General features: G+C 39.5%; 1 protein-coding gene across 1 annotated transcript; it reads right to left on the bottom strand.

The window, feature by feature from the left end:
- Positions 1 to 462: 462 nt before the first annotated feature.
- On the bottom strand, positions 463 to 35,800 carry PLAAT1 (phospholipase A and acyltransferase 1). Its single transcript, XM_003895287.4, is given in 5 exon segments — positions 463 to 718; positions 8,280 to 8,545; positions 16,356 to 16,494; positions 35,317 to 35,420; positions 35,423 to 35,800. Coding segments are annotated over 5 exon segments (816 nt in total). The 5' UTR covers positions 35,628 to 35,800; the 3' UTR covers positions 463 to 616.
- Between the last annotated feature and the right edge of the window lie 25,148 nt (positions 35,801 to 60,948).

Below are 60,948 nucleotides of genomic sequence, written 5' to 3'. Positions count from 1 at the left end.
ATGTCCTCCTGACAAGCAAGCAGATTCCACAGAAATCACTGGAACTGAAACCCTGGAGCCAACAGCCTCTCCTCTTCCCATCCACCCTAATCTATACAGGTGCAGGAGGAAGATGAGGGTGCACTCCCCACAGCCTTGTCAATTAGAGTCCCTCAAACTACCTAACCAAAATGCTGAATTTCCCAACTTCTTTTCCAACAAGAAACATGAATTTAGATGTCAACGCTAACAATTTGGGGTTCTTAAAATTTCTTTCAAAACCATATATAAATAGTTTTTCATCCCTCTGGCAAAATAGCCACCCTTGGGGAAAAGGAAAATAATATTTATAGTAGAAATAAAATGTGATGAGATTTTGTTAAGATCTTCTGCTGGCTCACTCAAAAGGCTACTGCTTCTCGTTCAAGCTGCCACAGCAAATCTATGTTAGCAGGGGAAAAAAAAATTTCATTGGCTCAATGATAAGATAATATCAGTAAGCAATTTATATTAAAGAGCCTGCCATCCATCACAGGAATTTGCAACAGTAATGATGCACTGAAAATAAGTATTTACCCCAGGTTTTCTTTTTCCTCCTCCCAAATTCCTTCAATATCAATACCTCGTTGGTAAACTGTTAATAGTATTTTGTTCTTTGTCTTTTTGGAAACAAGCCCAGGAATGAGAAGGCACCAACAGCAGCTGTCACAAACCCAACGGTACTTATTGCTCGGTTGGCCTATAAGGAAACAAGAAGCAAACAAAAAACACATCATATACTAAAGACATCTCAGTGTCCTAAATGAAGCTTTAGCCTGTTTCCTAAACTGAACATCTGTTTTAATGTATAATGGATATATTTAAAGTTCAATGCAAAATTAAAATTCTGCATAAAGATGAAGAAATGAATTTATAATTTTTATAATTATTTCAAACATGTAGATATATACATGTGGGTATATATTCCTCATATTTTTAAAGCACTCTGACAGTTTATATACTCATTATCAACACAGTTCCCATTAGTCATAAACAGTACACGGGTGAAAGAGGTTAATATACCACTCCTGTTTTGCAAAACTTGGGATATCATAAGTAATTTGCCTGAGATCATTCCATGAAGATGTTTAAAGATAGGCTGAGTCTTCTAAAACACACACTCTTCTCCTGTGCAGCTCTGGCCCCTTAAATAAACACTTTGTGTTGGCTGGGTCTACACCAAGGTAAGTATCATATGAGAGAGAGAGAGAGAGAGAGAGTGTGTGTGTGTGTGTGTGTGTGTGTATGTTTCTCTAAGGAGTGTCTATTAGCAAAATAATTCAGGGATGTCATCTGAGCTGAATACCCATAAGCTGTTATTTGGTAGACACAATTTCTCTTCTGATAAACAAACTTCAAAAAAGCCAATACTGATGTTAACTATCATGTCAAAAATTAATTTCTCATGTAGACAAACCACTCTCAAGATCAATTGTCCATAAAGGAAGTCAGACATTTATAGCTTTAAGGGTATTAATCATCATGATGATGAGGGAACTAATGAATATTCATGGTTTTCTTGGCACTCAACTAATATTGCCTTCCATTCAAATGGGTTTGAGTGCAATTTTATGACCCAGAGGTCACATTCAGATACTTCAGAATTAACAGGTACTCTGAAAACATTTGTTCTCTCTGGGATTTAAGAATCAGATCTTTCAAATAAAGCAAAATATTTTTCCCAAATGGCTCTGGGGAACCAGTCTAAGAGCTGGAAAGCCTAACCCAGGTCATATTTGAGCATGCCCTCTGTCTAACCACAGCCTTCCGCCATGGGGCCTGCCACTCACATGTTACTACAACGCAATGCTACCTCCCTAACTGCAGCTTCCCTTTTAGGAACAGGCACAAGGGCCAGGGCCAGGAAAGAGGCACACAACAGGAATCTTAGCTCCACGTGTTTGCAGCATGTGTTCACTCCACTACACCATCCTGTCGTGGGCAGAGACTAGGCCTGTAATTGTGACCCACTCTCTCTGCTCCAACCCCCAGATGCCAGGGAGAATGGTAAGGGCAAACAACTCGGCACTAGCCCTGACAAATCCTGTTTTACTTTATAATTTTGGTTTTATTTGATTTCTTATCTATTTTATTTATATTTTAATTAATCCTTACCTAAACTATTTCCTAGGAGAGAGTCAGAATTCACTGTAGCACAGAGCTGCCCACATACCATATTCGGGGGGCGGGGGAGAAGAGGCAGGAGGATGCAGGATATAAGATAAAATCCCAAAGAAGGGGAAGAGTCACTAATTAAGACAGGGATCAAGCCCAACCCTAGTACAATTCCAGGCAGACAGTGAGATCCCAAGAAGGTCTAATAGAGAGAAATGGGGTAGTCAAAAAAAATACGAAGGTGCAATCAGTGTCTTTAAATAGAGGTGTCAAATGGTAGCAGGGTACGGCCCTTGGAAAACGGCAGGGTCCTACAGATAGTGTGCCCCAGCGAGGTGCAGCCCTGACTGACTAGGTATCTTTCAGCCACTACAAACACAAGATGTTAACGAAAGCCCACAAATTTAAGAGGGCTGGTTGGGGGATGGGCAACCTGATCCCAAACCATAATCCCTAGAGATGACACAGGCCAGATACCACGATCATAAAGCCACTTTAAGCAGTGCCACTTTAAGACAGCTTCCCCAATTCCAAATGTTAATTTATTTCAAGTCTCATTCTAGATAATGAATCTCATGTAATTGGGACAATCCATTGGAGTTAGGAGTAATGGGATGTGATGTGCAAGATTACAACATCTCAGGATGTTCTTGGTGAACCAGCATGAACGAGAACTTTTACTTCATGGCTTACTTTGGATTATAAGGTCACCAAATCCAACTCTGCATTCTTTATCCTTTAGAGGGCTTTCTGTCCATGTGCCATAATAATGGCCTCATTCTAGGGATCTGTACCTGGCCTAATGAAACAGTAGCTGAATCTGGAGTGGCTGTGTCTAGACAGCAGTGTAGCGGGGACACAGATGTGTGGCAGGTTTATCAAAACGCTCCTTCCTGAGGCATCCTAAGGCTGTGGTCATATGTACTGAAGCACCATCAGAATGTGTTCATGTGTTGCCTCGTCCAGGCCTACTGAAGGGTGTGGGCCATCTTTGAAAAAGATAGAGACATTTTCATAATTTGGTCTATGAGAGTACAAAATGTGAGAAATTTTGAAAAATACATAAAAGATAAGACACAAAGTGAGAGAAAACAACTGTAGAACACAAATCTGATAAAGGAGTGTTATCTAAAATATAAAAAGAACTCTTGAAATTCAACAACAGGAAAATGAACAGCTGAATTAAAAAACAGGCAAGATCATCAAGAGATATATCATCAAAGATGACATGCAAAGAAGCATATAAAAAGATGCTCAACATTACATGTAACTAGGCAACTGCAAACTGAAACAAGATGCCTATTAAAAAGGTTAAAATTCAAAATACTGATAACATAAAATGCTGGCAAGGATGTGGAACAAAAACTCTCATTGCTGAGACTGTGAAATGCGAAATGATACACTCATTCAGGAAGACAGTTTGGCAGTGTCTTACAAAACTAAGAATATTCTAACCACATGATCTAGCAGTCACGCTCCTTGGTACTTACCAAAAGGAGCTGAATACTTATGTCCACATAAAAACCTGCACATGGAGGTTTATAGTGGCTTTATTCATAATTGCCAAAACTTGGAAGCAACCAAGATGTCCTTCAGTGGGTGAATGGATAAATAAGCTGTGGTAAATCAAGGAAATGGAATACCATTCAGTGCTAATAAGAAATGAGGCATCATGCCACAAAAGTATATGAAGAAACCTTAAATACATATTACTACGCGAAAGAAGCCAATCTGAAAAAAGTCACATGCTACATGATTTCAGCAACATGATATTCTGCAAATGGGAAAACTATGGAGATGGTAAAAAAAAAAAAAAAAAAAAATCAATGATTGTCAGGAATTTGCAGGGAAGGAAGGATGAATAGGTGGAGCGCAGGAGTTTTAGGGCAGGAAAATTATTATTTATAATACTATAATGGTGGATTGTGTCATTTTAAATTTGTCCAAACCATAGAATTCGTAACACAACCAGTGAACCCTAATGTAAACTATGGACTTTGGTTGACAATGATGTATTAATGTTGGTTAATCAATTTTTCACAGTGGTATGGTAATGATGATAAAGATGGCTATACTGGGTGGGGAAGGAGGAGAGAGTTCTACACTTTCAGCTCAATTTTCCCATGAAGCTAAAAACTGCTCTAGAAAATTGAATCTATTATTTTTTGTTTCAAATACAGAAAAGCACAAAGAAGAAAAAAAGATGAAATCATAATCCTACCCTTCTTACCTTTTTTATGCCTTACTAGTTTTTAAATAGCCATTCCCCAAGAAAACATTTCTAAGCTCAAGGGCCCTAAGCTTAAAGGAATTCAAAAAACTAATCTAATATTAGCTATTATTAGTAGTCATACTATTAGTTATTGATAACAATATATAATCCAGTTGCTGTTAGATCAAGATTTTATTGACTATGTTAACAAAGATCTATAAAATTCCTGGATACCGTTATGAAAAGTAATATCCACTATGGGCATGCTATTTATTGGGATGGATAATACATAATACAGTATGCTGAGAGACCTCAAATATCTCCATCATCTTTCAAACGACCTGTGTTGATTAGAAGACTGATCAACAGTGGGTCCAAGCACACTCCACTAATAATGGTGATGATGGGGTTCTCACTCAGGTCCATGAACACCAAAGCTTAGGTAGGCTTTTAAGGCTGTCACTGCATCATCTTCATCAGAACCTGCCAGAAACAGGTTCTTACTATTTGTTGAAGAAAAATTAAGTTTTCATGGGTCTTGGGTCTAGATACGAAAGGTGAAATGATGATGGATTACAAGTTACAGTCAAGTAAGAAGATGGCTCTAATCTCTTTTTTTTAAACATTTAAAAAGTATTGCTTATTTGTAACCACTTTACTGAAAACTGGCTGACATGCAAAAAGCTGTAGATATTTCATGTGTTCAACTTGATGTATCTCGAGATAAGTATACCCCCATGAAACCATCATTACAATCGATGCCATAAAGTTTATACATCACCTCCACCATGAAACCATCATCACAATCAATGCCATGAACTTATCCATCACCTCCACCATGAAACCATCATCAAGATCAATGCCAGGAACTTATCCATCACCTCCACCATGAAACCATCATCAAGATCGATGCCATGAACTTATCCATCACCTCCACCATGAAACCATCATCACAATCAATGCCATGAACTTATCTATCACCTCCACCATGAAACCATCATCACGATCAATGCCATAAACTTATCCATCACCTCCAAAAGCTTCCACCCACTCCCTTTGTTGGTTTGTGCTAAGAATACTTAACATAAGATCTAACCTCTTAGCAAATTTTAAAGTAGGCCACATAGTATCATTAATCATAGGCCCTATGTTGTACAGTATATCTCCAGAACTTATTTGTCTTGCATGACTGAAATTTTCTACCCTTTGACTAACATCTCCTCATTTCCAAAAATAAAATAAGTAAACAAATAAAAAATTGCTTGGTTAGTGCAGCGAACAACTTTGTCATTAACAAAGAAGAAGAAGAATGGAACCTATTTCTATCTATACACCACTAATTTTCAATGCAAAAGTGAGCAGGAATTTGTGTGTACCCTCTATGTTCTAGCTCAAAAGCAATTTATTGTTACATGTGAGCAGAACATTCATTATGTTAATACATTTCCTAATGAGAATGAATTTCCAATTATTTCCTAATGAAAACAAATATATCCTTTATGTTCTATCTCCCACTTTCCCACACCTTTTTATTTAAAAAAACACTTTTTAGATCTAATTAGCATACCACATATTTACCCGCTGAAATAATGTAGCTCAATGTTTTCAGTATATTCATAGACTTGTACAACAATCACAATTTTGAAACTTTTCATCATTCCAAAAAGATACCTCTTATCCTTTAGTAGTCTCCCCTCATTTGCCTCGACCCCCTCAGCCCCAGGCACCACTAATTTATTTTGTCTCTATAGATTTCCCTATTCCAGGCATCTCATATCAATGAAATAATATAATATGTAGTCTTTTGTGATTGGCTAAGTAGGCAACTTGGCATATGTTTTCAAGGTCCATACTGTATCATGTATCAGTACTTCATTTCTTTTTATTGTTGAAAAATATTCCATTGTATGGATATACCCCATTTTGTCTATCCATTGCCCATTAGATGGATATTTGAGTTATTTCTACATTTTGACTATTAGAACTGATGCTGCTATAAACATTCACGTGCGGGTTTCTGTGTGGACATATGTTTCATTTATCTTGGATATATACCCAGGATTAGAATAGCTGAGTCACATAGTAATACTACATTTAATTTTAGAGGAATTGTCACTGTTTTCCAAAGGAGTTATATCATTTTACAAGCCTACCAGAAGTGCACAAGAGTTCTAATTTCTTCACTTCCTTGCCAACACTTACCATCTTTTGTATTATAGCAATCCTATTGGCTGTGAAGCGAAATCTCATTATGGCTTTGATTTACATTTCCCTGACGAAAATACATACTCTAGATATGTATCTGAAAAGGGTCCAGTACCCAGAGTACCTAAAGAAAACTTACTACTGAACAATAAAAAGGCAAATAATCCAATTTAAAAATGGGCAAAAAGGCCGGGTGCAGTCGCTCACACCTGTAATCCCAGCACTTTGGGAGGCCAAGGCAGGTGGATCGTGAGGTCAGGAGTTTGAGAACAGCCTGGCCAATGTGAGACCAGCCTGGTCAACATGGTCTCTACTAAAAATACCAAAAAATTAGCTAGGCATGGTGGCAGATGCCTGTAATCCCAGCTACACGGGAGGCTGAGGCAGGAAAATAGCTTGAACCCATGAGGCAGAGGTTGCAGTGAGCCGAGATCGCGCCACTGCACTCCAGCCTGGGAAACAGAGCAAGCCTCCATCTCAAAACAAACAAACAACAACAAACAAACAAAAGGGCAAATAACCTTAATAGGCATTTCTCCAAAGGTGATATACAAATGGCCAATAAGCACATAAATTGATGCTCAACGTCATTAGCCATCAGGAAAATGAAAATCAAAACCACAGTCAATTTGAAACTTGGGTATAGGGAAGGGTAAGTAGGATTTTGAAAAATTAGGCTCAAGAGGTGCAGGGTTTAGATAACAGGAGGCTTTGCTAGCCTTCTTATACATGCCATTTTCCCAAGCTTTTGTGAGAAGAATTATAACCTCATTTCTTACTCAGGGTAGAAATGTATAACTGATCCACCATTTCAAAATACTGGAAGTCTTCGATAAATCTGAATTATTAAAATATTATGGCATTATCTTTCAAATTTTTAGTCACCTTTTAAAAAGTTTTCATAGGTAATAACTCACTGGAGTTTAATCTATTAAATTATTTTTCATATTTTAATATTTTAAATGAACACCTTATATGTATTTTGGATGAAGAGGACTTTCTTTTGTTAATAGTTTTATATATCCATTCTCTTGTATCACCTTAATATTCATTTTTAGTTTACTGGACTGGTGGGACAACACATAGGGAAAGACAAACATGCTGTTAGCTAGAAATCCGTCACACTACTAAACAATGGCAGTAACTGACAAAATTGTAAAGTACTTTAAAAATAAAGTCAATTAGTCTATCAAAAGTCATCCCAAAGCTCAGTGAATCAAACGATCTACTTAAAGGCAAAAAATTTCATTGAAATTAGCAATTGCAAGGAAAGAGACAACATTCACAAGCCCACTAAGACATGTCATTAGTTAGCCTCTGTCCACCAATGAAAAAAAATTTAAGAACCACCATCTGTGATATTGGTAAACTCCCACTCAAAAAACTCAACATCCTTTCCAGCGTATTCTTTTCAGTATATGAGGTCACTGATTTGAGACTGCTGTATGGTGAAGTAACAGGAAAAAAAGAAAGACTAAAGGCAGTAAGTCGGACAGAATGCTATGGTCTTGATTCTACTTCAAGTCCCTTCTAGCTCAAAATTCATAATATCCATGTTTTAGTCTCAATTTGATTATTAACTTGTTGCAGGACCTTGCAAGTCCATTCTCTGTTCTTCGGTATTCTCATACTTTCTGGCCTTTTTCATTTGGTTTGAGACCTGGGAACCTTATCATAGCCAATAGTTATTCTTTTTTCAATGTAAGAATATCTCCTAAAGAAAACTCACCTGCTGTGAAACTCCTTCTCCATAGCGAAGCAATGTCACAAAATGTTCACAGTTGTTGACAAGTAAGTTATAGGCCACTTCCTGTCCAATTACAAACTCTGACCGCTTTATAATTTCTTCCACAGGGAGAGGGGGGTACGTTTCATCGTATTTATTGTTTATCCTGTATGTGTCATTTCCCACAACATCCTTCAAGAGCTGCATTTTCACCAGGGCCTTACTGCTGAATACAGACTTGGCGCTTGTAAAGGACACAGGAATGCCATCTATAAAGGAGAATTCTGGTTAGTAAGGTATAGTGACCCAGTCCAATGAACTCTAATGCCATCTAAAGACTTTGGAAATGCTGGCATGTCTAAACCTAGCCCTGTTCCTAACTTATTATTAAAGCAAAGCCACTTAATCTCATCAGCCTTAAGCAGTTATTCTGTAACTTAGCAGTAACACTTACTATTGTATGAGTGAGAATATAAGAAAAACTTTTTCAAAATGTATGATGTTCCCATAGAACAAATTGGGTGAGAACACTCTACTTACCCTTGGGAAATAAATTCTCTGTAAACTGGTATTATTAGAGATGTTGGTATGTGTGTCTAACATAGATACAGATAAGATTATTGTCCACTTTTTCTATAAAGCAGTTTTTTGCTCAGCATCTGAACCCTTCCAAATTAATCTTGTAGAGTGCACTGTTATTAGTAGGTACATCCTAGTGTCTAAGCTCCCTAAGCGTCTGAAACTTGTTTTTCAACTAAGCATCAATTTGGGGTCCAATTTCCTATTTTGAAACCTGCATGGTACCTCAGTCCTGTGAGAGGATGGCTGAAGTCAGGCTGGGGTCCTGCTTTTTTCCTGCCAGTTCCTTTGGCCAAAAAAAAAAAAAAAAAAAAAAAGCCCCCTAACTCCTGAGCCTGAAGCTAACTTGGTAGGCACTGTCTACCAGACATGGCCCCAGGCAGTGACCTACCCACTTATGACAACGCCCATGCCCCACCACTCCACCTTGGCTGCCTCTGCTCATAAGCATTTGCTAGTCCACCAGGAGCTACTGTATCTTTGGTCTGACAATGTCAGTACTTTAGGTTGGAGAGATGATTCCTCAGGGTAGAGGTCTAAAGCCAGGCTCCGGTCCTTGTCAAACTGCCCACAACTGCTATGTTTGGCCATGTTCAGGTCAACCATGAGAGAAAGAGTCTCCTCATAACTAGCGTTTAGAAACTTTCTCTTTTAGTAATGACTAAAAGCAAAACTTTTCTTCCACTAGCCTTCTGTCTGTCCTCCTCCTCACAGAATGTGAGGTGTTCCAGTGAACATCTTACACATTGAAAGTTCTCACACATTACAAGTCCTCAGAGCACATATCTCCCAGTTAGAATTACTAAACATATTTTTAATAACCACATGCAAAAATTAGAAAATTAAAATTTGGAGAGGTAAACTGGCTAGGAAAATGTATCACAGTAGTTAACAATAGAATTGAGTATCTATCTATAGGACCAAAGCTGAATGCTCAAACCACAATAATATGGAATTTAAGGCATGAAAATAAGAAAACAGCATGAATATGTCATATTGTTTTCCAGGTATGAAAACTGCAGAGATAATGTAGATGCAGAGGGTTGCTTAGTATTAACCACTAGACTTTGGAAGCTCTGAATCATAAATATCATTTCGTTTGTCATTTTCACTTATAATATTCTAAAGTAAGAGGCAAATACTTTAAAATGTTGCAAAAAACCACTTCATTAAAAAGTATCAGAAGTTCCCAAGATAATAAAACTTAGGTCTATAAATACTTAAGGTAACCTGAGGAAAATACTCCAGGTTATTTATCTGTTATCTGCATACACTTTTTTTTTTTTTTTTTGATATGGAGTCTTGCTTTGTTGCCCAGGCTGGAGTGCAGTGGCACAATCTCAGCTCACTGCAACCTCCACCTCCTGGGCTCAAGTGATACTCCTGCTTCAGCCTCCTGAGTAGCTAGAACTGCAGGCACCTGCCACCACACCTGGCTAATTTTTGTATTTTTTGTAGAGACAGGGTTTCACCATGTTGGCCAGGCTGGTCTTGAACTCCTCACCTCAACTGATCTGCCCACCTTGGCCTACCAAAGTGCTGGATTACAGGCGTGAGCCACCATGTCGGGTCTGCATACGCTTTTTATTAATAATTTGTGCTCATTTTTAAACATTTATAAAATACAGAAAAACAAAGCATATAAATGTACACAGGTATCACCCATTATCCCACCACCCAGAAGTAACTGCTAGTATTATTTTGATATACTTCTATTAGGATATTTACTAACATATGCATAGGTGCATGTACATGTCTGCACTCCCGTGTGTACATATTTTTTTTAGCAAACTGGGTATATGACATATTACATTTTTTCAACTTTTATTTTGGATTCCGAGGTTACATGTGCAGGTTTGTTACATGAGTACATTTTGTAATGCTGAGGTTTGGCATATGGATGATCCAGTCATCCAAGTAGTGAGCATAGTACCCAATACATAGTTTTTCAGTCCACACCTTCCTCCCTCCTCCCTCTAACAGTCCCAGTGCCTATTGTTCCCATCTCTATCTCCATGTGTACTCAATGTTCAGTTCTCACTTGTAAGTGAGAACATAAGGTATTTGGCTTTTTGTTCCTGCATCAATTTCGTTAGGAAAATGGCCTCCAGCTCCTCCACCCATGTTACTCCAAAGGACATTATTTCCTTTTCATGGCTGTATAGTATTCCATGGTGTCTCTGTGTGTGTGTGTGTGTGTGTGTGTGTGTGTATGTGTGTGTATCACCTTTTCTTTATCCAATTCACTATTGATAGGCATCTAGACTGATTCTGTCCTTCCTATGTGAATAATGCTGTGATGAACATACAAGTACATGTGTCTTTTTGGTAGAATAATTTATTTTCCTTTAGGTATATACCCAGTAATACGATTGCTGGATCAAATGGTAGTTCTCTTTTAAGCTCTTTGATAAATCTCCAATCTGCTTTCCACAGTGGCTGAACTAATTTACATTCCCACCAACAGTGTATATACATTCCCCTTTTCTCTGCAGCATCACCAGCATCTGTTATTTTTGACTTTTCAATAATCACCATTCTGACTGACGTGAGATGGTATCTCCCTGTGGTTTTGCTTTGCATTTCTGTGATGATTAGTGATGATGAGCATTGTTTCACAGGTCTGTTGGTTGCCTAAATGTCCTCTTTTCAGAAGTGTCTGTTCCTGTCTTTGGCCATTTTTAAATTAGATTTTTTTTACATGTTGATTAAATTCCTTGTAAACTCTGGATACTAGACTTTTGTCAGATGCACAATTTATGAATATTTTCTCCCATTTTGTAGACCATTTATTCTGTTGACAATTTCTTTTGCTGTGCAGAAGCTCTTTTGTTTACTTAGGTCCCACTTGTCAATGTTTCTTTTTGTTGCAATTCACTTTGGAGACTTAGACATAAATTATTTGCCAAAGCTGATGTCAAGAAGTGTGTTTCCTAGGTTTTCTTCTGGGACTTCTATAGTTTGAGTTTTTTTTTTTTTTTTTTAATTATTATTATACTTTAAGTTCTAGGGTACATGTGCACAACGTGCAGGTTTGTTACATATGTATACATGTGCCATGTTGGAGTTCTTCATTTAAACTTTTAGTCCATCTTGAGTAAATTTTTGCACATAGTAAAAGGTAGGGGTCCAGTTTTTTTCTTCTGCATATGGCTAGCCAGTTATTCCAGCACCATTTATTGAATAGGAAGACCTTTCCCCATTGCTTATTTTTGTTGAATTCGTCAAAGATCATCAGATGGATTTGGGTGCTTGGCTTTATTTCTGGGTTCTCTGTTCTGTTCCCTTGGTCTGTGTGTCTGTTTTTGTACCAGTGCCATGATGTTTTGGTTACTATAGCCTTCTAGTAGAGTTTGAAGTTGGGTACTGTGCCTCCAGCTTTTTTTAGTTTTTGCTATTTGGGCTCTTTTTTGGTTCCATGTAAATTTTAGAATATTTTTTCTAATTCTGTGAAGAACGGCATTGGTAGTTTGATAGAAATAGCATTGAAACCGTAGACTGCTTTGGGCAATTTGAACATTTTAAAATTATTTCTTCCAATCCGTGAGCATGGAATGTTTTTCCATTTATTTGTCTCATCTCTGATTTCTTTTAGCAGTGTTTTGTAGTTCTCCTTGTAGAGATCGTTCACCTTCTTGGTTAGATGTATTCCTAGGTATTTTATTTATCTGTGGCTACTGTAAATGGAATTATGTTTTTAATTTGGCTCTCAGCTAGAATGTTATTGGTGTATAAAAATGCTACTGATTTTTGTACACTGATTTTGTATCCTGAAACTTTACTGAAGTTGTTTATCAGTTCCAGGAGGCTTCTGGTGGAGTCTTCAGGGCTTTCTAGGTACAGAATCAAATATTCAACAAAAAGAGGTAATTTAACTTACTTTTTTCCTATTTGGATGCCTTTTCTTTCCTTCTTTTGCCTCACTGCTCTGGCTAGCACTTTCAATACTATGTTGAACAGGAATAGTCTGAGTGAACACCGTTGTTTTGTTTCAGTTCTAAAGGGGAATGACCCATTCAGTATGATGTTTGCTGTGGGTGTCTCATAAATGATTCATTATTTTGAGGTATGTTCCTTCAATGCCAATTCTGTTCAGGGTTTTTATCATGAAGGGATGTTGTATTTAATCAAAGGCTTTTCTGTATCTATTGAGATGATCATATGGTTTTTGGTTTTCACTCAGTTTATGTGGTGAATCATATTTATTGATTTGTGTATGCTGAACCAATCTTCTATCTCAGGAATAAAGCCTACTTGATTATGAATTAACTTTTTGATGTGCTGCCACATTTGGTTTGGTAGTCTTTTGATGAGGATTTTTGCATCTACGTTCATCAGGAATATTGGCCTGAAGTTTTCTTTTTTTGTGTATCTCTCCTGATTTTGGTATCAGGATGATGCTAGTTTCACAGAATGAGTCAGGAAGGAGTCCTTCCTCCTTGAGTTTTCAGAGTCGTTTCAGTAGGATTGGTACCAGTTCTCTGTACACCTCCTGGAATTTGGCTGTGAATCCATCTGCTCCAGGGCTTTTTTTGGTTGGTAGTTTTTTATTTGTTATTGTTACTTATTCAATTTTGGAACTTTTTTCCTGGCTCAGTGTTGAAAAGTTGTGTTTCAGAATTTGTCCATTTCCTCTAAATTTTCTAACTTATGTATATAGAGATGTTCATAATAGTCTCTATGGACCTTTTGTATTTCTGAAGGGCTGGTTATAATGTCATCTTTGTCATTTCTGATGGCACTTCTTTGGATCTTTTTTCCTTTGTTAATCTAGATAGCAGTCTATCAATCTTGTTTATCCTTTCAAAAAACAAATTCTTTGTTTCATTAATTTTGTATGGATTTTTGTATCCCTATTTCTTTCAGTTTTTCTCCAATTTTAGATTTATTTTGTCCTGCTAGCTTGGGGTTGGTCTTTTTTTTTTTTTCCCTAGTTCCACTATGTGCAATATTAGGTTGTTAATCTGAGCTCCTTCTAACTTCTTAATGACTGTGTTTAGTGCTATAAACTTTCCTCTTAACACTGATTTAGGTGCATCCCAAAGATTTTGGTAAGTTGTGTCTCTATATTCATTAATTTCAAAGAACTTTTTGATTTCTGCCCTCATTTCATTTTCCACCTGTATTCTTCAGGGTTCTCTAGAGGGGCAGGACTAACAGGACAGATGTATATATGAAAGGAAGTTTATTAAGGAGTATTGACTCACACGACCACAGGTGAAGTCCCACAATAGGCTGTCTGCAAGGGGTGGAACAAGAAAGCCGGTCCAAGTCCGAAAACCTCAAAAGTAGATAAGCCAATAGTGAAGCCTTTAGTCTGTGGCCAAAGGCCCGAGAGCCCCTGGCAAACCACTGGTGTAGGTCCAAGAGTCCAAAAGCTGAAGAACTTGGAGTCAGATGTTCAAGGGCAGGAAGCATCGAGCATAGGAGAAAGATGGAGGCTAGAAGACTTAGCCAGTGTAATTCTTCCACAGTCCTCTGCCTGCTTTTATCCTAGCCTTACTGGCAGCTGATTAGATGGTGCCCACCCAGATTGAGGGTGGGTCTGCCTCTCCCAGTCCACTGACTCAAATGTTCATCTCCTTTGGCAACACCCTCACAGACACACCCAGGAACAATACTTTGCATCCTTCAATTCAATCATGTTGACACTAGATATTAAGCATCACACATTGATATTGAGGACCAAGCTGTTTAATTGCCATGTTTTTGTGTAGTTTTGAGAAATCTTCTTTGTATTCATTTTTGTTTTTATTGCACTGTGGTTCAAGATTGTGCTTGGTGTGATTTCAGTTCTTTTGAATTTATTGAGACTTGCTTTATGACTCAGTATGTGGTTAATCTTTTTCAAATAAATGTCATATTAAGATCATCTTCCCTGCAATAAAACATGTCCAGATATAAGACTTTTAACGGCTGTTACAGATGCTGTTATTTATATCTATCCAGCACCAAATCCCACCATTGCCTATTTATTCCTGGAAACAACTCTGTCTGAGCCAATCACAGTATTCCATTCTCTTGGGCACAGCGATAGTCTGGCAATGAACATGGGCTTCACACCGGAGCGACTGGAGTCTGTCTCCATGATTCTTTAACTGTAACAGGTAGTTACAGTTAGCTCTTTCGTGTTGGGTCAAAAGAACCTAAAAGTCAGAACCTAAAGCTGCCTATGGTCATCAGTTTAGTTTTTTAAAGAGACATAGTCTGGGAAAATGAAGAGAGCATATAGAAAAAAAATGCAGATGTGTGACGGAGAGTCTAAATAGTGGTTAAACCCCTAGACGTAGGCATCTCTGAGGCCAGCACCACCTCTGCTCTTTCTGCAGTTTCCCTCCGTGAAGCAATGAAGATTCCTCAGTAAAGAATATTAGATAACTAATATTATGTGGCTAAATCTTAATTTATTTAATCATTCCCCTATCGAACATATGCCATTGTCTACTTTAACCATTATAAATGACACAGAAGTGAATATCATTACATAGAAATGCTTGTCTACATCTCTAAATACTTCCCCAGAATAGATTCCTAGAAGTACAATTACAGGGTCAGAGAATACGAACCCGTCTAAGGTCCTAGTCCTTATCAGTTTATATTACCATCAACAATACCTTTATGTTCATTTCACTATATTCTTTTCAACACTGCTTGTTATCACTTTTTAACCTTTGCTAATGAGATAGGCAAGAAATATTTTATTGGTTTATTTTACAATTCCTAGGCCAGAAAGTTGAAATTTTTTCAAAAAGTGTATTAGTTTTTGCTTCTCTTCTTTTACAAACTGTTCCTAATTCTTTATCCATTTGTTTGTTGAGGTTTTACTGTCTGCTGTCCCCTTGACCTCGGATACTATTGCTACAGATAGCATCTGATCGGTTTCTTTACCTCTTTTATGTTTTTCCTCAAATGTCACTTTCTTAAGAAATTTTCCTGACCACTTCATTTAAAATCACAGCATCTCCACCCACCACGTTCTGCCCTCAGCACTTCTCATCCTACCTTCTTATTTCTTCTGTATCACTTATCACAATTTTAACATTTGTGTAACTTGCTCATGGTCTGTCCCTGCTTACTAAAATGTAAACTCCACCATGCAGGGAGACTGTCTGTATACCCCCAGCACTTAGAATAGCATTCAGAACATACTAGGTGATCTACAAATAGGTGTTGAATGAATTGAAATAACCTATTTGTGTGATATGTAAAGACAATGAACCTTGCCATGTTTGTGGCAAATATTTTTCCCAGCTGGTTATTTACTTTTTAATTGTAATTTTTTAAATCCAGAGGCTTTAAAATTTAATGTGAATGGCCTTTGTGATTTCTTCAATGCTGCTTTGGTTTCAGAATATCCTTCTCTAAACCTAGGTTAGTTAGATTTATCTGCTTTCTATATTTTATTTCTATTTTGTTTTGTTTATTATTTCACCCATGATTCCTTCCTGTAACAAGAACACTAAAAATCTGCTCCCAGGAGCCAGTGGAAATAAACCTCACCTACAGGCGCTATGTTGATAACATAACCGTCACCCAAGTACAGGGCCCAGTGCTGATAGCCAGGACGGAACACTTCGATCAAGTCCCCTGGGCAGGGGTTGCCAGGGTAGTTCAAACTGAAGCAGTCATTAAACGCCATCTGCAATGACAAACACAAAGAAGAACTAGCTAATACAACTTGCCAAAAGAAAATCAGTTTAAGACATCCATAAAAGCAGAATGATACCGAATTTATTGAGACTGCATTCCATACTAAAGACTTAGAATCACGACCCTGTTCTTTTCTTTGAATGATTCTAACACTGAATTATGTGTGTACAAGGGGACAAGTAGAGAAATACTTTGTCTTGTTTTACTTAATTTTCTATAGTAATGCTTCTCATCCCAACCAATTTCAGAGCCCCTTTACAATAACAAGCATTCTGTAATTTTCTCTTTAAATCTAGAAATCCATGGATAATATAACTTACACAGATTTTTTAAATATCAAGGATTAAATATTAAAATATGGTCTATTTAGGATAAAAAGGGGAAATCGGAAAGTAAATTTATAATATCTGTTTACTAAGTAAATGTTCAGTCTATGACTATACTTAAGGATATAAAAAAGGGTTTATATGCTTACACTTATTTAGCATGAAAAAGTCAGAATTCAGGAGCAATAAAATCAGATCAGAAGTCTTTCAACCTTTTATACAGCAGTATAGTAAAATCAAGAAGCAGAGGTATGGGCGGATGCTAACATTCAACATTCTGAGGGTACTAAAACTCTGCAAAAACACCATGTATTATAAAACTCTGCAAAAATACCATGTATTACAAAACCTACTCTGTCACTTCATTTAAGCAGAGTTGGATTCCAGGCTCAGATGGATGTCCAGTCAGATGTTCAAATTAATGTAGGACATGGAATATTTCTTTCTGGTTTAAAACTATACTGTGTAGTGTAGCATGTATAGGTACTCTGGCTTGCACCCACTAAATATCAGTAAATGCTCTTTGTCATTGTAACAATGATAAATGCCACCACAGATTTTCACGACTCTCCTTCCTGCCCCACTTATTGTCAGATTCCTCACTTACTGATTCCAGAAGCCATGCGAGGTGGTCAACAGCAGACGCAGGACAACTTGGAAAGCTGGGGAGTTCATCACATTGATGAACATGTTTCAAATTCTAAGTTTGGTCATTTTTTTTTAAGTCAATACTTTTTAGAAAGAACACATAAGTATCTCACAGCTGATTCTTATAAAAGGTTCTATTTTCTATGTATGGAATAGAAGTAGAATGACTCAGCAAGAGGAGATTATGTACATCTATCAACAAACAAAGGAGGATTTAAATGCTGTATCTATGTTGAATCTCTAATTGACAACAGCATGTTCCTCATCATTTCACTCTAATGCAGATATATATGCTCATTTACAAAACAAATCCAAGTGCCAGAAATAGAAACTTCCAAATCATCTAAATTATAATTATAATAGCAGAGACTAAGGACTTGGGAATATAGGCTATCATTTTTCTGGCACTCTAAAAGTCTTTTTTATAACAATTAATATTAGAAGGGTGTTTTCCCAAGTATTTGTATGCCATCTGTTGAAAAGTTCAGTCATCACACTGTCACAGAGATGTGGCCAAATGTAAGCTGTGCATCTGTTGAAAAATAACTATTAAAACAACTTTATGAAAACCATTAAGTCTAACCACCCTCTCAAATATGTTTGCATCTTATTAATATGGCAGTTCGTAATTTGGCCACATGGGTACTAAAAGGAAAAATAGATAATACACTGTGATATAAACAAACACATTTCCCGTGAATAGGAATCAGCAAACACACAAAGCTGCCTGCTATGATTCCAAGATGCAGCCAGAGTATATGATAATAACCACCATTTGAATGGTGAGCACTTTCTAGGGCATTATTTTTTCAAATGCACTATCTCAACCCTATCTAACTGCAAAAAAGAAAAAATACACAACTATTTGAGTGTGTTATGTTATTATCTCACTTTACAGATAAAAAGCTAAAGTAGCAAACACCAACTTTTGGAAAATACCCGCTGAAACCCTAATATATAAAATATAGAAGGAAAATAACTTGACTAGGTATTAATGATGTGAGCTCTTCTCTTAGTCTTCTACTTGACACTTGTTAGTTCTGTAAGTTTGGGCAGGTCACTGGAACTGAGTCTGTTTCCTCATGTTGAAAACAGGTATTATAAGCCTGATTTTGTTTATCTCAAAAAGCTGTTTGCAAGTAACCCTTAGGGAGCTGGTAAAAAACTGTTGCAAATGCTCTGTGAATTGGCAAGAGCTAAACAGGTGGATGATAAGAGAGACATTGAGATTGGCACACGGTTAATGTAGGATTTTAGTTCCTTATGCTCTCTTCCAGGCATGATAATTCTGTGAAATAAACGATTCAACTGTAAAATTCTAATATATTTAACAACTTTTCAATTTCTGACATATAAATTGATTCATAAACTGTTAAGTTAATCGATTTCATAAAGTCTATCATATTTATAAAGAGAAATAAGATTTCATAAGAGTAATCCCTCAAGAAACTAACAGAGGAATCTGAAGGCTAATATGCAAGGTAAAAAGTGAGTTATGATACTGAACACTTAGAATCATAGCAATGGACTACAGAAAGGTACTTCAGATATTATCTAATCTAATGGTCTCCAAACTTGTTTATAGCAGTGGGTACCATGTCAAAACACGTATCAAATAGAAGCATAAAAATATAAAGCCTAACAAGCAGGACTGCCCTGAATGAAATCAGGGACAGCATGAGAGCCCTTGTCACCACTCGCCCACATTGCTGCTCCTGTTGAGGATTCCTGAGACCCCAGAACTTCCAGGAATGCAGCTTAAATGATACCCATCTAGTCCTAGTCCAATCTCCTCATTTTTAGACAAAGAAAACAAAACCAGGCAAGTAGTTTAACTGGTCAAGGTCATACACTATTAAAGATTTTTGACAACTGATGCTGAAACAATTAGACATCCATAGGCAAACAAACAAACAAACCAACCTTGACCTAAATTTCATACCTCACACAAAAATTATTTCAAAATGGATAACTGACTTAAATGTAAAACTATAAAATACAGAGAAAAACATAGGAGAAAAATTTTTAGGGTCTAGGGTAGACAAAGAGTTCCCAGACTTGATACCAAAAGTATGATCCTTATCAGGAAAAATTGGTAAATTGATTGTCCTTAAGATTAAAGACTTTTGTACTATAAAAGATCCTGCTAAGATGGAAAGACGGACTACAGAGTGGGCGAAAATATTTGCAAACCACATATCTGTGAAAGAACTAGTATCTAGAACATATAAAGGACTCCCCAAACTCAACAATAAAAAAGCAAACAATACAATTAGAATGTAGGTTATATGGTTTGGATATTTATTACTGCCAAATCTCATGCTGAAATGTAATCCCCAGTGTTGGAGGTGGGGTCTGGTGGGAGGCATCTGGATCATGGGAGTGGATCCCTCATGAATGGCTAGTGCCAACCCCTTGGTGATGAGTGAGTTCACAAGAGATCTGGTTGTTTACAAGAGTGTGGTACCTCCCACCGCCCCTTGCTCCCATTCTCACCATGAATACACCTGGTCCCCCATTGCCTTCCACCACGATTGTAAGCTTCCTGAGGCCCTCACCAGCAGCTGACACCAGCACCATGCATTCTGTACGCCCTGTGGAGCTGTAAGTCAATTAACTCTCGTTTCCTTGTAAATTACCCAGTCTCAAATATTCCTTTATAGTAATGCAAACAGACTACTTTCACCAAAGAAAATACATAGATGTCAAGAAAGCCATTAGTCATTAGGAAAATGCAAATTAAAACCACAATAAGGGGACCTCAGCAAAATGGTGTAATAGGAGGCTCCCTGACTATCCCTTCTCCCACAAACACACTAAGGAAACACCTACACACAGATCAATTCTCTCCAAAAGAAAGGCAGAATCCAGCTGAAAGACGCCTACACACTAGACAAAGAAAATATCCACATCAAAATTGGTAGGAAAAGTGGAGACACACTCATGCACAAACCCCACCCTATGCACAGAGTCTTATAATCAGGAAAGGAATCCCCACTCCTAGCATGGTCCCAAGGAGTAAGGGGCTTGTACCATACACTTAATGTTCAACTTTTACCATCCCTTTCAAAAGGCTTGGCTCTTAAATCGCTGTGTCTGAGAAATAGTAGGAAAAAGGCATTGGAGAATTTCCCTCAAGCACAACAAACAAAGGGAGGTTTCTAACCTTGAAAGCTCTGTTAGCTGCTGTAGTGCCCAGGATCAATCCAGCTTCCAATCTCTCCCTGGAAAGGATTTGACTACAATCTTTTCCAGGAGTTCAATGTGGTACTGGTCTCTAATACGCCAGTATCTGGGAGCCTGTACAGCAAATAAAGAATAAACCTCTTCAAGCCTAAACAAGGATAATATTCCCACCATCTTCATTAGTTTGTTCTAGTGACAATTCCAGCCCTACAATTTCTGAAAGGAAAGAGGTTGGAGGCCTCTGCCAGCAAGAACATGCTTTCTTGCCTGGTTTGTTCCTGAGATAAATTTCTGCAATCTCTCGTGAAAGTGAAGCTGGGGGATCTCTCCATGCCTGAGAAGCAAAAAGGGCATTCCTGTATCTTTTCCCCTGGCTTGCTTCTGTGATAACTCCAGACTAGAAGCCTCTCCCTGCAAGAAAGGTCCGCAACTTCTTGCTTGAACAGGAGATAGGCACTTGTTGCCCTTCTTCCCCCTGCTTGCTCCAGCAACAATCCAGCCCAGCGATCTCTCTGTTGAAAGAAACTGGAGACCTCTGCCAGCAAGAATGGGAGGGATGGAACTCCCACACCTTTTCCCCTGACTTGCTCTGGAAATAAACTCCTTTAATTTCCAATGGGAAAGAGGTGGGGGAGGGGAGCAGGGGGGCTGCTTCTTCAAGTCTGAAAGGGAAAGTGGGCACTCCTTGCACCTTCCTCTATGGCTTGTTTTAGTAATAACTCTAGACCAGAAGTTTCTCCCTGCCAGGAGGGTGTCAGACTTCTGCTTGTTCCAACGGGAGAGTGGTTACTTCCCCTACACCTTTTCCTCTGGCTTGTGCCAGTAAGAAATCCAGACCTGCAGACTTTCTCTGGAAGTAGTTTCTGCACACATGGAGTGCTCTAACTTTTATAGCCTTCACCCAAGAGACAGGCTTCTAGTCTGAGAGCTGACACGAGTTCTTCACTTTTGAGTCTCCTAGACAACAAAGAACAAAAAGGTGGCTTTTTAACTTGAAAATGTTCAGCAGCAATCTCTCCTCCAATGTGAGCAGTCTATCAAGAATAAAGGCATGTGCCTCAGACATTCTCCTTGGTACAGGGCAGAATGAATGGGAGATTTAATTCTGCTCTAAGCTTCTCTACAAAGAAAAAAGAAACTGGAACACACAACTAACACCGCAGTCTCTCCAGCTGCATTTCAAGGGACTGGCTTTTATCCCACCTCTCTCAAGGCAATAACTTGAAACTCTTTAATTTGGGTTGGGAGGGGGCACTAAGAATAAAAAACAGCAGATTTTACAAGCAAAAACAAGTTAGTGGATTCTAAAAATCTTTGATGAGGCTGATTGGAAAGGAACATCTCCTACACAAGACCAGTCTAGCAAGACTGAGAAAGGTGGTTCTTTTATCTAATGTGCAGAAAACAACATAGGGAATGGAGGAAAATGAAGAAACATAGAAATATGTTACAAATAAAAGAACAAGATAAATTAAATCTCCAGAAAGTGACTCTAATGAAATGTAAATATGTGATTTATCTGACAGGGAATTCAAAAGGGCAGTCATAACAATGCTTACTGAGGTAGGGAAAACAATGCATGAAAAAACTGAGAACTTCAACAATGAGACAGAAAATATTAAAAAGTACCAAACAAACCATCCAACTGAATAATATAACTGAACTGAAAAATCCAATAAGGAGGTTCAACAGTAGAATAAATCAAGCAGAAGTAAGAATTAACAAACTTGAATACAAGTCATTGGTAAATCCTAATTTGAGGACTGAAAAGAAAAAAGAATGAAAAAGAGTGAAACAGTCTAACAGCCTTAGTGGACAGCATTACATAGAATATGTGAATTATTGTTGTACAAAAAGGGAAGAGAGAAAGGGACAGAAAATATATTCAAAGAAATATAGCAAGTCCTCATTTAATGTCATTGATAGGTCCTTGGAAACTGTGACTTAAAGCAAAACAACATATAATGAAAGGAATTTTTTCTCATCAACATAATGAAATGACATCGAATAAAATGATGTTATTCAAAAACCTGCTATAAATCATTTTGCTTAAAGTTGCAGTTTCCAAGAACCTATGAACATTAAATGAGAATCTACTGCAATTGCAAAAACCTTCCTAAGTGTGGGGAAGGAAACAGAAATCCAGAAGCTTGACAAACACCTAATAGGATGAAACCAAAGCAAACCACATCAAGATACACAATAATCAAATTGTGGAAAGTTAAAGACAAAGAGAAGATAGGAAAGCTTTAAGGGAAAAGCAACTTGTTACATAAAAGTGGACCCCCATCAGATCTTTCAACAGAAACCCTGCAGGGTAGAAAGGAATAAGATATGGTCAAAGAGCTGAAAGAAAAAAAAAAGAAAAAACCCTGCCAACCAAGAACACTATACTCAAAATCCTGTCCTTAAAAAAGGAAGAGAGGAAGGGGAGCTTTAAAAAACACTTTCTCAGACAAACAAAAGCTGAGGGAATTTATCACAACTAGACCTGCCTTACAAGAAATACTAAAAGGGGTACTTCACATTGAAGGAAAATATCACTAAGTAGCAACATGGAAATACATAAAAATAAAAACTCACTGGTAAAAGTAAGTATATAGTCAAACACAGAACACTCATACTGTAATGGTAGCATGAAAATAAATTACATCTCTAATATAAAGGTTAAAAGAAGAAAAACTATTCAAAACACATATAGCAACCATACTTTGCTAATGGACATGACAAAAACTATTTTTAAAAAGTGTCAACAAAAACAAATTGTTGGAGGGGATAGTAAAAGTTTAGAGTTTGTACGAGTGATCATAGTTAAGTAATTACAAGCTTAAAATAGCTTGTTATTAGTATAAGACGTTTTATGTAAGTCTCCTAGTAACCACAAAGGAAAAATTCTTAGTAGATACACAAAAGATAAAAATAAAGAATCAAAGCATACCACTACAAAAAATCATTAAATTGCAAAGGAAGCAAGCAAGAGAGGAAAACAGAAAACAAAAGATCTACAAATTAACCAGAAAACAACAAAACAGCAACAGTAAGTTCTTACCTACCAATAATTACTTTGAATGTAAGTGTATTAAATTCTCCAGTCAAAACATATTGAATGGTTCAATGGATTAAAAAAAAGACCCAACTACATGCTGCCTACAATAGATTAACTTCACCTCTCTTAACCTTTAACAACACACATAGCTGACAATGAAGAGATGAAAAAAGATACTCCACACAAAAGGAAACCAACACAAAGTGGGAGTAGCTATACTTTTATCAGACAAAATAGACTGCAAGTGAAAAACTGCAGAAAGATATGAAAAGTTATTATATAATGATGAAGGGGTCAATTCATAAAGAAAATATAACAATTATAAATATATATATACCCAATATCAAACCACCTAAATATATAAAGCAAGTATTAATAGATCTGATGAGAGACATGGACTGTAATACAATAATGTCCCACTTTCAACATTGGACAGATCTAGGCCAAAAATCAACAAGGAAATATTGAACTTGAACTACACTTTAAGCCAAATGGACCTGACAAATATTTACAGAAAATTTCATGTAACAACAATTGAATATACATTTTTCTCAATTGACAGGGAGTGTTCTCCAGGAGAGATATGTTAGATCATAAAGCAAATCTCAACAAATTTAAGAAGACTGAAATCCTATCAAGTATTTCTTCTGACCACAATGGCACAAACCTATAAATCAGTAACAGGAGGAATCTTGGAAAACTCACAAATATGTGGAAATTAAATAACATGCCCCTGAACAACCAATGAGTCAAACAAAAAATTAAAAGGAAAATTAAAAAATATCTTGAGACAAAGAAAAAGGAAAAAAACCCCAACAAAAACCAAAATGAAAGAGGAGACATTACAACTGATACTGATGCAGGATTTTTTACTCCTTAGCTCAGCAAGGTCTGGGCTCTTGTCTCACGACCAGAATAATTAGGTACACAGACACTTGAAGAGTGACTGGATTAGAATTTATTAAGCAAAAGGAAAGTTCTCAGCAGAGAGACGGGTCCTGAAAGCAGGTTGGTAATTGCCCCTTCACAGCTGAATACAAGGGCTTTATATATAACCTGATGACGCTGAGTTCCCTATCTGTATAAGGCGTGCATTTAGTCTGGTGGCTCCACATATTGCTCCAGTGTGCATGCGGGCCCTTAGTCTGCTGTGGGCATGTTTAGGCAAGTCCCCTGTGCAAGTTCCCTTATCTGCACAAAACATCTGGTGTAAGCACTTGTGGGGTGACTCAGAGGTTCTCTGGGGATCCTTTACTTTGTCTGCCTAAAGCAAGCTGACTAACTCCTTTCAATATCCCAGAAATACAAAGGATCATTGTTAGGCAGGAATCTAGACCCAACATGGCGGCATTACCTGGTGTAGCAGGCCTTTTGTTAAAGACTCCCTTCACCCTTGTACACACCCGCAGACTTGCATACGTCACAGGTTCTGGCTGGGCAACCACACTCCCCCATGACCTGCAGCTCACCTGCATTCCACAAGTTCGTAAACAGCAGTTTCAGTTAACAGTTTCCAAAGACCCCTTCCTCATGACCCTTACTCAACTCCTGCCCTAGTAGTTTCAAGACCCCCCAGGCCCTGTTTGCATAACCAGCTTCCCTACCTCTCGGGCTATAGAAAGCCCCTACCCTCCTCCCTCAGCGCGACTTCCTTGGCTCGCACCTTTGGACCGAGGAACCTCTCCCGTGAGTCCTAATAAAGGCTATTCTCACTGCCATTTGCCTTGTGTCTTTGTTCCCGGTTCGGCTCCAGCCTCAGTTTACCTTTACATCTGGTGCCGAAACCCAGGAGGAGACCCCCCCTCCCCGGACCCGTGCCGGGTCGGGCAGGCTCTCCTCTCTTCGAGCCAAGACCTCCTTTCCGAGCCAGGAGCCGTTTCACCAAATCCAAGACTCAATTCGATCACTGCTGGGTAAGTTTTCCCCCCGTCTTGTAAGCTCCCTCCAGGAAGTCCCTGTCCGAAACGCGTGGCCACGTCAGGGGCTCCCTCCAGTCAACTGTGACCTTGGCATTGGGGACTAGGAGACGTCCAACCTCCCCGGAAGCCACTGTACCCCGCACTCTGCGTGGCAGTGAGAGGATGCTCCCATTGCCTCCGGACTGCCCGCCTTGAGACCTTGGGAATTACCCAGTCTAAACCAAACTGAAAATCCCCTCTGAGGTGCCTCTTGGCTAATTTCCAGACTTTAAGTCTCAGCCAAGACCTAAAACAAAAGCAGCTCATTTTCTTCTGCACAGTAGCATGACCGCAGTATAAATTGGATAATCAGTCCCAGTGGCCTGCAGAAGGCACTCTAGACTTTAACATCCTCATAGATTTGACCAACTTCTGCAAGAGACTAGGTAAATGGCACATAGGGTACTATGTTCAAGCCTTTTGGGACTTGCGTTCTCACCTAGATCTCTGCGCCCAATGCTCGTTAGCTCAGGTCCTACTCGCAAAGTCTCTTCCCTCGAGCAAGGAGAGGGATGATTCCTCCTTTTTCTGAGCCTCCTGACACCTATCCCGGCCACCCCTCCGGTCTCCCACCCAACCTCCTCCTTACCCTGACCCACCATTATCCCCGTCCTCGTCAATGCCTCTCCTCCCTTCCACCCTTCCTGTGCCCTTACCAAACCCAACAGATTCTGTCTCCCCTACCTTCCACCTCCTCCCCTTCCTCACCTGTCTCAGCCCACACTCAGTCCAGGACCGACCTCCTGTGTCCCTTACGAGAGGTGGCAGGCACCGAAGGAGTAGTCCGGGTCCATGTGCTGTTTTCGCTGGCAGACCTGTCTAAGATTGAAGAGCGTGTAGGCTCTTTCTCGGCCAACCCCACTCAGTATTTCAAAAAGTTCAGATACCTGTGCCAGGTGTATGACCTCACCTGGCATGATCCCCATGTCGTTATGACGTCATCCCTGTCCCCTGAGGAACAGAAGCATATACTAGCGGCAGCCAGGCAGCACGCTGACCAGCTTCATTTAACTGACCATGCCATGCCAATTGGCACTGAGGCGGTGCCCTCAGCCGAGCCCAACTAGGACTAGCAGGTTGGTCAGGCAGGCTGCCGCTGCCGAGATATGATAGTCTAGTGCCTTCTTGCTGGCATGCGGGCAGCCTCTAACAGAGTCAGTCAACTTTAACAAATTAAAGGAGGTAGTCCAAGGCTGCAGATGAAAATCCGGCCGTTTTTCTTAACTGGCTGACTGAGGCACTTATTCAGTACACTCACCTTGACCCTGCCTCCCCTGCAGGAGGAGCCATCTTAGCTTCATACTTCATTTCTCAGTCGGCCCCTGATATCCAAAAAAAAAATTTTAAAAGGTGGAGGAAGGCCCTCAAACTCCCATCCAGGATTTAGTCAAACTGGCCTTCAAGGTCTACAACTCCAGGGAGGAAGCAGCTGAGGCCCAACGACAGGCCAGGCTAAAACAGAAGGTACAACTCCAAACCCAGGCCTTTGTAGCAGCCCTGAGGCTGGCTGGCTCCAGGAGCTCCCAGAAAAGAGGTACTACCCGAACACCACCTAGTGCCTGCTTCAAGTGCGGCAACAACAGCCACTGGGCCAGGTAGTGGCCTAACCCAAAGGAGCCAGCCCGCCCCTGTCCGAACTGTCGGCAGATGGGCCACTGGAGTTCAGACTGCCCTGACCTAAGGACGGTCGCTGCGCCTCCACGTGACGACCCTCCTCCAGGTATTGGAGGCGCCTTCCACCTCCTCGACACTGACGAAGACTGAAGAGGTCCAGACTCAGGAACCCCTCTCACTCTCGCCGAGCCCAGGGTTATGCTCCAGGTAGCGGGTAAGTCCATATCTTTCCTCATGGACACAGAGGCTACCTTCTCTTTTGCCTTCCTTCAGTGGCCCCAGCCACCCCTCCACTGTCACGGTCATGGGAATTGATGGCACTCCCTCCACCTACCGCCAGACTCCTCCTCTGTCTTGCCGCTTGGATGGCTCCCTCTTCTCGCACTCATTTCTTATCATTCCTTCGTGCCCAGTCCCCTTGTTAGGACGAGATCTCCTCTCCAAGCTAAGGGCCTCAGTCCACTTCCGACCCAACCCCTCCCCACACCTCACGTTCTTCTTCCCCCTTCTCTCACCTGACAAACCCCATCAGGCTGACCCCCCACACCCTGTACGGAAAAGCTCTGGGGCCTATCGTCTCGTGCAGGACCTACACCTCATCAATGAGGCAGTAGTCCCTACCTTTCCAGTTGTTCCCAATCCATATACACTCCTCTCGTGCGTTCCCCCTGACACCACCCATTTCACTGTCCTTGACCGGGATGATGCCTTCTTTACCATCCCTCTACACCCAGACTGCCACTTTCTGTTTGCTTTTACATTGGAAGATCCAGACACTCATATTTCTTCCCAGCTGACTTGGACTGTTTTGCCTCAAAGGTTCCGTGATAGCCCTCATTTTTTCAGACAGGCACTGGCACAGGATGTTGTCCTCTGTCTCCTGATCCATAGCACATTGTTGCACTATGTCGATGACTTATTACTATGTAGTCCTTCCTAAGAGTGCTCCCTTGCAGACACTGCTACACTTTTAAATTTTCTAGGCGACCGAGGTTATCAGGTTACCCCGGCTAAGGCTCAACTTTGCAGCCCTTCTGTCACCTACCTAGGCATACTCCTCACACCCACTACAAAAAGCCTCACAGCAGATAGAATAAGCCTCATTGAAACTCTCCAGCCTCCTCAGGACGCGGAAGAGATCTTGTCCTTCCTAGGACTGGTGGGCACAGTGAGTCTTATCCCGTGGCCTGACTCAGGATCTTTAAGGCCTACATCAAGGTCGTAAGCAGCCTCGTCAGCCTGGCCTCTGACATCAGACAACAGGAGAAAGCCATCTCAGTTCTAGCCCAGGCAGTAAGCCCCAGGACAGCAGCAACCCTTTTTCCTGGCTAACCTTAGTCAGGGAAGGGGCTCAAGTGGTACACATGGCCGAGGTACACAACATCTCTCGTTTCTTGTGTGCAGCCTTGAATAAGCCCCCACTGGTTGCGGTACCCTTACCCAGCCCTTTTAACTCCTCTAACCTAACCCCCTCCTTTCCCCTTCCCGGCCGAACACTACATCAATGAGTCAGGACTAGTAGAAACCAATCTCCTCACTCTAGAAAAGATTCGGGAAAGACTGCACCAGAAAAACCTTGGATCAAGGCCCTCACTTAGGTGGTGGCAGTCGTCTGTGGCCGGTTAAGTCCTACCCTTTCTAAGCCCCTTACTGATCATTGGCTTCTTGCTACTCATAGCTCCCTGTGTCCTCCGCTTCATCCAGGACCGCATGAAAGAAGCCTCCCAGGTCACTTTCAATCAGATGCTGCTCCACCCCTATACCCGAGTTCCGACCTCCGAAGAACCCCACGATGACCCATACCAGCAGGAAGCAGCCGGATGAACACGTCGCCCCATTTTCTTATTAGAAACAGGTCGGAATGTTAGGCAGGAATCAAGACTCAACATGGCAGCGTTACCCGGCATAACAGGCCTTTTGTTAAAGACCCCCTTCACCCTTGTACACACCCGCAGACTTACATGCGTCAGAGTTCCGGCTGGGCAACCACACTCCCCCATGACCTGCAGCTCACCTGCATTCCACAAGTTCGTAAACAGCAGTTTCGGTTGACAGTTTCCAAAGACCCCTTCCTCATAACCCTTACTCAACTCCTGCCCTAGTAGTTTCAAGACCCCCAGGCCCTGTTTGTACAACCAGCTTCCCTGCCTCTCGGGCTATAAAAAGTCCCTACCCTCCTCCCTCAGCGTGACTTCCTCAGCCCACACCTTTGGACCGAGGAACCTCGCCCGTGAGTCCTAATAAAGGCTATTCTCACTGCCATTTGCCTTGTGTCTTCGTTCCTGGTTCGGCTCCAGCCTCAGTTTACCTTTACAATCATAAAAGACTACAATGAACAGCTATACACCAACAAATTGGATAATGCAAAACAAATGGATGAATTCCTAGAAACATGCAACCCAAGACTGAATCAGGAAGAAACAAAAAATCTGAGTAGACCAATAATAAATAAGGAGATTGAATTGTAGTAAACAATCTCCCACCAAAGGAAAGCCCAGGACCTGATGGCTTCACAGGTGAATCCCATTAAACATTCAAGAAGAAATACCAATCCTTCTTAAGCTCTTCCAAAAAATTATACAGGAGGGACTACCTCAGAGCTTATTTTATGAGGCCAGTATTACCCTGACACCAAAGCCAGACAAGACCGCCACAAGAAAACTACAGGCCAATATCCCTTATGAACATAAATGAAAAGATCTTTAACAAAATACTAGCAAACTGCATTCAACAGTAAATTTAAAAGATCACTCACCATAATCAAGTGGGACTTATCCCTGGGATGCAAGGATGGTTGAACATATATAAATCAATAAATATGGGCCAGGCACTGTGGCTCACACTTGTGATCCCAGCACTCTGGGAGGCTGAGGCAGATGGACATCTTGAGCCCAGGAGTTCCAGACCAGCCTAGGCAACATGGCTAAACCCCATCTCTATAAAAATACCAAAAGCTAACATGGTGGCATGTGCCTGTGGTCCTAACTACTTGAGAGGTTGACGTGAGAGGATAGCTTGAGCTCGGTGAGGGTGGAGGTTGCAGTGAGCCAAGATCACACCACTGCACTCCAGTCTGGGTGACAGAGTGAGACTCTGTCTCAAAAATAAACAAATAAATAAATACATAAATAAATATACCATATTAACAAAATGAAGGACAAAAACCACACAAGTATCTCAATAGATGCAGAAAAAACATCTGACAAAATTCAACACCCATTCATGCTACAAAACTCTCAAAAAACAGGCATAGAAAGCATGTACCTTAACACAACAAAGGCCATATATGACAAGCCCACAGACACCATCATGCTCAATGGTAAAAAGTTTGAAAGCTTTTCCTGTAAGATTAGAAAGACAACAATGATTCCCACTCTCACAGCTATTCAACATAGTCTGGAAGTCCTAGCTAGAGCAATTAGGCAAGAGGAAGAAATGAAAGGCATTCTTATAGGAATGGAAGAAGTGTACTTCTCTGTTTGTTGATGACATTAGGATTCTCCTTGCACATGAATTTGGAGAAAACATTTGCAAACTGCACATTTGATAAGGGGCTAATATGAAAAATATATAAGGAATTCATATAACTCAACAGCAAGAAAAAGAGTCAATTAAAAACTGGGCAAAGTATCTGAATAGACATTTTACAAATGAAGAGACACAAATAGCCAAAATACAGATGAAAAAAAATGCTCAACATCTCTAATCATCAGGGAAATGCAAATTAAAGCCACAATGTGATATCACCTCATGCTTGTTAGAATGGCTATTACCAAAATGATGAATGATAACAAGTGTTGGTGAGGATGCAGAGAAAAGGAAGCCCTGCTACATCACTGGTGAGAATGTAAATTAGTTTAGCCATTTTGAAACAACAGTACGGAAGTTTCCTAAAAAACTAAAAGCAGAATTACCATATGATCCAGAAATCCTCCTTCTGGGTATATATCCAAATGAACTGAAGAGACAGCTATGCTGAAGAGATAATATGTTGAAGAGATAGCTGCACCCCCATGTTCATTTTAGCATTGTTCACAATAGTCAAGATACAGAGACAACCTAAGTGTCTATTAATGGATAAACGGATTAAAAATGTGGTACATATACACAATGAAATAACTACACAGTCTTTTAAAAAAAGGAAATTCTATCATTAGTAACAACATGGATGGAACTGAGGAACATTGTCCTAAGTGAAATAAGTCAGAAACATAAGACAAATACAGTATGATCTCACTTACATGTGAAATCTAAAAACGCTGACCTCATAGAAACAGAGTACAGAGGTCATTACCAGAGGCTAGAGGGAAGAGAGAGAAATGAGGAGAGGGAAGAAGTGGCCCAAAGGGTAAAAAGTTTCAGGTAGACTGAAGAAGTAAGTTTTAGTGATTTATTGCATTGCATGTTTACCACACATAATAATGTATTGCATACCTCAAGACTGTTAAAACAGATTTTTAACATTCTTACCACCACAAAAAAATAATAAATTGGTGAGATGATGTATATCTGCCATGGTTTGAATGTTTGTCTCCTCCAAAATGCATGTTGAAACTGAATGCCTAATGTGGTAGTATTGAGAAGTGGGGCGAGCCTCGAAGAGGTGATTGGATCAGGAGAGCTCTGTCCTCATGAATGGATTCATCTATTCATGGATTATGGGATTAAGGAATTCATGGATTAAAGGGTTATCATGGGAAGGGAACTAGTGGCTTTATTACAGGAAGAGAGACCTAAGCTAGCAAGGTAGCACACTCAGCCCCCTTGTCATGTGATACTCTATACCACCTTGGGACTCTGTAGAGTCTCCACCAACAAGAAGGCTCTCACAAGAAGTGGTCCCTTGACCTTGGATTTTCCAGCCTCCATAACTGTAAGAAATACATTAATTTTCTTTATAAATTGCTTAGTTTTGGGCATTCTGTTATAAATCTGTTATAACAAAAAATGAACTAATACATTAGTTTATTTCTATAATTTATGGATAGATTAAAAGATCACATCGTACCCCATAAATATACATCATTGTCAATTTAAAAAAAAACGAAATAAGATATCATTGCACATCTATCAGAATAGCTAAAATAAAAAACAGTGACAACACCAAATGTTAACAATGATGCAGAGTCATCATTGTCATCAGATCATTCATTCACTGCTGGTGGGAATGTAAAATGGTGTAGCTACTCTGGAAGCAGTCTGGCAACTTCTTTAAAAGTTTAGCTTGTAACTACTATATAATCCATCAATTGTACTTCTAGGCATTTATCCCTGAGAATAAAGACAATGAAGACTTATATCCACCCAAAAACCTGCACACAAAAGTTTATAGCAGCTTTATTCATCATACCCCATTAAATACCCTTCAAAGGGTGGTTTAAAAAAAAAAAACTGTATGCAGGCCTACCATGGAATACTACTTAGGAATAAAGGAAAAAACTATTGACATATGCAACAACCTGAATATACCTCTAGAGAATTATACTCAGTGGAAAAAATTAAAAAACACAATGCCAAGAGGTCACATACTATATGATTCCGTTTTTATAATGTTCTTGAAATGATACAATTATTTAAAAAGATAGTGAACATACAGTGGTTGCTATGAGTTAAGGTAGTGGAGGAGGCAGTGGGAGGGACGCGGGTGTGGCTATAAAAGGCCAACATGTGGGATTCTAGTGGCGACAGGTTGTTCTGTTAGACTGTCAACAACTGTGAGCTGATTATTGTGGTGATCATTTTACAGATAAGGAAACTGAGACTCAGATGAGTTAAGTGCCAGACCTAAAGTTGCACAGGTAGTAAGCGACACAACTGGAATTCAATTTCAGGTGTCCCTTTTTATTCCAGAGTTCATGCTCCTTTTTTATCCCATTGATTAAGATCATTAACCAAAGGAATTTCTACTAGGGAACATTTCATTTTTTTCCCCTTCTCAAATACTATTAGATGGAGCAGCTGCAAAAGCACAGAAATACGTATTTCATAGAACACCACAGGAAGTTTTTAAGCATTCACATGCAGAACCAGAAGGTAATGTGAAGTGGAGCCTTGCTCCAGAATCCCTGCACCTATCCTGTTGGGGAGTTTCCAGGTGAGGTCAGAATATCTCCAAGGTGCCCAGGCTCAGATTTTAGGCAAATATCTATAACCTGTCTGATTGGGTAAGTTGATTTACATGGACCACATCTACCAATTTCATTCAGGCAAATTGTGTAATGTAGTGCTTCATAAGTATGAGAAAACACAGAACCAATTAAAGACACATTTATAAAATCCTCTACTACAATCTTTAAGGTAAAAATGTTTCATTTGAAGAGTCCATCTGCAAAGAATTGTTTATATATAGTTGATGAATAGTTTGTAAAATGATCACCACAATATATATTATGTTTATGAGTAGTTTATAATAAAGAGTGGCATGAAGGTTAAGTCTGTAATCTTTGTGTAAGAAATCTCCCATTTCAACTGGCCAACTGACAAAGCAGGCTGCTGTCTTTATAGCTCTATGTTGGCCCCTGGGGATGCGTCAGAAGAAATAAACGTTCCCTGCCGATAGGGACAGGCTAATGAACGTCTGCTCATGCCTCAGAGGCCACCTAAGTTACAGGAACACGAAGAGCACTTTTTAAACAAGTACTCCCAAGAACGTTACTGGAAGTCTGAAACACAATAGCAGATGATCACAGGCTACCCCTAGTCCAAGGCTTCTCATTCGGTTTGGGCCTTTTCCCATTCCAGCTGCACTTTCCATCCATAATCCTCCTACACTCAGATGTTTCCATGAAGCCCTGTATTCCCAGATTGGCTATTTCATAGACTCTCAGGACTGCAAAGATCCTTGGTCCTACACTCTCACGCTACAAATGAGGGTCCACTCCTTGGTCAAATTAACTATCCGCTGCCACAGCACTGTCATGCTCTGCTTGGAATCTTCCAGGGCTTCCCACCACTGACTCCCCATCTTGGTCCCCCGCCCTAGAATCCTGGCATCCTTATTAATCCCTACATTTTAGGCAAACCAAACTATCCATTATTCTTCACACTCAGAGTTTTGTTTTCTTTTTGTTAATACTGAACCTTCTACCCGGAACGTCCACTTCCAAGTGCCCCAAATGACTCAATCTTTAAAAATCCAGGTCGGATACCACCTCCTCCCGCTCCCTCCTCCACTCCCCAGGTCGGATTGTCTTCCTCCGATCCGCCTTCTTTAGTTTCCACAGGCATTGTATCTAATGGCCCATCCCCCTCCTATACCTGCCTCAGCTACTGGTGTCTGGGGAATTGTCTCTTGTGGGCCATACGCTATGGAGGGATGCTTCTTGTTTTTCTCTATACTATGCGCCCAATCTTTTGGCTTCCCTGAGCCACACGGGAAGAACTGCCTTGGGCCACACATAAAATACACTAACACTAACCATAGCTGATGAGAAAAAAAAAAAAAAAAAGGCGAAAAAAAAATCTCATAATGTTTTAAGAACATTTACGAATCTGTGTTGGGCCGCATTCAAAGCTGTCCTGCGCCGCACACGGCTGGTGGGCCACGGGTTGGACAAGCTTGCTCTACACCTTCGGTCTCTGCTTAGAGTGCCTCGCACAAATAACTGCGGAGCAAATGTTCATTGAATGAAGGAATGAGGAGCCCAAGCCCAGAGAAAACATGAGTGACTTTTTCCAGCACGAGTCATATGAATAGTCCCGAATGCCAAAGGAATCTCACTATCCAAGTTTCCAAAATCTAATACAATAATAATTACTTGTATTATTATTCGTATTCACTTCGGTGAGGCCAGTGGGTTTAAAAAGCCTTAAACAGATGGGGTTTCTAGTCCCAGCTCTGCCACTTAATAGCTGTGTAACCTAGGGAAGCAAGTCTCTCGCCCCGCGGACTCAGTTTCCCAGTCTGTGAAATACAAGAGGTTGAATAAGATCCGTTACTCTCTAATCAGGTCAACTTTTCCCACTTGCCAGTTGGTTAGAACACGGTTGGTTGCCGGGGCGCCTCGAGGTCCTCCCCACTCCGCCCAGCACACCTCACTCTTAAGCCGGGGTCTTCTCGCACCGGGAGGCAGCTGCGTGTGTCCTGGCGTCTCCCGTGGCCTCGCAGCTGCCGACCTTGCCGCTAATGGCCGCGGACGACTCCATCTGTACCCGGGAGAGACCCGGGTGGCAGCCGCCGGCCACCACTCAGGGCCGTCCTCCTGGGCCAACGCCAGCACCAGCGCCGCCACGCTGAAACGGTCCCGGCGGCCCCTCCGCGGCTCCGAGACGCCCGCACGCCAGGGCGCCGACGCGCTGGGCCCGGCGTCCGGGCGCTGCCGAGCCGGCACGAGGCTCTAACCATCCGGGAGCCGCCCGCTCCGCCCAGGAGGCGGGGCACAGTCGCTCCGGCTAGACCTCGCTTGGCCCCGAGCCCCGCTTCGCCCGCCCGACCGCCGGGGGCCTCCCTCCTCGTGCTCCCCGACGCAGCCGCCTCCGCGCGCGCACGCAACGCACACGCTCCAGCGCCGACGGTCAAAGCGCAGCGCCAGCGCCGCGTGACCAATTATGCCGCCCCCGGCCCCGCACGCTCCTCTTGGATGTTCCCGCAGCCAACTTTCACGGCGCCAGGCGCTGTGCTAGGCGCTACGGTTATAAAGATAATCGGTTTTGTTGAGCACAGGAATGTTCGGACACATCCATCATGAATACACCCACTCTTCTAGCTCAACACAAATTCCCTTAAGGCCCAGGGGATCCTGGTACCTGCACCCCAAGAAAGCCTCTCGGTCTTTGAGTCAGCAAAGTGGCAGAGGACGGACTGGCCCTAAAACAACCTCACTGCTTGCACACACACACATACACACACACACACACACCACATAGCCAGCAGAGACCTCCAGCCACACACACGCCAGATAGCCAGCAGAGACCTCCAACCACACACACACACACACACACACACATATGCCAGATAGCCAGCAGAGACCTCCAACCACACACACACACACACACACATATGCCAGATAGCCAGCAGAGACCTCCAACCACACACACACACACACACATATGCCAGATAGCCAGCAGAGACCTCCAACCACACACACACACACACGCATACACACACGCCAGATAGCCAACAGAGATTCCAGGATATGGCTATGAGTTTAAAAATAAAGCTGGGGCAGGGAGAGTATCCTGTTTCTCACTACTAAAAAAAGAGAGGCCAGGAATACTAACCAGCTAAGTAAGGAAGCGTTGAAGACTAAGTGAACTTTATGGAGCACAGAACAGGACGTTGCTTCAACCTAGTCATAACTTAGATTTTTTTTTCTGATGTAAATGGAATCGCAGCTAAAAGGATTTTTTCCCACTTATTTGAAGGCTAAAATATCTCGCTAATTTTATGTGTTTTGTCATAATGGGATAGCAACTACCTAAATATGCAACTTTTTTCATAAAGCTACTGGTTGTGTTATGAAGGTTAAGGGCGAATCTGAGTGATTTGAAACTTTGGGTCTGGATTGGCACCTTTGGAAAGAGTACACAGAAGGACACTGAAAACATGTAATTATTGACAGAGTGGAAACTAGAACACTTGAGAGGTTGTAGCTTTTTTATGCATTATTTTTCTTACATGTTCCTTAATATATATTCAGAGTTGTAAGCTATCAGATATGCCTTTAAATACCCTTTTAATGTCTCAAAGAGAAAGCCATAAACATGCATTTGCTTTATGTTTCTCAACTATTTCAATTGAGTCATCACTGTAGGAAGTGGTTCATGATTTTATACAGGAGAGTTATTGTGAGCATTTGTAAAGCCATCCTGCTTATGAGCTAAATTGATTATGTTTGCTGGGTTAATCTGTTTTCTCTAATCAAACACTTAATCAGCCAGTCTCCTCTCTCTGCGTTATGGATTCATGAATGTGAAGTGAGGAGAGTTGCTCAGTCAAGGTAAAATGATAAATTACCTTTTCATTTTCAGGGTATTTGTGATTAAATGCTTCATAATAGAATTAAAATGAAATAAATCTTGTAATTTTACTTCTAGATTCCTGCCAGGTATAGATAATACGCGTTTGGTTAAGAACAAATTCAATTCAATGCCTGAGTGGAATTTATAGGAGAACTGTAGAAAGCGTTGTAGTTCAGGAGAGTCCTGAGTTCTCTCTTCATTTCTATGGATTGGAGAGAGAGTTGATCAATCGGTGGTACTCTATGGATGAGCAGCAGAGAATTAAAATTTCCATTTAGAAAGAATGAAGACTTTGCCTTGGGCAGTAATAGGCAAAGTTTGTCTGAATCTAGAGTTGTCATCTGGGACCTCAGGGGCTGTGATTGGAGCAGATGTTAAATTGCAATTGAATAAACAGTTCCTATTATTTTGGCCATTACAAATGAAGCCCTGTGTGGATGGCATTCTCTATTGCTGCCTAAAGAGTTGAAACATATTGAAATAAGCATAGTGGAGATGACTTAGTCCTGTTTGTTGTTAAGTGAATAAAGTTCATATTCCAGAAAAAGCCCTATAAGGTGACAACAATCACAATTTGCCTTTTAACACATGGAAACTAGAACCAGTTGGCATTGTGTGGTATTAGACAGAGGCCTCTAACAGCCCTGTATGTTTTGTGCATATTTTACAATTAGCAAAGCACTTTGATTCTGTTGTCTCATTTGATCCTCACAGCAAACTTGTGACTGCTCAGGTCCTGGCAGTTGCTGTGAGGACTGAGATGTGGAGCGCTGTACTCCAGGTCTCCTGGGATAGAACTGAAGTCAGGCCTCTTAGGCAAGAGCTCTTCCTCTACCCAGAGTCCCTCTTTTATCAGACAGCAAAAGAAAAGCCTTTTAAAATAGGTTTTCAAAACCACAAAAATGAAAGAGCTGCACAAATAACTGAAATATTTGCCAAGATAATGCAGAGATGGTTGGCTACGTTTTTTGTGAGCTAGTATGTAAGAGTTGAGACAATCATTCCAGTAGTTCCAGCCTGAGCCCCCAAAATCTATGCTGTTAAAGTAAAAGTTTTTTTCTTGACTGGAATGTCCAGGCCACCTGTCTGCTCAGACTGGATTTTTTTCTGTACAAATTACTTAACCCTCTAATTCAATCTGCTTTGTATATTTTTGGTCAATATCATTGGAACTGAAAATCTGTTTGCTTACAGATTTTTCACATAGTGCACATCCAAGCTAGGTAATGTCTCTGCAACTGCTGCTTCCTGATGATTATATTCATTTGAAATGACTAAGCTTGGTAAATTAGGCTCAGCAAAGTCTGTGGAGCAGTCAAGGGACGAATGAAGAAAAGAGTAATGTAATGGAGGCTACACCAGAGACACAGAAATCTATCAGCATGTGGCAAGGAAGGAAGAACATGGCTATGTCTTCTATATAAGAAGTTGCTTGCATTCTTGTCAGAAAAAAGACAATGGAAACGCAGTCAGTCATGAGTCTTGGGTTCTAAGCCTGGTTCTACCATTTGCTAGCTGTATGACAAGAGGCATGTTTGTTAAACCTCTGAGCCTCAGCTTATACATATACGAAACAGGAAAAAGAATAACATAGCCTGCCATATTCATAGATTTGTGAAAAGGTCTTTTAAATATACAAAAAGCTTAGTATGTATAAGAAAGATTAAATTTAAGCTATGGGTATAACACAAAAATACACTTGAAAATTATTTTTAAATTTCACCATATTTAGGAAGAAGTGGCTAAATATAAACATATTCCTATTTCTGCATTTCCTATTTCTCTCTTTGCATTTTAAATTCAGAGCAAGTTATCTTATTTATTAATTGTAACATTTAAATAATATACACTTCTGTCATTTAAAAGTGGTACTGACAATGTACTTAAACCTTTATTGTCTTTTATTAGTCTAATAAATAAAAGTGCATGACCAAAAACAGGCTACAAATATCAATGATTTCGGGGATTTTGCCCTACAGGAAAATCATACAATGCATTTGGGAAAAGGTAATTCTGACTTGTCCTCTACAAAATGCTAAATTTCTGCACAAAATCTTAAAGCACAGGTATTTACAGGATTCTTGGTGACAAGAAAAGTGATAGTAAATGTGCTTTAGCACTAAAATTCATGTATCCATGGAAACCTGTGAAGTTCTGTAAGCACACACACAGCCTACAGTATTTATTGAAGAGCTAAGACAGCGATCCGTGGGTTACTATGCTGTGAAAAGCCGACAGATTGCTGGGAGCTGCTCTGCACAGGCGTGGATGAGGTGGCTTTTCCCCTGCTAAATGTAATTACAGAGAAATTCAGAAATCTCAGACATTACTGAGAAAAAAAATGTTTATTTATTTATATGTACTTGTACCTTTCAGAATACAGTGTCCTTAAATCAGATTTGTAATCAGAAAAGCCTTGAAAAGTCATCAGCATTTCTCTTTCCCACACATTTGTAGCCATAGTCAAAAACTCTCTGGTAGATTTTCCGTGTGTGCAAAGAAAGATATTTCTTGAATGTTAGGAGAGAATGCCCCCAGTTTTTTCCAAACTGATTATTCCTGGGTATTTAAGTATGTTTCTTATCAGTGTTTCCTAATGTATAATGATTTTGAAAGCAAAGAGCATAATGATATTTGGGGGAAAGAATTGCCTGCAAATATCTGAAGTGTTTATTTAACCACAGACTGATACTCTAATAAAATAAAGAAGTAATGCTATTTCATAAAGGCATATTCATACAGCATTCTTTTATCAAAATATACATCTCATCTCATTTAATCCTTACATCAATCTCAGTGAGTATTATTATGCCCATGTTCTCTTCCATTGCCAAGTCCTGGATTCTTTCTCAAGTCTTACTCTAAATTTTAATGGTCTGTGTTTGGGTTGAAACAGAGGTAAAATTATTGAGTTCTTAAAAGAACTTCATGTTTTATCCCCACAGTTTTCCTTTGAGTTTTTTTTTGTGTTTGGTCTTCTAAAGATGGACGGTTCAATGTGATAGCCATTAGCCACATGTGATTACTGAACAGTTAAAATGTGGCTAGGGGCTCACGTGAAACAATATTTGAATATATTGGTTTAAATAGCAAATGCTAATTTCACCTGTTTAAAAAGTTGTTTTAATATGCTTACTAAAATATTTTAAAATATATGTGTGGCTAGCATTATATTTTTACTAGACGGCACTGCTATTATCCAGAGCTTTCAAAAGGGGTCTCTTTTTTAAAATCATTTAGTATATGCCAGACTTTCTCAGTCTTGCAACTGACTTGCCATACTTTTCACCAGAAACAATGAGATTAGTTCACACTGATTGTTTTCACCTAAAAGAAGTGCTTTAAATTATCTTCTTTTTATGGACCAGGTTTCTCTTCTTTTCTCCCATGCAATTCTCTGGCAAAATCCAAGTAAGCAAATGAACCTTGTTTTTCTGTTTGTTTTTTTTTTTTTTTTAAGCTCTCTGGGCCTCAATATTTGTTTATTCTAATGTATTTTAAATGGAGTTTAATAATTAAGTAAATTATGTAGATAACCCCTTGTGCAAGAGTTTGTAATGATCCAAGACTCTGGTGATTTAGTTTGAACTCATAAGACTGTGGGAAAAAAAGAGAGCACTTTAAAGAAATAATACTTTGCTTCCAGTTGTATTCGGAATACTTTCAGCTGCAAGTAAGAGAAGACCACATTAATAGTGGCTTAAACAGCAGACGTTTATTTTTCTCATATATTAAGAAGTCTGAAGATAGGCCCTTGCTGGCTTGATACCTTGCATCAAATCCCTCCAAAAAACTTGTTGGTTTAACCTTTAAAATATATCTAGAATCCAGCCTTTCTGCCTACCTCCATCACTTCCACTTGTGTCCAGAAACTCTTCTTTTCGTAACGTTTTTCTAGCCTATTTGTCTGTTTTCTTCCTTGTTCTCACTTAACATTTTCTATATCCAGCAGCCAGAAAGGTTCTGTTAAAATTTTATAGCATAGGCTGGGCACTGTGGCTCACACCTGTAATCCCAGCACTTTGGAAGGCCGAAGTGGGTAGATCACCTGAGATCAGGAGTTCAATACCAGCCTGACCAACATGGTGAAACCCTGTCTCTACTAAATACAAAAAATTAGCCAGTCGTGGTGGCATGTGTCTGTAATCCCAGCTACTTGGGAGGCTGAGGCAGGACAATCGCTTGAACCCAGGAGGCAGAGGTTGCAGTGAGCCGAGACTGTGCCATTCCACTCCAGCCTGGGCAACAGGAGCCTAACCCTGTCTCAAAAAAAAAAAAAAAAAAAAAAAAATTGTATAGCATGTTGCTCCCTTGCTCAAAATCTTCCAGTAATTTCTTATGTCTTTCAAAATAAAATCTAAAGTCATTACTATAGCTTCCAGGCTTCTAGAAGATCTGAACCTTGGTGAACTCTCTAATCTCATTCCCTTCATTTTCCCTGTTGTTCACTCAGTTCTTGCCACTCTAGTCTTCTTGCTACTTCTTGAATATGCTGAGCCGTGCCTTCCTTCAGGGCCTTTGCATATGCCGTATCCTCTTCCTGGAGCACTCTGCCCCCCTCTCCAATATCTGCATGATTTACTCTCTCATTTTCTTTATGTCTCTCAAATGTGATTTTATCAGTTAGATATTCCTGTATAAACCTATATAAAATATCACCCCATCACTCTTCAGCTGTCTTGCCCTGCTTCATTATTTTAACCATAGCTCTAAACTCTACCTGATATATATTTATATATTTATTGCTTGCTCCCTATCAAAATGTAAGCTCCCTGAAAACAGGGGCATTGTTTTTACATGTGAATTCCTAGCACTAGTGCAGTGCGTGGAATGTAATAAGCATCCAATAGTTAGTTGTTGAATGAATACTTCAGCACCTGGAGGATATCAAGTGCTTCTGTCAGGGTCCCTTGACCTTCTTCTCCTTGCTTCCAGGTGGCTGCTACAGCGCCCACCATCACGTCTTCGTACAATCCTCTTCAGAAATAGGAAGCAGTGGTGTTGGGAGCCGAAAGCCTGAGGGTCGGGACCAACTCAGCATTCCACTGGAGGCTGTATGATCAAACAGCAAACTGTTTATCATGAATGCAGAATGTGGGCAAACTCACTTCTGCTCCTGGCGCCAGAAGGTATGCTGAGGCCAGTCACTCCCTGGTGCCATGCTCCTTGAGGTTACCTACTGGAACATCTGGAGCCTACTGAACCAAAAGGCTTTTCCTCCAGTACTCTTCTCTTAACAGGGAGACAAATAGCTCCCTGAGAATCTTCTATCAGATTTCTCTTTACATTTTCTTGATTAGAACTAGGTCATACAGGTGGATAGGAGGAAGAAGCTCTTCTGTTGTATTGTACAATAGGGCAACTATGGTTAACAATATTGTAGTTATATTTAACATGTGTATTGTAAGTATTTTTTTAAATGTGTATATTTTTAAATGGCTACAAAAGAGGATTTTGAATGTTCTCATCACAAAGAAATGATAAATTCCCTGATTTGATTATTACACAATGTATAAATATATTGATACATTGCACTTTCTCTCATAAATACGTACAATTAGTATGTGTCAATTAAAAACAAAAAAAATATTTTTTAAAGAACTGGGTCAAGGGCTACCTTTATTTGCAAGAGAGGTTGGGAAAGTATTTGATTTTTCTAAACTTTAGCAAAGGAGACAGACAAGATAAAATAGTATGATTAATAAAAGCACCATCCCAATAAAATGCCATGATTAGGACACCTTGTGCATATCACATGGCTGATTAGAGATTTGGCAAACCATGAGATTTAAAAGCACTCAGTTGCGTGTTTTCACTGTGAATTGCCCCTATTTTTTCCCACCCTTTACATCCTGAATATGTAGCCATTTGTATGACTTATCATTCCAATTTAATTACTATTTTGTTAAAGGAAAACATTTTCAAATAATTATGTGCAAAAATTATGTATACAATTTTATAATTAGGGAAGGTTGACAGAAGGGTATATCAGATAGAAGGCAGATGAGGAAAAATGGCCAAAGGCATGCATACTTCAGATTGGGACAGAAGGAGAAAAGCTGAGAGAAGGTTGGCTGAGAGACCAGTGCAGGTGTGTGGATGGGAGTGGGGTTGGGAGTGACAGCAGGCCAGAGGGAGTACTGTCATACTTGATTTTATATCCCAATTTATGGTTTGCAAAAGTGGCAAGACTTGGTTTTTATGTAACATTTGTAAATCAGACACTCCGAGTGTTACCTAGCAATTTATTTTTCCTTTTGAATAATTTACAAAAGCTTGATTTTTGGCAGGTTGATGGTGTGGCCCAGGACAGTGTCCTCCAAGTTCTAAGGGAGTCTAGAAAAGAAACTAGGATTTCAATGCCCAAATAGGCTCCCTTCTTCATGTCTTCCGTCAGCTATCCATAGCCTAACACATCAATCACAAGTGAAGGCATGTATTTCAGGCCTGACATGTGGGTCACTAGGCAAGAAAGCAACCTGTACAGGACTCCAGGGTAGAGAGAGAGGAAGTGAAAAGATCCTCTTTACCTTGTAATTTCACATATTTTGTGTCCCATGATTCCAATTTTCTGGCCCAAAAGAAAATAATGACTCAGAATCCAGAGTCCTAGAATTAGAGGGTGTGAAAGCTTGGACCTTAAGACATAGATGCTTGCCCTACCCGACTGTCAGGTAAGCTCTGCATTGTGTGATCACACAGATATTGTGTAATGCTACTGTTTTCTCCTATAACTATTTAAAGTGAAAAGAGAGCTTTTCACATTTTGTAATGACATGGTGACATATGAGGCAGCCATCTTAAAATGAATGACATTTGAATAAATCACTCAGATATCTTTTGCAAAAAAGCTTGAATGAGAAACAGGTGAGATAGGATTCATTAAAATCACCACTGGCTGTGAAATCATTTGTCAAATGTAGCATCTAGGATAGGGACACAGGCCTGTTACCGCAAGTTCACGTATAATGCATCGTAGTATTGAATTGGCAGGTTCTCCAATCCATTAGAAAATGGCTTCCAGTTCTTTCTGTTAAATTATCAAAAAAAGAAGAAGAGCTTGACCATGAAAAGCGAACACATTGCCCTTGAGATACTTTTATTTTCAACCAAATTATTATACTTGCCATGGACAAACTCTTGACTGGGATGTGCCCTAAGAGGTAAGCAGGACTGACTTCCTGGTTTTATATTCCAGCCTTGCCATGTGTAGATGTGTGATGTTGGCAGATTACTTAACCTCTCTGTTCTCCTGTTTTCCCATCACCTCCTATGAAGACCTACCTCTTTAGGTTAATGTGAGGATTAAGCAACTTAATAATAAATACTTATAATAATGCCTGGAAAATGCTATGTAAGTGTTAGCTATTATTATTTCTACCCAAGTCGAAATGTGATCATTGGGTAGAAACTTGGAAGAATGTGGTGGAAATAAATTTTTGACAAAGTAGATTTAAGGATATAGGGGGAACAACTATTTCATTTGTAAGTAAAAAAGAATTGCAAACCTATTAATAAGAAATTGTAGCATATTTATTTCAAAAGATGTAAAAGACATTGCCTCATATGAAATGGATCACCGCTGCCCATTTCTCTCTGGCTTGGACCACTGAAAAAAGAGAGAGAGAGAGAAACTGAGTGACCTTTTTTCTCTGCCTGAACATTGATTCCTTTAGGACCATAGAGCCATTGGAACCAGTGCCTTCTAGGCTGGCTAGAACAACCTCCGTCCTTTATTTTTTTTTAGCAGATAACTAATCTTTACTCTCCCTAGGGCTGCCCCAAGCTCAGCTTCTTAATGTTAAACTTTGAATAGTGATGCCGTTCCCTGTGGCTTATTGTTATAAGAAATGTCAAGAATCCTTGGGCTACTGATTCTCAGTATCTGTCTAATCCAGCTAACTAACACTTGGAAGCTTAGAGCCAGACCCTGGAATTTCGTCTATAAAGCACAGTGAGGTTATCTGAGGCAAACTGGCCTGTGATGGACCTGACGGCAAAGACATGCCTGAACGTGCTGTGGCTCCATGGCATGGCTGCAGCACGGCAACCTCCCCACGTGTGCCTGAGGGACTTTGCAGCGTGCCCCAGGACTCCTCGGATCACTTTTAATGACTGTGTCATGGAACTAATGTGGTGTCTCATGAATACACAGGTTGGCCATTTGAGGTAACTCCTGGGCTGGCTGGAAATAGTACTAATATCTCCGGAGTGCATGAAAACTACTGGAAAAATACATGAAAGAATAGAAGCAAGTTTAAGGGAAAGGAAATATAAAAAAGGAAAAAGAAAAAAGCCCCACTACGAGCAAAGTGTTCATTTTCTTGCTGAGTTACTTTTTCTGCCCACCCTACACCACCCTTCCCATCTCAACCTCCACCTGACCACCAGAAGTTTCTAACACTGATCTGATCGTGTCACTCCTCTGATTCAACCCTTCTCTAGCACCTGTAAGTTGAAGTGTAAATTTGTCAGACCTTCATTTTGACGTGGATATCAGGTACCCATTATACCTTGCAGGCTTCATCTCCTGTCTCCACCTCCCTGTCTGACCCAACCAGCCCCAGTCCCTATACCATATGTTCCAGCCACATTGAACTACTTAAAATTCCCTGAGCATGACAGATGGCATCTTGTATCCATGTCCGTTATGCCCTTACGCCTCCTGTTTCCGTGGTAAATGCTCCTACATTTCAAGGCCTAGTTCAAACCACTCCAAACATGAAGCAGCATTTCCCCCTTCTTTTTTCTCATTGTGTTTCTTTCAGAACTTTCTAAGATAATGTTTACTATTGATGCTTTTCGCTTTCCTCCAGTAGACTGTAAACTCCTCAGTATCAAGCCTGGATATTATTCACATTTCTGTTCATAATACGTAACTCGGAACTGCAGGTGTATGCAGTCATAGAGGAATGAAAAAATGAACAAGCTCGCCTCTCTTTCATTTTCTATCCCCCTTTATTATTGTTCTCACCAGGGAGTCATTTTGCTAATCACAGGTGGCAGTTCTCACTACTCTGATACTGCATCCCTGCAAGACCTCAGATGTAAATGAAAGTAAGGTGCATCTCAGTGACTCCTTGAGAGTAAATGAAGGATGATCTATGGAAGCTCTTAACACAGAATTATAACCTTATAAAAACAGCTGCCCTGCCTCACCTGCTGTCGTCACTGCTGTTCCAGAAGCTGCTAGCAAATTCAGCCTTCTGATAACTCAGAAGCTCTTCAGCAGCCTCCCTGCTGATTTGCTTTCTGGTGGAGCTGAATAGAAACCAGCTTGCAGTCAGAAGGCCTGGATTCTAGTCTTGGCTCTGTGGTTGAAATTCATATGACTTCCTGTAGGAACTGAGTCTGTTTCCTTGTGTGCAAAATACGGAAAACAATCCTTTCTCCTGTTCTGCTGACCTTACTGGATTCTTCAGAGGATGTGAAGAACTTGAAATCACTTTATGAAATAGAAAATTCACCAGAGGGACAGAGAGTTATAATATAATATTGTTTATATCTTAACCCTGCCGGTCTGTTTTCCTCAGGAAGGTCAAATTAAATAAAGTGCCTGAAATACAGGCCCCTATTTATTCAGCAATTATCAAGTTGACTCCAATGCCTGAGACCTGTTTTATAAAGCAAGTGAAAAACCAGCCTCTACCACCAATAACCTGGAAGCTTTCCTACACTGTCCCTGTTCAAAGCACGTTGACCAGTTGTCACCATTGGTAGCATTTATTTGTGAGGCCACATGTCCAGACTCAGTTGAGCTACATGGGACCTGGGCATTGACTACAAGGCAAATAAAAGCCGTGTCTACAAATATCTGTGCACCTATTAGAGAGGTGACTCACTAACCTGCATGGACAATCCTGGTTATATCCTTAGAGCAATGGTGTGGCTCTATGTTATTAGACATACAGAAGGACATATAATCTTATTCTGCTTAGAATAGAATGATAAATCTATTTTGGTTGAAGTCTTTAAAATAAATCTATTTTGGTTGAAGTCTTTTTTAAAAATAACAAGGAAAGCTGTTGTAGAGAGTAATAACAGCTAACTCCTACAGAATGGTCACTATATACTAGGGACAATCCTTAACAATTGTCCTGCATTCTCTTAACCCGCACCAATCCTTTGAGGAAGGTTCTCTTGACAGCTGTATTTTACAGTTGAGAAAAATGAAGTCACAATGCTTGAGCGTGCAGAGACTGACTCCACAACCTGGATGTCTAACGCTATGTGTGATTGTGAGACTGTGTTTTAAGCGATAAGATGAAAATGGAAGCATTTGGTCCATAGAATAATTTTGTGGTATTGAAATAGGAGAGTTCCCTGATTTCCTCTCACAAGTCGTGCACCAGGGGTGCGACTCACCTGTTTGTGTCATCCCACAGCTCAAACACCTAGGGGGAGCATGCAGATGGGCAGGTGCAGAGGCCAGGATAAGTGCTTTGGGCTCTCGGCCCTGCTGTAGTGTCTAGGGCTGGGTGCCGCAACCCCAGTGTTACAAAGCTCTTTCAGCTTTGCCATCTGCAGACGGCTTGAGCGTTAATCAGCTCAATGGACCCTCTGCCTTATCGTAAGGGCAAAGGGCCAGTGTGACAGCCTTCTGTGTCCTGAGCTCTTGCCCAGTGTCCCAGAAGAATCGGATCACACACAGGCTCAAAGGATGACTGCAAGGTTGTACTGAGTGGTGGAGGTGGCTCTCAGTGAGGTGGGTGGGGAGCCGGCAGCCGGGATGGAGTGGGAAGGTGATCTTCCCCTGGAGTCAGGACAACCAGCCGCTGGACTCTTCTCCAACTGCCCCCAGCTGAACTCCCCTCAGCCTCGAGATGTTCCTCCTCTTCTCTCTTTCTCTGCCACGTTGTTCTGCCATCACTGGTCTGCTGGTCTGCTGGTCTACTCTGAAGCTTGAGGTTTGGAGTTTATATAGGGGCAGGATAGCGGGTGTGGCAGGCCAAAAGGCAACTGTTCGGGCATGAAAACAGAAATACCTGTTCTTATTTAGGGCTCCGGGTATCTAGGCTTGAGGGTGGGGCCTTTGCCGGGGAACTGCCCTCTTCTACCCAGTGTGTCCCTGTCCTGTCTGTATCCGTATTTACAGAAAAGGGAGTTGACGCAGCTGAGAGGAACATCCTCTCTCCTCCTGCTTCTTCATTTCTGTTGTGTGACACACAAACACGAAGGCAGAGCTCTGGTAGTTGTATTGGACCATGAAGTGACCTTATGCAGAGAGACAGAAAAAGCCTGAGTTCCTAATTACTTTTTTGGAGTATTCATGTCAGCACTGCTACCCACTTTACCTTCTTTTATACTAGAAGAATAAATCCTGAGAGTTTAAGTAAATGCTATTTTGGTTTTCCTCTTACATGCAACTACAACTAATCCTAATTGATATGAAGATTACCTGGTTTGGCCTCTGTTTCATAGACATTTCACTGAGGATTAGCATTTCAACTACAGGGAAGTTGCAAACTTAATCCTGTTCACTTTGCTTACTTTTCAATAAAACTGAGAAGAAAAATTTTAGTCCGAAAAAAAGGCTGAATTTACTGATTAAAATAAAATCTGGAGGTTTCTTTCTTTTTCTAGCCCAAGTTAAAATAACTAGTCAAGAACTAATTGGATTTGAATCCTACAAAGAGAAAGAAAGACAGCCCTTTTCATCTTCTGTACTCACAGGGTAGTGTTTTAGGAAAAATCCAGGTTCTTGTCACACAACCTGGACAATTTAGGCATGTGGACACATTGTAGGGTGAGTAGGACAGCGTTTCTTGGGTAAAAAAAAAAAAAGGGAAGCAGGAACCCTCAGCAAAGTGAGATAGAGTCCTGCTAGCAGGTGTCTCACCTCACAGATTGAATCCCAGGTTGTCACATACGAACAGGAGAGGCGCGACCAGCACAAACTTCTGGAGCTCCAGTCATCCTCCCAGTGCGCAGGCCGGTCAGAGATTCTCCAGCCACCCCTTTTTACTTGGCTGTCTCAGTAGGAGGTTTGTCCTTCCTTAGATAACAAGTATTTTCTATTCTATTGTTGTAAATTATGCAAATTGCCCACGTTGAGCCTAGTTACGTAAATCAATTACTGCTGGCCAGTAGTCAAACTGGAATTTGCCTGGGTCTAGGATAACTTATGAAATTATAAAACTCAAGTACATTTCTGAGGTATCTCTAACTTTTCTTTCGGAACACTGTGAAATATATCCATTCACAAGTGCTTTGAGGAGACTGATTTCTGGCACAGTAGTGTGAGAAGCTCCAGGGACCTGTTTTCCAAAAAAACTTGCAAAAATTATTTTTTAAAAGACAAAACAAACTTTTGAAGCCTCTCTGGAAACGGTCATAAGGGTAAATAGCAAATGATGAAACATCTATGAACATAAGAAAGATGAGAGTCTGTGGCAGCTGAACAAAGATGGCTTTTTTCCTTTTCCCTCCAAGCTAAGCCAGGTGGAGAGTTCTGCAACCAAGAACACAGAGCCCCTCTCCCTTTTGCTCCCAGCTAGAGAGCTTCTTCCAGGGAGACGCAGGAATTTATCATTCTGCCTTCAGCTGCTCATTGCTGAGCTTAAATCCCAAGTTGGTGTGATCGCGTGGAGGCTCCATTGCTCCACCCAATTTCCACTCATGGATCTGAGACTCTACCTTGAGTGTGATATGCTTAAAATACTGCAGCCCCCTAAAAGCCCTCTGCTAGTGAGGTGCTAGTTTCACACTAAAAGTGACAAACCTAGAGGACCCCAGACTATTGAATCTCTTCCCCTTCCCCTTAGCTCTCAGCTTCTAGAGTGGCGTGTCACTGGGAAAAGAGCTTGCCATTGTCCCCACCTCCACTTCCAGAGCCCCAGCTCAGAGGTTTTGCCTGGAGAAGCAGCCGGCCATATAACAGATCACGCCTAATCTCTTCCCTAAAACTGACTTTAGGTGCAATGATACGTGGAGAAGTTTAGGGCCACTCTGCGGATAGTAGAGGTTGGAGTACTAGAAAGTTGGGAGGAGATCCGTGGGTCTAGTGAAGATACAGCCTGGACTGTAAGCCAGCTACTGTGCAGGAGAGAGCCAGGGAATAGGGCAGCTGGGAGGAACACTTCTAGAGTTAGGACAAATACCAGACTTTTACCTCAGAAACTGTTCTGTCAAGGGAACTGAAAGTTGATCAGACTGGTTTGAGGAAGAATTTATCCTCAGGGCATTCATGAAAACAATAGAACTCTCAATGGGCAAGTAACAGCTAGAAGGTCAGTAGAGATTAACAGCTGGATATGGTCAGGAAAAGAGTCGAAGAGTCCTGCAAGTGCCACTGTTATCCGAGGGCGAATGTGAACATAGACCAAGTTCCATCTCCCTGAGCACAAATATCAGAGGCTGAACACTATGGAGCTGACAGGCTAGATTTAACTAAACCTAGGGAGTCACTCAACAGATAAACAAATAAAGAATAATGAGAAGCCCCAGAGTCCTGGCAGTACCACGAATTGCTACAATATATTATCTAAAGTGTTCAGTTTCTAACAAAAAATTACAAGGCATGAAAAGAAACAGAAAACTATGATACACCTAAATAAAAGAAGGCAAGAGAAACTGCCTTTCAGAGTGACCAGATGTTGTAACTGCCCAAGGGGTTCACCTTGCCCTCTGCCTAGACAGAGCTGATTTATCAAGACAGGGAATTGCAGTAGAGAAAGAGTAATTCACTCAGAGCTGGCTGTGCTGGAGACTGGAGTTTTATTATTACTCAAATCAGTCTCCCCGAAAACTCAGGGATCAGAGTTTTTAGGGATAATATGGTGGGTTGGGGGCCGGTGAATCAGGAGTGCTGACTGCTGGGCTCGGGGATGAAATGATAGGGAGTCGAAGCCATTCTCTTCTACTGAGTTAATTCCTGGGTGGGGACCATAGAACTGACTGGCAGGTCCAGATGGGGCTATCTGGTTGTTAGAAATGCAAAAACCTGAAAAGACATCTCCAAAGGCCGATCTTAGGTTCACAAGTGTTACCTCGAAGAGAACCTGGGGAAGCTGCAAATCTTATGACCTCTGGAATTATGGCTGGTAATATTTAGAATTCCAGCTCCTCTCATCTTGACTTGGTGGCTGGTGGCCTTTCATTTGTTTTGCAAGAACAGTTTAGCCTTTTGGGAAGGGCCGTTATATAAACTATATACTAAATTTCTTTCCAAAGCTAGTTTGGCCTATGCCCAGGAATGGACAAGGACAGTTTAGAGGTTAGAAGCAAGATGAGGTCAGCTAGATCTGATATTGTTCACTGTCATAGTTTTCTCAGTTATGATTTTTGCAAAGTCGGTTTCAATGTCAGACTAACAGAAAATGATTTTAAGGCAGTTATCACAAATATATTCACAGAACTAAAGGGAAGCATAATTAAAGAAGTAAAGGAAAGCACAATGACAATATATCAAGTAGAGAATACCACTAAAGACATACCAGTTACTGGAAATAACCAAATGAAAATTCTGAGGTTGAAAAGTTCATAATTGCAATAAAAATAACTAGATGGGCTCAACAGTAGATTTTATCTGGCAGAACAAAGTACTGGTAAAGGAAATTAAGAAATTATAAAAGAAACTATAAATGCATGTGTTTCCTCTTTCTTCTGCTAATAGATTTAAAAAGCAATTGTATAAAATAATATATATATCAGCTGGGTGTGGTGGCTCACACCTGTAATCCTAGCACTTTGGGAGGCCGAGGTAGGCAGATCACCTGAGGTCAGGAGTTCAAGACCATCCTGGCCAATATGGTAAAACCCTGACTCCACTAAAAAGAGAAAAAATTAAGCAGGTGTGGTGGTGCACGCCCGTAGTTCCAGGTGCTCAGGAGGCTGAGACAGGAGAATCGCTTGGATCCGGGAGGCAGAGGTTGCAATGAGCCAAGATTTTGTCACTGCACTCCAGCCTGGGAGACAGAGCAAGACTCCTTCTCAACAAATAAAAAATAAATAATAATAATAACATGTATCTAATGTATTTTGGAGACTATAACAATCATATAGAAATGTAATGCATGTAATGTATTTGCCAATAAGAGAACAAAGAAGATGAATGGGAGCAAAACCATATTGCCTAAGGAAATAAAGATAGACAGTAAATTAAAATTATAATAATATATTGTCTGGTTTTTAACATTAATAGATATGTATGACAATACCACAAACAAGGAGGAGAAGGGAATAGAGAGCTAACAGAAGTAACGTTTCTTTACATTACTAAAATTAAGCTAGTATAAATCCAAAGCTGATTCCAATAAGTCAAAATTTGTGTAGGAAACTTTAGAGCAACCATTTTAAAAAAAAAACCTCAAAATATATGATGGAAAAAATAATGGAATTAAAATGCTACATTAGAAAACATTTACTCAGTGCAAAAGAAAGCAGTAAGGGAAGAATAGAGTAACAAAAAAGACAAAAGACATGGAAAACAAAAAGTAAAATGGCAGACATATCTAAATATAGAAAAAATAAAATGTGAATGGATAAATAACCCAATCAAAAGGTAGTTATTTTCGGACTAGACAAAAAGCATAATCTAAAGCCTGTCTTATGTAGATCACATATAGTAGATGAGCATGTCTTATGTAGACGACATATAATAGATGATAGTCTACTATATGTCATGTACTATATGTCATCTACATAAGGCACACTAGTCATACCTAGTAGATGACTACATGTCATCTACATAAGACACACTTTGGATTCAAAGACACAAAAAGATTAAAAGTAAAAGAAAGGGAAAAGATATATTATGCAAACAGCAATCTCAAAAAAGCTTGAGTGGCTATATTAATGTCAGACCAAATACATTTTAGAATACAAAAATTACTAAAATAAAGAGGGACATTTGATAATGATAAAAGGATCAATTAATGAGGAAAATATAACAATTATAAATATGTATGCACCTAATAACAGATCACAAAAATACATGAGAAAAACTGACAGAAATGAAGGGAAAAGGAGAAAGTTTAACAAGAGTTGGAGACATTAACAACCCACTTTCAATAGTAGGTGAAACTAGACATAAGGTTAACAAGGAAATAGAAAAAAACTGTAACTAACTATACCTAGAAGACAGCTACAGAATATTTTACAAAACAACACAATATGCATTTTTCTCAAGTGCACATGAAACATTCTCTAAGATCAATCACAGTAAAACCATGAGAAAAAGTTTCAGTAAATTTGAAAGAATGTAAATAATGCAAAGCATGTTCTTTTACAACAATAAAATGCAATTAGATGTCAATAATGGAAAATTTGGGTAAACTCACAAATATGTGGAAATTGAACAACACACTCCTAAATAATCAATAAAACAAAGAAGAAATTAAAAGAGAAATAGAAGATACTTTGAGATGTATGAAAATGAACACATAACATAAGAAGGCTTATAGGATGCAGCTAAAGCAATGCTTAGAAATTTATTACAATAAAAACATTTATTAAGAAAAAAAGAAATAAATCAATAGCCTAATTTTGCACCTTAAGACACTGAAAAAGTATGAACAGACTAAACCTAAAACAAGCAGAATGAAGAAAATAATAAGAATTAGAGTAGAAACTAATTATATAGAATAGAAAAAAAAATAGATAAAATCAGTGAACCCAAAAGCTGGTTCTTAGAAAAGATCCACAAAATTGACAAACTTTTACTAGTTAGACTAAAAAATAAGAAAAAGACTCAAATTACTAGAATCAGAAATGAAAGAGAGGACATTACCACTGACCTATAAAAATAAGACGGATTATAAATAAATACTATGAACAATCGTACACCAACAAATTAGACAACTTAAATGAAATGGGCCAAGTCCTAGAAAAACACAAATTACTAAAACTGACTCAATATGAAATAGTTATTCATAATAGACTCATAATAAGAGATTGGATCCAGAATTTTAAAACTATCCATGAAAAAAGCCCAGGCCCAAATGGCTTCACTACTGAATTCTACCAAACATTCACAAAGGAATTAATACCAATTTTTCATAAATTCTTCCAAAAAATAGGATGAGAAGGAACATTTTCCAAATCATTTTATGTGGCCACTATTACTCTGATACCCAAACCAGAGAAGGACATTACAAGAAAATTAAAACTACACAATAACATCTCTCATGAATGTGGATGCAAACATCTTCAATGGCATACTAGCGAACCAAATCCAGCAACATATTAAAAAAATTACACTCTATGACTAAGTGGGATTTATTCCAGGAATTTGAAATTGGTTCAACAACTAAAAACTAATTAATGTAATAATTCATATCAATAGAACAAAAAAACTCACATGGTCATTTCAATAGGCACAGAAAAAGCATTTGACAAAATCCAACACCTTTTAATAAGAAGAAACCCTCAGAAAACTAGGAATAGAAAGAAACTTTCTCATTCTGATAAAGACAACCCATAGAATAGGATGAAATACTTGCAACTCACATATCTGATAAGGGACTTCTATCCAGGATATATAAAGAACTCCTACTAAAAAACTCTTATAATAAAAAGACAACCAAATTTTAAAATGGGCAAATGATTTGGATACGCATTTCTCCAAAAAAGATATACAAATGGCGAATAAGCATATGAAAAGACACTTGACATTAGTCATCAGCATCCACTAGGATGATGAGAATAAAAACTAACAAGAAATGTTGGTGAGGATGTGGAAAACTCAGAACTTTCATATAGTCATAGTGAGAATGTAAAATGGTACAGCCACTGTGGAGAAGAATCTGGTAGTTCCTCAAATGATTAAACCTTGAGTTACTATGTAACATAGCAATTGCACTTCTAGGTATGCATCCAAGAGAGATGAAAATGTATGTCCACACAAAAGCTTGTACAGAGATGTTAATAGTAGCATCTTTCATAACAGCCAAAAGATGGAAACAACCCAAATGCTCATCAGTCAACAAATGGATCAACAAAAGTGGTATCCATACAAGGAAAATTATTTAACAGGAAATGAAGTACTGGTACATGCTATAATGTGGATTAACCTCAAAAACATTATGCTAACTAGAGGAAAACGTTACAAAAGACCACTAATTATATGTTTCCATTTATTTATAAGTCCAGAATGGAGAAATCTATAGAGATCGAAGTATATTAATGGTTGCTTTGGGTCAGGGGCAGTGGAAGAGATGGGGAAATTGTGGAGTGATTGCCAAAGAGTAAGAGATTTCATTTTATGGTGGTGAAAATCTTCTAAAATTGATTGTTATGATGATTGTATGTGTCCTACAAACCATTGAGGTGTACACTGGAAATACAATTTTATAGACTGAATTATATTTCAATAAAGCTATTAAAAAGTTTTTAAATTACTTGTCTAATTTTATGTTTCTTTTCTAAATACATATAGAGACAGGTATCCCTCTTTATGTTTTCTGACAAATAATATCATCAACTGTCACTTATCTATGTGTAAAATAATATTTGCATGAGGAAATGTTCATTTGAAGGAGATTTTTCCCTACCACAAATGCCAATTCTGTTAAATTCCTAAACTATATTCAGTTTTCACTGTTACACTTCCTCCTTTTGACTTGGATACAAGAATCTTAGCGCTAAATGAATATCATGTTCAAATGTAGTGAATCACTCAGCAAGCATCTAGCACTGTGACTAGCCGTAGTAAGCAACCAATACATAACAGCTGCCATCATCATCAGGACCAGCGTTGCATTACCTCCACCACCGCCCCAGGTTTCTGACATCTAATCTATGCCCCTTTTCTGCTTGGTTTCTGGTATTTTAACCTGAATTGACTTGTAGTTGTTCCATTGTGTGTGTAAATACATACGTATTCGTAGGCATTTGTGCCTGCGTTTGTATTTATGTATGTGTTTGTGTGTGAATTGAAAACTTTCCAAATTCCTTAAAGAAGTAGTTGAATTTATAATTAAGTAACCTGATTGAGGAATACTACAAAAATCTGTTACTGACTACAAGAAGGTTTTTCTGTCATTGTTTTCATCTCCGTAGGTTATTGGGGAACAAGTGGTATTTGGTTACATGAGTAAGTTCTTTAGTGGTGATTTGTGAGATTTGGGTACACTTAATCACCTAAGCAGTATACACTGCCCCCTATTTGTAGTCTTATTCCTCACCCCTTCCCACCCTTTTTTCCTCCCGTGTCCCCAAAGTCCACTGTGTCATTCTTATGTCTCTGCATCCTCATAGCTTAGCTCCCACTTATGGGTGAGAACATGTGATGTTTGGTTTCCCATTCCTGAGTCACTTCACTTAGAATAATAGTCTCCAATCTCATCCAGGTCTCTGTGAATGCCATTCATTCATTCATTCCTTTTTATGGCTGAGTAGTATTCCTTCATATATATATATTTTATATATATATATATATATATATATAAAACACCACAGTTTCTTTATCCACTCCTTCATTGATGGGCATTTAGGTTGGTTCCATGACTACAAAAAGTTTTGATAATTTTACAAAGAAGCTAAATTGTGTTCTCACTTTTTTTTAGCTGTCAAGTATAATAGCTTTCTGCTTCATTGATTTGCAGATAACTGTTAGGTGCCTATGCTAAGCCTTGCAATGAGTTACAGCTCCCTATTTGGAGGAGCAAAGTAAAGAATGTGTTTTTCTCCTATGAGATTTGTAACAGGTTAAGTGAGGAGTGTCTATTTAAGAATACGGCACAGATGAGTTTGCTCATGGTCCACTTAAAACAAAGGATTTTTTAAAAAGCCACTAGTTAAGGAAAGCTTAGAATTTCTCAGGACAAAAGATAAATGTTGATACTGTTTAATCTGTCTCACTTGATAATAAGCCCTCTTGCCATCTACATCCTTCTGATTCTCCAAAAAAAAAAAAAAAAAAGAAAGAAAGAGAAATTGTAGTTGAAAGTTCCCATTAGATAAGTTTGGTGAAGCAAGATTTTGCTGTACATGACTATTATTGTGCTCCTAACTCAGGCATCTGAATAATTAATTTCTACTCTCATAACCCAATTAATTTTTTACTAGTTTCACATTGAATTAGTCATTAAAGCAAAGCTCATTAAAATGCTGACATATGTTGTGTTTAGGTTGCTTTTGAACAGTAGAAAAAATTAAAATTATTCATCCAAAAATTCAAAAGAGAAGGTAAGATAAAAAGACATAAGAAGAAAGTCAACCAACTATGTACCAAGATGAATGTCTCTATTTCCTAAAAGATGGAAATTGACATTTTTTAAAGAAAGTGGATACGGTGTTTCATTGTTACAGTAGATGCTTTATGTTACTAAGTACAAAAAGTGTTCCAAAGAGTAATAGTTGACCTATTAATGGTAGTTATAACTGAAGAGTAATAGCAAAGAAGTAGGTAAAATTTAAGTAGTAATTTTTACTTCTTTGAAAGTTTTCAGGAATATTGCAAGTGATAACCTCATTTGTAAGAATCAATAAAGATGATATGATTATCCATTGTTTACATTCCTTATTGATGTATGGAACTGGAAGTTATGCACTTTTATTCAACCTGAATACTTAAGTGCTAAACTAGGAACCATCAAGGTCTTCTCTTGTTATGATTTGGCTACAGATTTGCTGCTTTTTCTTGAACAAATCAATGTTTTGTAATTTGGATTTGTCTCTAAAAGACTGAGAATAGAAATGTTTAACATTCTCTCCAGATTGATTTTAACATTAGTGGAACCTTCAAATTATTATTAATTTTGTATTTATAGTTGACATATAATGTGCATGTTAATGGAGTATAGTGTGAGGTTTCAGTACATTTATATATTGTTTAATGATCAAATCAGGATAATTAGCATATTCTCACTTTTAACATTTATCTTTTCTTTGTGGTGACAGCAAGAACACCAGAACTTATTCCTCCAATCTAACTATAACTTTGCACCCATTGACCAATCTCTCCCAGTCCCCTCCTCCTTCTTGTCTTCCCCAGCCTTTGGTAATAAATACTCTGCTCTCTAATTCTATGTGATCAACTTTTAAAAATTCCATATATGAGCGAGATAATGTGGTGCTTGTCTTTCTGTGCCTGGCTTATTTCACTTAATGTAATACCCTGCAGGTTGCTCTAAGTGACAGGATTTCATTCTGTTTTGTGGCTGAGTAGCATTCCATTGTGTATGTATACGCATCACATTTTCTTTATCCATTCATCTGTACATGTGTGTTTAGGCTGATTTCATATTTTGGCTATTGTGAATAATGCTGCAATAAACATTAGGGTGCAGATATCTCTTCAGCATAGTGATTTCATTTGTTTTGGATATGCAACAATAGGACTGCTGGATCAGGTATTAGTTCTATTGTTAATTTTTTGCAGAACCTCCATGCTGTTTTCCATAATGGCTGTACTAATTTACATTCCCACCAACAATGTATAAAAGTTCCCCTTTCTCTGGATTCTCGTTTTTTTAAATAACAGCCATTTTAACTGGGGTAAGGTGATTGATATATCATCGTGGTTTTGATTTACGTTTCCCCTATGATTAGAGGTGCCGAGCATTTTTTCATATATCTGTCAGCCATTTGTATGTCTTCTTTTGAGAAACGTCTATTCAGGACTTTTGTTCATTTTTTAGTCAGATGATGATGATGATTATTGCTATTGAGTTGTTTGACTTCCTTATATATTTGGTATGTGATGGTTAACATTAAGTGCCAAGTTGATTGGATTGAAGGATGCAAAGTATTGTTTCTGGGTGAAACAATAGTACCCAAAGTATTGTTTCTGTGACGGTGTTGCCAGAGGAGATTAACATTTGAGTCAGTGGACTACCAGAGGGAGGCCCACCCTCAATGTGGGTGGGCACCAGCCAATCAGCTGTGTGGCTAGAAAAAGCAGGTGGAAGAAGGTGTAATAAGCCGGCTTACTGAATCTTCTGGTTTTCATCTTTTTCCCATGCTGGATGATTCCTGGACTCTTGGACTTACACCAGTGGTTCACCAGGGGCGCTCCAGCCTTGGGCCACAGACTGAAGGCTGCACTGTCCACTTCCCTACTTTTGAGAGCTGGGGACTCGGACTTAGCCACTACTGGCTTCCTTGCTGCTCAGCTTGCAGACAGCCTATTGTGGGCTTCACTTTGTGATTGTGTAAGTCAATTCTCCTTAATAAACTTCCTTTCATATGTACATATATCCTATTAGCTCTGTCCCTCTGGAGAGCCCTGACTAATGTGCAGGATATTTACCTCCTGTCAAACGCAAAGTTTACAGATACTTTCCCATTCTGTAAGTTGTCTCTTCACTATACTGATGGTCTCCTTAGCTGCACAGAGGCTTTTTAGTTTGATGCAATCCCACTTGTCTATGTGTGCTTTTGTTGCTTATGCTTTTGAGGTCTTATTAAAAACAATCTGCTCAGTCCAGTTGCACAAAGCCTTTTTCCTATGTTTTCTTCTGGAAGTTTCATAGCTTCAGGCCTTCCATTTAAGTATTTAATATATTTAGATTTGACTTTTATGTATGGTGAGAGATAGGGGTCTAAATAAATAATCTCTTAAATATATAAATATATATACACACATATAAATATATAAAAATCCATATTTATAGATGTAAATATATAAAATACATATTTATATGTAAATATATAAATACATATTTGTGCTATATGCTATGTAAATATATAAATGCATAAATGTGCTCTAATTCCTAGCACATTTGTGTATTTACATATATAAATATGGATTTTATATATTTATATGTGTGTGTATATTTACACACACACACACACACATACTCACACAATGGATTATTATTCAGCCTTAAAAATTGAAGAACTACTGACTCAAGCCATAACATGGATAAATGTGGAGGACATTATGCTAAGTAAAATAAGCTAGTCACAGCCGGGCAGGGTGGCTCACGCCTTAATCCCAGCACTTTGGGAGGCTGAGGCAGGTGGATCACAAAGAGATCGAGACCATCCTGGCCAACATGGTAAAACCCCGTCTCTATTAAAAATACAAAAAATTAGCCAGAAGTGGTGGCAGGCACCTGCAGTCCCGGCTACTCAACAGGCTGAGGCTGGAGAATCACTTGAACCTGGCAGTGAGCCGAGATTGTGCCACTGCACTCTAGCCTGGCAGGAGAGCGAGATTCTGTCTCAAAATAAATAAATAAATAAATAAATAAATAAATAAATAAATAAATAAGCTAGTCACTAAAGGACAAATACTGTATGATTTCACTTACATAAGAAAGACAGAGAGTGGAATGGTGGTTGTTAGGGGCATCATCCAATCAGCTGTGCGGCTAGAAAAGGCAGGTGGAAGAAGGTGTGACGAGCTGGCTTGCTGAGTCTTCCGGTTTTCATCTCTCTCCCATGCTGGATGCTTCCTGCCCGTGGACATCAGACTGCAGGTTCTTCGACCTTTAGATTATTGGACTAAAGAATCCTCTGGATTCCCTTTAGGGCAAGTTAGGAGTGGGGAGTTGGTATTTAATGGGTACAGCGTTTCAGCTGGTGAAGATGAAAACTTTCTGGAGATGGATGGTGGTGATGGTTGCACAACAATGTGAATGTATTTAATACCACTGACCACTACAATTTAAAATGGCTAAAATGGTAAATTTCATGTTATATGTATTTTAGCACAATTTTCAAAAAGAATGACAATAACTAACATTTACTGAATACTTGAAATGTGGCAGATGCCCTTCTAAGTTCTTTCCAAACAGAATCTCATTAAATTCTCGCAG

Source organism: Papio anubis, chromosome 2 (assembly GCF_008728515.1).
Source record: "Papio anubis isolate 15944 chromosome 2, Panubis1.0, whole genome shotgun sequence".
Lineage (NCBI taxonomy): Eukaryota > Metazoa > Chordata > Mammalia > Primates > Cercopithecidae > Papio > Papio anubis.
The sequence above is the reverse complement of the archived record's forward strand: the minus strand, read 5'-3'. Positions and strand labels throughout refer to the sequence as shown.